At 45.6% G+C, this 70838-nt stretch overlaps 5 protein-coding genes across 6 annotated transcripts; 3 read left to right on the top strand and 2 right to left on the bottom strand.

Annotated features, from left to right (window-relative positions):
* Positions 1–12231: 12231 nt before the first annotated feature.
* LOC147972210 (uncharacterized) lies at positions 12232–24993 on the top strand. The gene is made up of 5 exons (XM_087521363.1): positions 12232–12298; positions 20703–20821; positions 23464–24291; positions 24366–24518; positions 24601–24993. The coding sequence occupies exons 1-5, from the start codon at positions 12238–12240 to the stop codon at positions 24991–24993; spliced, it is 1554 nt and encodes a 517-aa protein (XP_087377489.1). The 5' UTR covers positions 12232–12237.
* LOC147972211 (uncharacterized) lies at positions 15453–16555 on the top strand. Its single transcript, XM_087521362.1, has 2 exons — positions 15453–16097; positions 16190–16555. The coding sequence occupies exons 1-2, from the start codon at positions 15453–15455 to the stop codon at positions 16553–16555; spliced, it is 1011 nt and encodes a 336-aa protein (XP_087377488.1).
* A 10697-nt stretch (positions 24994–35690) lies between the features above and the next one.
* LOC125510063 (RNA polymerase II transcriptional coactivator KIWI) lies at positions 35691–38196 on the top strand. Of its 2 annotated transcripts, XM_048675153.2 has the most exons (4): positions 35691–35895; positions 35998–36103; positions 37162–37184; positions 37660–38196. In XM_048675153.2, the coding sequence occupies exons 1-4, from the start codon at positions 35773–35775 to the stop codon at positions 37717–37719; spliced, it is 312 nt and encodes a 103-aa protein (XP_048531110.2). In that variant the 5' UTR covers positions 35691–35772; the 3' UTR covers positions 37720–38196. The 2 variants fall into 2 exon arrangements, with proteins under 2 accessions (XP_048531110.2, XP_048531109.2); XM_048675152.2 differs by lacking the exon at positions 37162–37184.
* A 2896-nt stretch (positions 38197–41092) lies between these two features.
* Positions 41093–43815, bottom strand: LOC125510062 (pentatricopeptide repeat-containing protein At1g05750, chloroplastic). The gene is made up of 2 exons (XM_048675151.2): positions 42394–43815; positions 41093–41516 (listed from the first exon to the last, which is right to left on the bottom strand). Exon 1 carries the CDS (start codon positions 43778–43780, stop codon positions 42446–42448), a length of 1335 nt encoding a protein of 444 aa, XP_048531108.1. The 5' UTR covers positions 43781–43815; the 3' UTR covers positions 41093–41516; positions 42394–42445.
* Positions 43816–44786: 971 nt separating this feature from the next.
* Positions 44787–48555, bottom strand: LOC125510061 (Ypt/Rab-GAP domain of gyp1p superfamily protein). The gene is made up of 11 exons (XM_048675150.2): positions 48196–48555; positions 47948–48108; positions 47512–47644; positions 47251–47434; positions 46668–46738; positions 46438–46575; positions 46260–46351; positions 45719–45990; positions 45479–45564; positions 45303–45404; positions 44787–45167 (listed from the first exon to the last, which is right to left on the bottom strand). The coding sequence occupies exons 2-11, from the start codon at positions 48028–48030 to the stop codon at positions 45006–45008; spliced, it is 1323 nt and encodes a 440-aa protein (XP_048531107.1). The 5' UTR covers positions 48031–48108; positions 48196–48555; the 3' UTR covers positions 44787–45005.
* Positions 48556–70838: the final 22283 nt, after the last annotated feature.

Below are 70838 nucleotides of genomic sequence, written 5' to 3'. Positions count from 1 at the left end.
TGACACTTACCAAAGATTGATCCCAAGCAGAACTACAACATGTTCATGGATTACCTGCAGGCCTGCATTCTAACCGACAACATTGGGCAACCTCGACATCACCAGCGACTACACAGAGGCCACGAAGAAGTTTGGATACGAGATTGATGATGTAGCTGGACGGGTTAGCAAGCTTTGTTGTAAGTGATTCATACACTTGGGACTAACACTATTTAATTGATGCTTTGTTTGATTGTGAAATTGTCTAATTGAAGTACTAAGTTTTGTTTCGATTTTGTAGAAGCGGTTTACAAATTTGGTTGGGTGGCTTAGATTTTTTATCCACTATTTAACTAAACAAAAAAAATCTTACAACGTGCATGATGCGAGAGAACCACTATAGTATTAGATCTGAAGCCATAAATTTATCTTGATTAATATTGTAACCCTGTTGAAAGTATCTTTTGCGTGTCTCAGAACTCAGCGAATTAGTATGAATATTTCTAGAAACAATTTTATAACTAAATACACAGGTTGGTTGCAGATTATTGGTAAAGAAGAACTTGAAATCAGTTGTTTACTATATCACTGTGAGCAGATCATTAGGGTCTACAAGTTTGGACTTGCATACATTGTCCTTTATCTAGAAAATTCATAATAACTATGATGTTTAACACTTTTGAGAGCTTTAGCCTATGGGAGATTGTCAGCCATGACAATCTTAAAATCTTTTTTATCTAGAAAATCCATAATAACTATGATGTTTAACACTTTTGAGAGCTTTAGCCTGTGGGAGATGGTCAGACATGGCAATCTTACAATCTTTTTTATCTAGAAAATCCATAATAACTATGATGTTTAACACTTTTGAGAACTTTAGCCCGTGGCAGATTGTCAGCCAAGACAATGTATACCCAATCAAAAAATGCAGCCACGTGGAGAGTTCTCCAGATGGTATGTAGGTCTACTATAGACAAAATATTGATTAATAGCTTCTGACACAGTTTTTAGTGATTTGTAATACCCTCAAAAATTCAAATATACAAGTGTTACTCGGCAAAACTAATTATGTTGTGTAGATATTACTGTAATAGAGATCCATTTCTATACTTCACTAATATGCATGGTTGAGTAGTAGTACTTGTGATACGTGATGTGTAAAGTGAAACATGGTTGACATGGCTTTGCGACGGCACTGGCAGAGAAGACGTCAAGGGCGGTAGAGGACATGTTTTAGAAGATGTTGAGGGCGGGGGTGGAGGAAATAGCCAAATGGGGTTCCTCGGTGCCAGCGAGAAGTAGGCCGATGGGTTCCGTTGTAGCAATGAGATGTTGTGTGATTCATGCATTCATTTGATCCCTCCTTATTCCACTTGAATCAGATATATAAACCTCAGGTTTTTCTTCTTCAGTAGAACATGACCCAGGGCATAATTTCATGCTTCGAGTTTGGCTTATTTAATTTAGTATGATGCAATATTTGCTGCTAATAATTATGGTAGTTTAGATTTTAAAATGCAATATTATATACCATGTGTATGGATGGAACAAAATATAAACTCATGTACTCTGGTTGTATGTGGTTTCTGTATTTTTTCTGATATGGCCTTGAGGTGCAGGAAGTCTGAGAAGAGGCAGTCGGTCAAGTTCTTGCTGGAGAGGGAGGTGGATGCGTACCTTGCGGAGTTCTTGCATAGGTATATGGTGAACAAGGAAAAGATAGAGTTGTTGCTGTGAGAGAAGACTTGTAGGTATTTTAGCACAGAACTGTATGTGTTTTTGAAGGATATAGTGTCCAACAGTGTAAGAGCATCTTTTACTGACAGGAATTTCTTAGAGATTTGGAGTTTGTGTATATAGTCCATTACTTCGAAATAACTTTCCTTAAGATTGTAGGATTCAGAACTACAGATTTTGTTTCTATGATCTACTTAGCATGCAATTCTGAACAAAACTTAAATTGGGACACACCTCACAAAAAGGCAACTCATCCCATCATCAGTAGTGAAAGGCTCAATGACAACTACCAGAGTCATATAGAAGGTAAGTCATCTCCCAAGCATTGATTTTATTTGGAATTGTGCAGGTTCAGATCTATATAAGTCAAAACTTAGTTATGTCTATAGAAAGGGTAATCTTCAAAGATGGTATATTTTGTGGTATTTTCGAGGAGGAGCTCAAGGGCTTCACCGAACTCCGGCAGGGGTGTCAAGGCTGCCAATGACCTCCACATAGCTATGATATTGCTTAAACCGATTGTAACAACTAGATTCTCGTCAATATCTATGTTAATTTGTAGAAAGGGTCAGGTTTGGGAAATCCATGAACGGGCTGCTACTAAATTAGTGGGCCTTTGGACAATACCTGGAGTATTGCATTAATTTGATGTTGTCATGACCTTATTTATGATCACTTATGTACAAGTTTGGAGTGTTCATAGGAATGAGATTTGAGCGTAGTCCTTTATTTACACTTTTAGCTAGATTTCTGACGAGTGGTTATATGATTGGCCATGGTAGCTCATATGTCAATTAATCAGGAGAGTGAACAATACAATAATGCAAATCTGCCTCCCCTTCTCTGTTTTGAGTCATTGTTAATCATACCAACAGCCATACCCGAGGTGGTCAATGTGGTCTTGTCAATGGCATATAGGGACGATATAACCCTCCCTTTCACTCGGCAAAACTAATTATGGTGTGTGCATAGTACTGTAATAGTGATCCCTTCCTATACTTCACTCATATGCATGGCTGAGTAATAGTACTTGTGATACGTGAGGCGTGAAGTGAAACATGGTTGACATGGCTTTGCGATGGTGCTGGCGGAGAATACGTCAAGGGCGGCAAAGGACATGTTATACAAGATGTTGAGGCCTGGGGCGGAGGAAATAGCCAAATGGGATTCCTCGACGCTAGTGAGGAGGCTGATGGGTTCCCTTGTAGAAATGAGATATTACGTGATTCATTCATTCATTTGTTCCCTCCTTATTTCACTTGAATCAGATCTATAAACCTCGGGGTTATTTTTCTTCAATAGAACATGACCCACGACATAATTTCATGCTCTGAGTTTGGCTTATTTAAATTAGTATGATGCAATATTTGCTGCTCATAATGATACAAATTGAGATTTTTAAATGCAACATTATATACCATGTATATGGATGGAACAAAATATAAACTCAAATTGAATGTCAAGCATTAATTTGTAGTGCTATATGATGCAGGTTTGCTATATGTGTAGAATATGATTTTCTCCTTAGAGAATCTCCTAGATGGAGTTGTCTTGCTGATATACTTGTGAAAGTTGGCATGATCTTACCATGAATCAACTCACAATGTTATCATTCACTTAACTAGCCTTTTCATAAAAAAACAGTTGGCTAAAAGCCTACTGGGCAAATATTTACAAGGACTACATGTGTGCAATTTACATGGGGCTATGTAATGTTAGAGATCCAGATGGTTGAAGTTGTGTGCAATGGTCATTGAAATGGTTACCATGCTAAGAGCAAACCCTATTGTTAAACAATATCATGTTATTCATTATTGTTGAACTTAAATTATTACATTCAATGTGATTGCGTAATACTTGATTGTTGTGTTTCTAATTAAAGCACATTCTGTGACTATATTCCAGTAGGGTGTTGTTAGATCAAGCTACTGCAGTTGCACCCGAGATGAGAAGATGGTAAATGAAAGATGTTGATTATAAATACTTTACTATTTACATATTGTTCATGAAAACATCAAGTAATTATAAGTATTATTTGCGATCGCCAGCGATCATATTGGATACCGGATGACTGTTTTCCTGGCCTTCAAAGAAGAAATATCCTAGAAGTTGAGCCCAGCCGGAGGGGCCTCGATACTTTTGAGCCAAGAAAAGTAGATGAGGTCTGTCCAAAATGTTGTGAGCTATGAATAATAGATGCGGAAGGGCTCAAATATTTTGTGTTTCCATGGTTCCTAAATGGTATGGTTCTAAGTCCCTCATTTTGTATGTAATAGTTTTCTAGGCAATTGCATAATGCAATCAAGTTTCTGGTTGTAGTAGTACATTGGAGCATTTGTTTGAAGGGTTCATCCTCCATGTGTTGTCTTTAATTAATGGATAGTAACAATGGACCAGATTCCTGAGACAGTCGATCTTAAGCAGAAAAGGCATTCAAGTGCTATCAGCGCTTATGTAACACTTACTTTATTTTTTGCATCAGATCTGATAAGTCTTTCTATGTAAACATAGTCAAATTACATTTTCTTATTGTAAGGATTTTTTTAAAAAATTGTCTATTACTAGCTATCTTTTATATAGCTGTAAAATTTGACATGCATTATGTTAACATATGGAACCAGTAAAAAGTTAAAAATAGCCACAACCAATATTTTTTTAATGCCCGTAGCAACGCACGGGCAGTCTACTAGTCTTCTTTAGGTACGAGTTTGTACCTAATCACGTAATTCCTAGCCTGTTTGGCTATATCATTGTCATGATGATTTTAACTGTGCTACCTGGTCCTTATTCTCGGAGCACCACTTTCGACGATGAGCTAAGCTTACGTCGATTTTCCTCGTCATATCATTTCGCCTTGAACAACAAGCTTGATTTCGAGTTTGTGTCGTACTCGTGGTTCCAATAATTTTTTGCTTCATCATTCCGTTGACTTGATGTCATCGCTGAGGTTACATCTTCTTGAAACCTCTCAACAACTGTGTTGTGATCATCATCAACATTCTGAGGTCTTCCAAGATACCGATCAAATTCATGGTGAGAAATACCATCCTTGCCCCTTGATGATTTATGTTATCATCGACAGCATCCTTGTCTTCCCTCAACACAAATGTGTTCATGTTTTGGATTGAATCTTGAGTCCCTTGCTATCCAGCATATGTTCTTCTTTACCTTGGAGTATTACCATCTTTTATGTCAAGAATGTTGTGGGAATTGCTCCACCTCTTAAGAATTCTTGGTATGGTGATACTTCTCACCATCACCATTCTTTCTTGTGTTGTTTCTAACCGGGATACCAACAGGTGAACGGTGTTGTTTGGATTCTGCCCTTCTATCAACCCTATTGCTTTGGAGTTAATGGTCAACATTACATCCTTAGGCCAATGATTATCGAATCACCATTCTAACATTGATCGTACTACCTAAGCCCATATTTTGGGTGCACCTTTCAGCCAATGTTTAATTGTGTATGTTTTTCCTCTAACATACATCATTATATCATTTGATCCGACAAATGTTATCCCCTTGTTCACATAAGTGTGGAAATCCATCTTTTGAAAATCTCAATGAATTGTCGCTGAGTCAATCAGCCACCTCCTCACCTCTCCTTCATTTAATGATGAACTCTTGTTTTGGAACTCGCTTCCGTAGTTCAATTCCCGAGAATCTTACAATGTCATCTTGACAATTTGTGTTGCACCTTTTTCTTCTTAGGCATCCTGATTCTGAGGTATCCTGACCCCAACCAAATCTGAAACTCGGTCAGATATGATGGTTGGGATATTTTCCAAGAGTCATAATATTGGTCCTTATATGACCCGGTAAGGTGATGTCATGCCTAGCACACCTGGCGGAGGACCTGTTGTTATAGTTTCCTTTTTAGCAAGTTTAGCCATTCTTCCATGAGGAAATTGTAAGACTTATTCTATAAGTTGTTCCTGACGGATCCTTGTGAATCCAAAGTCTGATCTTTACCCAATGACAATGTCAATGCTATCTCGAAGCATGTCTGTGGTACTCCGGTTTTCAATAAGAACATTTGAAGCACAATGCTAAATTTTCTTTATCAAATTATCCAAACATCGTTGTATGGGTAATGTCATGAAATTTATCTCCCCTTTCCTAAAGGGTTTTCTACTTTCTATCATGTCAGGGATATCATGCTCTGCTTGTCCTTGGGAAGGATATACCCCCTGAATTATGTGTTTAAACACATTTTTCCTTTCCATTGTTCTGTTTAATCTGATGATCGCATTTTCCTTTCCATTGTTTTTTTAACCTTTCTTATGATCTATATGATCTAAGCAGTAACATTCTTCTACTTATATAAACACCTTGGTGTACAACCGTGTCAGTAAGACCCTGTTACTACCGTTGATAACATTTCGGTAACCACCGATGGACGAGAACTTTGCCTATTGGTCTGCCTCGTTTAACAAGCAGGAAAATGGTTCTCTTCGTCCCTCACCCTTGGTACCAACGATGCTGCCAACATAACTGACCGGTTATTCTCTGGCATACCTTTCTATCATGACCGTGCACGATGTCACCACTTTTCTACTTTTAACACACATGGTGGGCCCATAACCCACAGGTCCATAGGATTGAAACCTGACTCTCCTGTACACCCCATGTTTCCAAGGTTGTTCCTCGCGCGTGGCCTCGTATGTAATTCACGAGCCACCATTCGAGAGATCAACAATTCTGGTATCAAACACAATACTTATTCCCGTTGCTTTGAACCCCTTCCACGCCCTATAACAGGCATCGAACGATTGCCTGCCCGCTCGAAACTTCTCATGGTACTTTCTTACTTTGCTCTCGGTATTTTCTTAAGTTTCAGTTCAAGAGTTACTTTCTGCCACCGTCCTTGATGTCATCGACCAGATAGTCGACCTTGCAGAGGTCTGTTCTCCCGGAATGCCACCCTTTATTCTTTTGTAAGTATGATGGAGTTTCCGAAGAAAGGATGTTGACTTCATCATGATGACCTAAAGCAGAGAAATGAAGACATCAACGTATTGGACCGGCTTCTTCGAGAAGAGCAAGCCAGAATGAGAAGACCCGCTAGATTCGTTACCAAACATTTTCCCTTTCACTACCTCTTAAATCTCGGGACGAGATTTCTTGTAGTGGAGGAGAATTGTGACACCCGGATCGTTAAGCTATAGTAACCCTCTACTAATGATGCCACGTCACCACGATTAATGTGATTAATCTCACGTTAGTTCAAAACCGATCCAAATTTCAAATTTAAAATAAAGTCAAACAATAAAGTTTTCAAACATTAAAGCTAAAATGTTCTATATGTGCTAAATAATTCATAAGTAAATACGGTGAAGAAACCACTTTGTTATAAAATGCTTAAATGCTTTAAAATAAATAAAACAGCGGCAAAACAATTATTAAAAGCCTTTTATAATTTATAAAATGTTAAACTACTTTTTGTTGGGTAACCAAATTGTAGCGGGAGTATTATATTTAGTAACGCTAACTTAAAGACTATTTTTATAGTTTATAAAACTAAACATAAAAGGAACTAAAAATAAAACAGAAATAGAAAAAACAGAAACAACCATCCCCCTAGTGGACCTTGGCCCAGTTGGCCACAGCCGACCAGGATGACCCACTCCCCACACCCCCTGACCTATAACCCCAATCCCCCAACCGAACCCTAGAACCAACCCACTCCCCCACGATCTCCACCCTCTCCCTCCAGCGTCGTCACAGGAGAGAGCGCTCGACCCCCGATCCACTTCCCACCCCTATGACCCCCTCTCTCTCCCGCATGACCCCCTGCCCTGCTCGATCTGGATGCCCGCCCGCGCCCAGGGCGCCCGTCCTCGTCGTCGTCGCTGCCTCACCTTGCCCCGACAACCGCCCGCGCGCCACCTCGTCCCCTTCGACTGGGGCTCGGCCTCGACGCCGCCGCCGCAAGGGGCCACCTCGCCGAACCTTCCCCGCCGGACTGCCTCCCCACCTCCGACGTGTCGTCCCCGTCCTCCTCCTCGACCCCCACTACCCCGTGCCCTGCAAACCCCGCTGTGAGACCCCCCCCCTCCTTCTCCTCCCCGTCCACCCGCAGCGAACGCCCACCCCGCACACACGCCCGCACGGCCCCGCCTCCCACACCGACGCTCGCCGCGGCCCCGTGTATGCTCTCGCTCCGGCTCTTCCCGCTGTCGCAGTCCGCCGCGGCCTCATCACCCCTCACCGCCCGCTACTCCGCTCGCCGTCAACTTCGTCGTGGTCGTGCCCGACCCCCGCCCACCCTGCATCTATCGCGCCCATGGTCGCGCGCTGCGCGCGAACGCGCTCGCCCGCGTGCCCCACTACTGCCCGCCTCGCCCAGCCTCGTACCAGCACACGCCCGCACGGGGATGGGCTCGCAGCCGCCCACTGTTGTCGTTGCCGCCCGCCGCAACTGTCGCCCGTGGCCACTCCGGCCATTGCCCTCTCCGGCGCCGCCTCCCCTGCGCCCGTGGCCCTCCGCCTTGCCTCGCTCCCGCGCTCGCTAGCGCGCACCACCGCCTACTGCCATGGCTGCTGCTCGCTGCCGCTGATCCGCACCGCCGCTGCTGGCCTCGCCTCCGGCCGCTGCCCGCCGGCCATCGCAAACCCCCCTGCCCGTCGCCCTGCGGCGCCCTATCGGGCGCCCGCTGCGCCCGCGCCCGTAACCCCACGCGACGGCTAAGGCCCAGGCCCAATGACGGTCGGGGCCCAACCCCCAGAACGGTTATATAAAAAAATTAAAATTTAATATAATAAAAATAAAATAAAATTAATTAATTAAATTAATTAAGTTAATTAATCATAATTAAAATAATCTAATCACTAATTAACCTAAGTAATTGTTAGTTAATTAATTAGTCAATGACAGGCAGGACCCTCATGTCAGTTTGACCAGTCAACACCTCTGTTGACTGCTGACGTCATGATGACGTGAGCAAACACTATTCTGGATAATGTTGAATTAAAATAATTAAATAAATGCTCAAAATTATTTAAATCCTTTAAAATCGATATAAAATAAACCGTAGCTCGGATGGAAAAACTTTGTACATGAAAGTTGCTTAGAACAACGAGACGAATCTGGATACACAACATGTTCGTCCGCCACACATCCCTAGCATAGCAAACACACAACTTTCCCCCTCCGATTCATCTGTCCGAAAACGCAAAACACCGGCGATACTTTCCCGGATGTTTTCCCCCTTCGCGGGTATCATCTCATACTGCGTTAGGGCACACCTAGCACTGTTACTTGTCATGTCATGCATCGATATGCATCGGTTTACATTCTATTCATTGTTTCTTCCCCCTCTTCTCTCCGGTAGACTACGAGACTGACGCCGCTGCTGGTGCCCCGATCGACTACGTTGTTGACAACCCCTCCTTGCCAGAGCAACCAGGCAAGCCCCCCCCCCTTGATCACAAGATATCACCTATTATTCTCTCTACTGCTTGCATTAGAGTAGTGTAGCATGTTACTGCTTTCCGTTAATCCTATCCTAATACATAGCCTGTCATTGTTGCTACAGTTATTGATACCTTACCTGCAATCCTAATTGCTTAGTATATGATGCTAGTTTATCATCAGTGGCCCTACATTCTTGTCTGTCTGCCATGCTAGACTATCGGGCCGTGATCACTCGGGAGGTGATCACGGGTATATACTTATACATACTATATGATACTTGTGGTGACTAAAGATGGGTCGGCTCGAAGAGTACCCACGAGTGATTCACGGATTGGGTCCGAAAGGATGTTTGTCCCGATGGCCCTCTGAGTGGATCTTTGTGGCGGAGCGACAGGGTAGGTTGAGACCACCTAGGAGAGAGTTGGGCCTGGCTGTGGTCGCCGTCCGCGGTTATTTCAAAATAACATGCTTAACGAGATCTTGGTATTTGATGTGAGTCTGGCCACTGGCCTATAAGCACTAACCAACTACGCGGGAACAGTTATGGGCACTCGACGTCATGGTATCAGCGGAAGCCTTCGTGACGTCAGCGACTGAGTAGCGTGCGTCGAATTGGACCGTAAGCCTGCTCTTGTATTAAGGGGGCTAGGTCTGCTTCCGGCCGCCCTCGCAACGTGCAGGTGTGCAATGGGCGATGGGCCCAGACCCCTGCGCCACAGGATTTAGACCGGCGTGCTGACCTCTCTGTTGTGCCTAGGTGGGGCTGCGACGTGTTGATCTTCCGAGGCCGGGCATGACCCGGGAAAGTGTCTCCGGCCTAAGGGGATCGAGCGTGTTGGGAAATGTGGTGCACCCTTGCAGGGAAGTTTATCTATTCGAATAGCCGTGTCCCTCGGTAAAAGGACGACCCGAAGTTGTACCTTGACCTTATGGCAACTAGAACCGGATACTTAATAAAATACACCCTTCCAAGTGCCAGATACAACCCGGTGAGCGCTCTCTAACAGGGCGACGAGGATAGGATCGCCGGGTAGGATTATGTTATGCGATGATACTTGGTGAACTTACCATCTACTCTCTTCTACATGCTACAAGATGGAGGCTGCCAGAAGTGTAGTCTTCGACAGGACTAACTATCCCCCTCTTATTCTGGTATTCTGTAGTTCAGTCCACAGATACTACCCATTTCATTGATACCAATGCATATGTAGTCTAGATCCTTGCTTGCGAGTACTTCGATGAGTACTCACGGTTGCTTTGCTATTTCTTTTCCCCCTTTTCCATTTTTCTCGGATGTTGCAACCAGATGATGGAGTCCAGGAGCCAGAGGATCCCAATGTTGTTTCTACGTGGAGTTCGGCTTCGAGGAGTAGATAGGAGGTCCCAGGCAGGAGACCTTGTCTTTTTGATCGTTGCTACTTTTGTGCTAGCCTTCTTAAGGCAGATTTGTTTAACTTATGTCTGTACTAAGATATTTTTGCTTCCGCTGACTCTTGTGTTTTCGAGCTTATGTATTCGAGCCCTCAAGGCCCCTGGCTTGTAATATAAAGCTTGTATTATTTTAATTTGTGTCTAGAGTTGTGTTGTGATATCTTCTCGTGATTCCCGAATCTTGGTCGTACACATTTGCGTGTATGATTAGTGTACGGTCAAATCGGGGGCGTCACAGTTGTCCTTGTCCCGCTCCTCCTCTCGCTCCTCTTCCCACTCCTCTGGCTCTCCGGTGGTGTTCAGCGTCAAGGCCGAGCCCGCAGCGGAGACCCCGCTCGGTCGGCATCGTCATCAACGAAGGCGGCGGGCGTGCCTTCTCCTTGGCTCCTCCCCGCTTCGTCAAGCCGAAGAGGGAGCCGGGTCTCACCGCCGTGAAGAAGGAGCCTGGGCTCGCTCATGAAGACGAAGCACGGGATCGCTGGTGGTGAGAAGGAGGCGCTCGTCGACGCGGCGGCCTTGAAGTGGGCGCGCGACGGCTGGACGCGGACGGAGATGGAGCGCCAGCGCCGTGCCTATGAAGAGCTCGCCGCACGGCATCGGCGAGGCCGCGACGAGGAAGGCGTCATCGTCCTCGACGATGACAGCGACGACGGCGCACCACCGGCACCGGTCCGTCAGGGCGGCGCCGGCAAGGCGGCCAGCAGGGGCGGCGTCCGCGTCAAGGAGGACAAGGTCAGCGACGACGACGGCGACTTCGCCAAGCTCACCGCGTTCTTCGCGCCATAGAATAACATTAAATTTGTTTATGTAATAAAAACTATGCTATAAAATGTAATTTCCGCCGAACTTTAGCCAAATTCCTATTTTGTGTAAAAAAATGTTATCTTCTGGGGACGACTCTGGGGCCAGCGGCTGGGGATCCGAAAGCCCCACGCCGATTTTTAGCGCCTCCTGGGGGGCCAACGGCTAGAGATGCTATTATATACAATCCCCCTAATCTATCTCCACCGAGAACATCCTCCACCTCGCCCATTGTGGAGTTGAAATTTTTTGTCCAAAATTGGAACAAATCTGGATTTTGAAATGTCATTTTTTCTTTGGTACTTGTGCATAATTGTCTAAAACTCAAGAGTGACTTACTATGTTTTCTATTTTTTCTGTAATTTTTCACATTTTTCTGGACAGTTTAATTTTTTAATCAAAATTTAAAAAATCTGGACAGAAATTTGAAATATGTTTCTCTTTGCCCCTTTTCTAGAATCAGATGAAATTCGAATAGTACACTACTATGATTATTCTTTATTTCTGTAAAAAAATCAGAATTTTTTGTGCAGCTTGTTTTTGGACAAGATTTTAATTATTTTTGGGCATTCTAGATTGCATGGGGTACTATCATTTTGTTTTTTGTTCAGTTTTTTTTATCTTATTCACCCTCTGATTTCTGTCATCTGGAAAGATAGGTGTTTATTTTTAATGTTTGGCATTTCGTCTGGAGACACAGCGTAACGGTGGGGCATACGATCAATTGCAATAAAAAACAGTTAATGCATTTCTCCTCCCTTTGTGTCTCCTCCAAGCCCCGCGGTCGTGTTCGATCCAAACCGAGCCGTACTCGCGAGAGCGAGATCCAAATAGAGATTTCTTAACCCTAGGTCTCGTCCCTAGGTCAGCTGATGCTCAATCGGGTGATGTCGATGCAGCGGGAAAGTCATCACCTGCAAATACAACCCCATAGTAAGTTACCTCTTACTATAGGTCCGGGCGGCGGTGCTGGAGATCCACCGGAGTTCTGCGGGAGCTCCAATCCGTCGAGCGCGCTGCCTCTTTCCCAACCGCCGTCGCCGCCGAAGTCGTTGGAATACGCGGCGGCTACTGCGTTCGCCCAGGCGGTGAAGGCCAATCCGACGGGCAGCCACCATTTTGCCTCCTCCTTCGGCGGTGTGGAGTAAGTCATCATCCTCCTCCTTTGTCATTTCCCTGATTGGTATTCTAGGGTTAGGGTTGTAGTGTTAGGGTTCTATGGTTGGTGTTCTTGGGTAGTTGTAGTACGGCTAAGGTTGTAGTGTTAGGGTTCTAGCATTAGGGTTAGTGTTAGTTGTTAACTGAATTTTCAGTAAACTGTTAACTGTGTACTGAAATTATTGAACACTGTATATTGTTAACTGAATTTTATGAAGACTGTTAAGTGGATTTTAACACTGTTAACTGAATTTCTGTTGCCAACAATTTTAACTCTGTTAACTGAATATTGTGAACACTGTTAACTGTTAACTGAATTTATTGATAATTGTATGTTGTTAACTGAATTTTGTTTACACTGTTAACTGGATTTTAATACTCTAAACTGAATTTCTGTTGCCACCAATGAGACCTCTTAAAAATAATTGTGAACACTGTTAAATGCATTTTATCTGAATTTGTAGCTTGGATGATGAAGAATGGGAAGTGAGCTTCCATTTCCTAGACAGAGATAACTTGGAAAGAACAATCGGTTTATCAGACATAACCTTCTGGAATCTCATTGCCCTAATAGAGGTAGAAGGCTATAGTTCAAGGGATTTTATGTATTATGTTAGAGATCCAGGAGCTGGGGTGTCAGGAATGGAAGAATTAACTGATGATGACAAGGTGGAAGAAATGTTGGATCACATAGCTAGTAAAGGAAAGAATGTTGTTAACATTACAGTTATGAGAAGTGATGCACCTAGACCAGTTGATTTGAACATTGGTCATGCTTATGAAGAGCAGGTTCCTTTGTCAGAAATAGGTGTACCAGTTGTCTATGAGGTAGACAATTCAGGAGTTCTTTTCCCCAGTCCAGTGAAACCCCAACCACAGCCAGTCCAAGTAATGAACACACAGGAGAGCTCTTGTTTGTTGAAGCAAAAGGGCCCAAGTGAACCTGAGTTTGCTTTGGACAATGGTAATGAGAGGCATGAGTATTTCATGGAGACAGACCAAGAGCAAGAGCACATTGAGCAGATGATGGAGCAAAAAAGAAATGAAGAAATTCAGAGGTACAGGAGTAATATGATACAAAGAGAGAAGTACAAGGCAGCAAAAAGAAAACTCCCATAGCTGCTTACTGAGGAGTTCACTGATAGTGAAAGTGAGGATGAAGATCTTGAAGATGAGGACATATTGGCTAGGTTGGAGGCAATGAAGAGGCATAGGGATGATCCACTACATCACTTTGAAGGAGACACTGATGTAGAAGAGCTATATGGGCCAGATGAGGAGGAGGGGAATGAAGGAAGAGATGAAGAGGGAGGACAAGTGGAGCCACTAGATGAGGGCTTGAGAGGAGGAAGCAGTGTAGGAGGAAGCAGCAGCACAGGAGGAAGTAAGAGGAGGGGGAAGGGGCCAACAACAAGATCCCATGCAAGTTTGGATCAAATCATAGAGCAAGACTGGGCATCTTCATCTGATGAGGAGAGCAACCCAGGTGACTTAAGTCAGGAAGAGAATGATTGTGCTCAGCTTCGACCATTTAAGCTACCAAATGGTAGGAAGAGCAGGGCCAAAAAGAATAAAGTTAGGGTTTGGTATGATGAGGAGAGGGAAAACCCACAAGAACAATTTATCAAGCAACTTTGTTTCCTAGATGTCCAGCAGTTCAGGAGGGCACTCCTTACATTTCACATCTCACAAAACAGGAACTACTCATTTCATAGGAATTGCTCAGATAGAGTTATTGTAGTTTGCAGTACAGATGACTGTCCTTTTTTCATTGCTGCTTCCAAAATTGCACATGAGAAGACATTTTGCATGAAGAAAATGAACTTGTACCACAACTGTCCTGCTGTTGGAGAGAGCACCAAAGTCACTGCAAGATGGTTGGCACATGAGTGTGAGCAACAGTTAAGGTCTGACATAAACACACCAGTCCAGGCAATAATTGACAATTTGAAGAAAAAACATGGAATTGAAGTGTTCATTCACATGGCCTACAGGGCAAGGAAAGCAGCTAAGGAAGTTGTCCAAGGAGATCAGAGGGCACAATACACTAGGATAAGGGATTACCTCCAAGCTGTGCTGGATACCAATCTTGGAAGTAGATGCATTGTGACAACAAAGCATTTAAAGCTTCATCCTAGCAAAAACCCTAGATTTCATGGCTTGTTCATGTGCCTCAATGCTTGTAAAGAGGGCTTCCTAAATGGTTGTAGACCATTCATAGGTACTTGCATAATTATTTTCCCAACATATTTGCCATTGCTTTTGTTTATGTTTGGTGCTAATGTGTTATGTTTGGTTGTAGGTGTTGATGGTTGCTTTGTTAAGTTGACAACAGGGCAACAAATATTGGCTGCAACTGGAAGAGATGGTAATAACAACATCTTTCCCATTGCATTTTCTATTGTTGACAAGGAGGACATTGCCAGCTGGTCCTGGTTTCTAACCCAGCTCAAGTATGCTCTTGGTGATGAGTCAGGAAAGTATGGCAAGTACACTATCATATCTGATAGACAAAAGGTACCTCATACATCATAATTCTTATTTTTACTGAAGTTTTACCATGCTTAGTACTGTCAAATAGTGTGTTGTTATACTATATTTTGAACACTAGTTATTTAAACAGGGCCTTCTTAAAGCCATAAACAATGTCTTCCCAAATTGCCCTCAAAGATACTGCCTTAGACATATTTATCAGAACTTTCAAACAGTTGGCTTTAGAGGTGAAGAGTTAAAGAAGTATATGGATCAGGCTAGTTATTCATATACTGAGCATGGTTTTTAACAAGCAATGGAAGGCATGAAAAGAGAGTGTGAGGCAGCTTGGAAATGGCTTAGAAAGATACCCAAGCATACATGGGCTAGACATGCCATGGACAAGAATTATAAAACTGATTTGGTTGTTAACAATATTAGTGAAGTGTTCAAAAAAATGATACTTGATGTGAGAGGGAAACCAATTAAAACCATCGTTGATGGCATCAGAACAAAATTGCTAGTTAAGTTCAATGCCAATAGGACCAAGACTGAGACAGCCAAGTGGCGGATATGCCCAACATATGCTGAGAAGTTAGAAGAAGCAAAACACCATGCTAGATATTGTCAGTCAATCAAAGCAGGACCTGATCTATACCAGGTTAGCAGTGGAGAAAGCACATATGCAGTAAATCTGCAAGTGCACACATGTGGGTGTAGCAAATGGGACATGACTGGTGTTCCTTGCAAGCATGGTGTTTCTGCAATTAACAAGGCAAAACTTCATCCAGAAGATTTTGTTAGTGATTTCTTCAAGAAACCAATGTACCAAGCAGCCTACAATCCAATTGTGTATCCTGTGCCTGGGCCTGATCTATGGCCAAATACTGGGACCCCTGACATAGAGCCACCAGTTTTCAGAGACAATCCAGGAAAGAAGCAGACTAAGAGGAGAAAGAATCAGTTTGAGAAGCCAGCTCCCAAAGATACTTCAAGGATGGCAACAATAACCTACAGCAATTGCAACTTGACAGGGCATAGGTACACTAGCTGCCACAAAAATCTGAAGCCAGCCCTAGCAATGAGAAAGAACCAACACCAGGTTAAATCTTGTTTATATATGTTGTCACTGCAGGTTAAATCTTGTGTATATTTAATACTATGTTCTAATCTGTCTATATGTTGTCACTGCAGGAAAACAAGAGAGTTGATGCACCTAGGGCAGCTCCATCTGCTCCACTAGCAGCAAGGGCAAGAGCTCCTGCTGCAACCAGTGCAACACCAAGGACAGCTCCACCAGCAGCAAGGGCAAGAGCTCCAGCTGCAGCTAGGACTGCAACTAGGGCTGTACCTAGGGCGGCTCCTTCTGCTCCTGCTCCAACAAGGCCAAGTTCATCTTCTGCTGCTGCTGATAGGCCTAGTTCATCTTCTGCTACTGCTACTAGGTCAAGTGCAAAGAAAATATTCATACCACCAAGACTGTCAGGTACTGGAAGAGTGAGAAAGCCATCATACAAGATGTCTGAATGGTTCAATTGTTCTCAAGGCAGCAAGAAGTGATGTAATGTTGAAACATGTTTAATTCAGCCTTTTTTGGCTAGTTTGTGATGAAGAATATTAAGAATTTCATGTTGAAACCAGTTAGTTCAAGTACAAGTGGTGGACTATGTAATGTACCTAATGGTTGTGATGCACTATGATACTCTGGTTATGATGATGAACTTATTAGTTATGATGTTTTGCAAGAAGTTTTCATTATGTTGTTGTGATGATGAGCATAGTTTCATTGTTGATATGATGATGATCTTAGTTTTCATGCTGTTGATATGATGTGTTATGATGTGTTGCAAGAAGTTGGGTGCCTCGGCGTTGGCGTCGACAAAACCCAAAATGTCTCCACTTGGGCATTTAGGGTGCCTCGGCGTCGACAAAACCCAAAATGTCTCCACTTGGGCATTTAGGGTGCCTCGGCATCGACAAAACCCAAAATGTCTCCACTTGGGCATTTAGGGTGCCTCGGCATCGACAAAATCCAAAATGTCTCCACTTGGGCATGTAGGGTGCCTCGGAGTCGAAAAAACCCTAAGAAGTTACTGACATATTAATTTTTTAAATCCAAAAAAATTGCACAAAAATAAAAACCCTAAGAAGTTACTGACATATTAATTTTGTAAATCCAAAAAAAATTGCACAAAAATAGTTTGGCCTGGGGATCGAACCCAGGACCAGTGGGTAGTAACCAGGGGTTCAATACCAATAGGATAGTGCTAGTGATGTTGTTTTAGTAGCATCCGCAATTTTACTTATGTTTAGTTAGGCACGCACTGTGTTGAGAGTGCGTTGAGGCTGCCAGCGTGGTGAACGTCCGTTTAGTATAACTAGTCGTTTCGGTTTCTGCCTTTACTACGTGTCCACCTACCGCTCTCTTCGATCACTCGCCCACTCGCCGCCCGCACCGCCCACTCCTATTCCCCCTCTCTCCCGTCGAAACCACCGCCGACAGCCACCCCCACCGCCGTCGCCATGGACTGGCAGCTGGCCATCGAAGAGCTCGCCGGCAACAACCACGAGCTGCGCGCGCAGTACAGGGAGATCGTGCGCTGGTTCCCCAGTCTGGCGATGCTGAGGAACCATGCTCGCGGCCTGGTGAAGGTGATGACACCTGCCGAGAGGCGGCGTGCATTCCTTGCCGGCCGCACCGTCCCGCCGGCGACCATTCTCCTGTGGGCGATGCGCGAGGTGCAGCGCTCCCCCGACCCCAGGCAGCGCGCTCGTTGGTGGATGTACCGCTCATCCACCACGCCGCCGACCGCCGCGGATGACATCACCGACGCTGTCCTCGCTCTCCCAGCACCCATCAACAACGCCTACTGGGAGAGGCGCAATCCATGGGTGCTCGGGCCATACGACGACTCCGACGCCGAGTCCGAGTCCTCTGACGACTATGACTCTGACGAATCTGACGGCTACTCCTCTGACGACGAGGTGGACGAGGTCGTCGTACTCTCCTCCGACTCCTCCGACGACGAGCCTGATGTGCAGCTCCTGGCGCCCGTCCTCCACGCCGTCGAGGGGCAGAAGAATAGCCCAATTGATGTGGATAAGCTGCCGGAGGTCGCCGACAACCCAGAGCTCGTCGTCGTGAAGCAAGAAGAGGAGGGCGGCAGTGAAGATGTGGTGGAGCCAGCGCCGGCCAAGAAGAAGAGGGCAGCGGTGAACAACAATGACGTGCGGCGCTCCCTATGCCTGAAGATGCTGAAGAAGGAGGAGTGACATGCTGTCTTCAGTTTCGTCAGAAGAAGAAAAAGTTCAGTTTCGTCAGTATGTTAGTTTGCCAGTTCTATCTATGTCAGTTGTATCTATGCAGCTACTATCTATGTTAGTATGCCACTATCTATGTAAGACTATCTATGCAGCTACCATCTATGTTAGTATGCCACTATCTATGTCAGACTATCTATGCAGCTATTATCTATGTTAGTATGCCACTATCTATGTCAGACTATCTATGCACTATGAACTTGCTATCTATGTTCACTATTTACTTGCTATAATCCAAGCTGTTAATTCATCACAAACTGAACTTAATAAAAGCTGATAATTCATCACAAACATAGTACTCTCACAAACAACATACAATCCAAGGTTCATTGCTACAGACATAATAGAGTTCACCACAATAAAGCTTAACACATTACAAGCTTTCCTCCATAGCTACTACAAAAGACATCATTGACACACATGGTCAGACAGCAACACAAATTAGTCCTCATCACAAATAGCCTTAATCTGGTGAAGCTTCCTCTTGTTGCTATCACCTGCTGTCTTGAGCTCAACAATGCAGGAAGCAAGAGTACTCTTCTCCATGGTCAACTTCTCCTTCACTTTCATCAGCTCAGCAATGCAACAATCCAGCTTATCCTTCTCTTTCTTCAGGTCATCCTTCTCTTTCTTCAGGTCAGCATAGAAAATCTCCAAAGTCCTCTTATCAGAGCTCAACTTTTCCTTCTCCTTAAGATGGTTGAACTTGAAATTCCTAATGACAGTGACTTGAGCTACATGAATTTTCTTTAACTGGTCAACAACAGCCTTTAATTTTTTTATCTCAGCATCCTTTGTCATGCTGCTTTCCACACTAACTGAAATGTTGTCAGCACCCTTCTTCTGGTTTACCTCAGGCTGGCTATCCTTATAATCCAAGAGGTTGTTCATATCTTCAATAAGCTTCTCATATGTCTCCTACAACTCTTTTTCCTGCTATGTGAGATTGTGTACAGTGCTTGAATGCTCCAGGCATGCCATCCTGTTTTCATGCTGGCTATGCTCATACATAAGCCAGAGCTTATGAATAGCATTCTGCAGATGCTCTGGCCAATGCTCATCTACCCACTGCACTAATCCACAATTTGCAACACCCTACAATAGAAAAAATCAGTTCAAAATTACAGACATTACTTACAGATTCAGTTAAATAGCTGATTCTGTTAATGTACCAGAATCACATTCATTTAATGACGAATAATTATGAAAACTACAACTAAGAACACTACCTATGAATCCTAGAACTAAATTCAGTAACTATAAACCCTGGAACATGAGCAGTGACTATGAACCCTAGAACATGAACAGTAACTATGAACCCTAGAACAGGAACAGTTACTACAAACCCTAGAACAAGAATTGGAATGCTGCAAACACAACTTAAAACTTACTTCAGTGGCACAAGCAATGAACCTCCTACCAGTGCTTATCCCCTCAAATGCAACATACTTCCTCCCTGGATTCCCATGCTCACAAATCACATTCAAGTCATCAGCAAGACCCTCGAACGACGGCTCATCAATTGTAGCTGGGATCTGAGAAATCCAACAAAACCGTGTTCAAATCGAGCAAATGTTCAACCCTACAAACCCTAGAACAGAAATGAGGAATAGAATGTTCTGACCTTGACAGGGGAGTCGTCAGAGGAGATGTACTGTGCGGCGGAGCCGTCAGTGCTCTCACTGTCGGTCCAGGACACCATGGCGGACGGCGGACGGCGGTGACCGGAAAGGAGAGGAGCAAATGGGAGGGGAGCGAGCGAGTGTGGGAGCAGAGAGAGCGAGCGTGAGAGCAGAGAAATCGAGCGAGATGTGGTCGGGCGCGGGTGGTCTGTCTCTGGCGACCCGACCGCGTTTGTCTTAAGCAAACGGCGCCGTCAGCGCGTCCGTTACGCCATGTCACGCATATTGGGCCCCACATGTCGGAAACGCCCTCAACCGAGCCAAATGACATGTTCAGTGCAATCTGCAAAACTGTTACTGAATCCGCGGTGGCTTTTGCAAATGATTAGCGACCACATTGTTTTCTGCAAGTTAAGCCCCAAATGTGGTGGTTTTTTGCAATTCACTCTCCTTGGCAACACAACATAGGGGAGCCCAAGTTGACTGTCTATGCACCCTGTCGATTATGCGTTCCCCTGTCTTGTTTTATTTGTTTGAGCACCGCGGAGATACTTGGGTGGTATTGCAATGTTTTGTACCAATTTATATGGTCATTCAAAAGCCTTTTTCATTAGTTGAAATTTGGGTGTCTAGCTCGAAAAGCATTATTTCTGTTGACTAAAGTTGGGCAAGAAAAACGATTTCTGTTTCAGCATGTGCATATGCATGCTTCACTTTTTTTTCCTTGTAACTTTCCACCTGCAATCATGTATTATGTATTGCAGATGGACCAGCTGATTCAAAGGTTGACAGAAAGGACTCAACCTGCAAACAAGATCATAGTTCCCAAGGTGGTGAAACACAATACCCTGGGCCACATCTTCCAGAGGTACGCCATGAAACGATGATGATGGGCTATGAATGCTCTAACTATACTAATTGGTTGAACTGTGCTTGGTAAATATTTAAGTATGAGCATATCTTTTAGTGCTGCAACCTGCCACAATCCTACTGCATTAGTAGCTTTGTTTTTTCTTAAACTGCCTGCAGGAAAATGTCTGTCATGACTCATGAGTGTTAGATCCCCTCTTGTCTTCGTAAGGAGGGGTAGATTTCATAGAGTTACTTCTCTTAGCAGTGGCTTGTGTTTTTCTTGGTGTGGTTTTATGGTCTGAAATCTGGATTCAGTGTCCTGCTATTTATGCATACTGGTACTCTAAATACTCCTATATGCGGTGTTGAGGGTTGATCGCCCGCTGCGAGGCCTGACGCCAATCCCCTTCGCCTCCTTGTTCAACCTCCATATTTTGGAGGCCCTTCGCCCCCTTGCCGCCTTGGTCGGGTGTCCTCAGCAAACAAGTTGAGAGTGGCTCTGCTCGTGTTGGTAAGGTGTCTTTTGTTGGTGATAACGTAGTCATCGTCTCCTCATACACTGGCTGCAGCTCCAAGACTCGATTGTGTTTCTTTTGTTTGATCCAAGTCCTGTGTGCAAAAGTGAAGGACTAAGTTTTATTTTTTTAGGGTCCTCCTATGGGTTGTGATGTAACAAAGTTTGACATGTTATACCAGCTTCGGGGTCCTTCGACCGTAAACTTTGTTTAGAAAATAAATTAAAAATAGCCAAACTTACTGTTAGCTTCTTCCATGCCTAGCACATGCCATCCTTGGCAGTTAAAACTCAATCTTCATGATAGAACTTCCATATGTGTATCTACAGAGGCCCTGTCCTTTCCTTGATACATTATTTAATTCAGACAAATAACCATTTTGGTGCCCATGCTCGCTACAGTATATATATCCGAGTGTCTATATCTACTACTAATTTGACTTATGATGTTATTTTTATACAACTCCCTTCCATTATAAAAGACCAATATTTTGACTGCACTATTTTCCTAGTCCAATTGACATTGGGCTCTTTAACCAGTAAATAATGATATAAGCTCAGTTGCTCATTCTTGTAGTGAAATGATATTTGTTTTATAGAGGAAACTTCTTCTGCGGTGGCATAGTTATCTCTATCCTTCTTTGTTTTGCACTTCTATATACCCAGTTAACATGGTCACACCAAAATTATGAGCGAGTTTAGGACCATGTGAGTTACACGTCTTCATACTAGTAGAACTGAAAAGTGGTCAATTTGGACGGAATATCTTTGGATATGTCGCTATTGTTGCTAGTGCTAGGCTGCTAAGGCTACTACACTGCAACATTTTATCCTGGTGTTAGTGGCTGGTGCTCGGCATAAGTAATGATTTAATTTGCTATCATTACGAAGTTAGGCTGTGTGACTGTGTCTATGAAGTTAGTGTCTGGTGCTCTCTGTGACTGTGTCTATGAACTCGCCTCGCCATTCGTCATGAACGTGAGTATATGTGAGTTCGATGGAATACAATGGTTTCACTCATGGTAACTAGATGATACTAAGACTATTCTTTTAGAACCACTAATAAGACATTTAGGAAAGTAACCGCCCTTTACTCAGAAGTCAGCACAATTGCACGGTGTGCCTATGTATAGCATTGCAATCATGTGCAAGCACTTGGGCTGAAATGTTACTCGACATGGTTTTCTTTATTTATTTTGTCCATTTGAAATAATTATACCTGACCATGTTCAGCTTTTCTCAAATTCTTGTGCATGCAGGATATCTGGTGTCAGTGGCGAGCCAGCGAATTGCCAAAGCCCGGGCATCTCGTAAGCTAAAATTTACTTTGGTCTATCAAACACGATAAGTATCATATATTTGAATAAATGTCATGTGCAATATATGCACTGATGTTTTATAGATCAAAGAAGTAAATAAAAACTTGAATACAATACCAAATCAAATAACTCACCTAGTTGCCACTTGCCTTTAGCCCTAATTGTTGGCGCTCTGCTACTGGATTTCTCTTGGTCATACCCTTCAACGGGTTGAGCGCTCGCTGCCGGCCTGCCGCTGCTCATGTGGTTAGTGTCGACGCTGACGACCCAACGTCCGATCGAGCCAGAGTTGAATTCTCACTGGTGGTACAGGAGGATTCGCCGCTGTGGCGCCCGCGCTTGTGCTTCCAATCTTGACCGTCGCCCGCCGGAGTCATAGCCGAGGCCTGGCCGCGTGTTATCTCTGATCTCTTTTGCAATCTCGCCGGCCGATGTTAATCTGGCTGCCGGGTTCCGTCAGGCGACGGTCTGCATCGCGCCCTCGCCGCGTCGGAGGCGCAGCCGCGCAGCAGATGGTAAGGTCGCGACTCCGATCTCGCGTTCCTGCGCACGAAAACGAACAGGCATCGATCGATTCTGCTTCAGTCCATTCATGGATCGATCAAGCAAACAAGGCCTACTGGTTGTTGTGGTCCATGTGATTGCTTAGCCAAACTGCAGAAAAACGCTCAGACTGGCCCAGTTAGAGAAGTTTACGTACTTTCCATCGTATTTTCTTGTTTTTGAGCATTTTTGACGCATACGATGCCTAGGAAGGTTCGCTATAGTTTAAAAAATTGACGGGGTGGAGCCCGGGCACGTGCCCCAGGGTGCCCGTACGGTAAATTCGCCCCTGTCGACTGGTGTCATATATATTCCCTACTGCCAATGCGAGATGCTGCTCGAGCTGCTTGTGTGTCAAATGCATTTCAACGTTTCTGGAGATGCCATCCAAACCTTGCTTTCAGTATGAAAGCATTGGGCATGGATAAAAGATCATGTGGAGAGGATGAAATAGCGAGAAATTTCACCAGCAAAGTCGACCACATTTTAAAAAACCGCTTATGCATGGCCATAAAGACACTCGAGATTGTTTTCCGTTATTACAATGACCAGGTCTGTAACCTTGATAGCTGGCTTCAGACTGTTGTTACACCGGGGATTGAAGAACTCACTATTCAGCTATCTAGAAAGTCAGGAAGATATTACAACTTTCCGTGGTCAGTTTTAGCTAATGAGAGTGGAAGCTCGATTCGGTATATAAATCTTTCTTGTTGTGCTTTCTCTTCCACTGCTGGGTTGTGCTTGAAAAGCTTGTCAAGACTTGAGTTGTGTGATGTTGACATCACGGGGGACCAATTGGGGTCTCTTCTTCACAATTCGTTTGCTTTGCAACGGGTGCGACTCAGACTTTGCAATAATATAAGTTGCTTGAAGATACCATTTCATTTGCGACAACTTGGATGTCTTGAAGTGTTTGACTGCAGCTTGCAGCTTATAGAGATAGAAGCTCAAAACATTTCTAATTTTCAGTTTAGGGGTCACACCCAAGTACAGCTACCACTTGGAGTGGCATTGCAATTGAAGAAGCTTGTCATGTCATTTCCCGGTGCTGTCAGCTATGTTTGTCCTGATTTTCCGTCTAGCTTGCAATATGTTGAAGCTCTTACCATATGTTCATCTCATGAGGTATACACTAAATCTTTAGGAATCTTTATCTGTTGATATACATAGTATGATTGATCTGAGATATCTTTGTCCAGATGATTGATACACCAGTGCTACCTAGCAAGTTCTTCCATCTTAAGTACTTGAGTGTTGATCTTAGTGCAGTGGCATTTTCCCCAACCTACGACTATTGTTCTCTGATATCCTTTTCTGATGCTTCTCCTTCCTTGGAGACCCTTGTCGTGAACGTAAGTCCATTGCCCATCCTGCAAGATTATTTAGTTTTAATGATGGAACTATTAATCCAACTATCTGGCCTGTCATCTTTAGGTGTTGCAGGTAAAAATGTTGCATGAATCAATCGTGGGAGATAATACATCACATTTGAGGGAGATGCCAGGACACCGCCATGATGGCCTTAAGACAGTGAAGATCATTGGTTTCTCCTCTGCGAAGAGCTTAGTTGAGCTGACATGCCATATCATTGAGAATACGACGTCACTTGAGTGCCTTACATTGGACACCACACGAGGACATCCTTGGGATAGCTGTTCATCCAACTATACTGGAAAGTGCTTGCTGTTGCACGGGGATTTTATGGTGGAAGCTCGTAAAGGCCTCTTGGCTATAAGGACATATGTTGAGCCAAAAGTTCCCTCTGGAGTCAAGCTAAATGTTGTGGAGCCTTGCCGCAGATGCCATAGCCTTGAACCGGTGTCATGATCTCGAACTTCATCTGCAAGTTAAATTATAATAATGTTGAGGAACCTTGCTGCTGCTGCTCCCCGGGTTATATACCCTAAACCCAATGTTTAACATGTAACTAGTAGTAGGCTCGTGTGTTGCCACGTACCCTTTATGATACTCTCTCTGTTCTAACAATATATATGGTGAGTATGGAATTTTTTTTTCTTCAAAAAGTCGAAAATCGTAAAATTTGGTAAGTTTATCAGCATTAGTGATACCGAATAGATAAAATATGGAAACATTGCTGATATAGGTTTCATATCTAATGATATTTATTTTGTACTTACAAATGTACATCTTTTTCTATAAACTTGGGGAAACATTAAGAAGCTTTACTTCTTAAAGATAAACATATACGTACTGTATTTTTGAACGGAGAGATTATAATATAAGCTTCTTACAGGTGATTAAGAAGTTGAAATACAAGGTTAGGATCATTGGTATTCGCTGTGATTTGGCCGCTGTTGTGAGGCTGCAAAATCAGTGCAAAGCTTGATATATACCAAATAAAAGGGTGCTGTGTCCTTTTTATTTGAGCTGCGGCGTCACGTTCTTTACTGTGTAAATAAGTTATGGTGACCGGTGTGGCGGTTGGCCTCATGATCTGCCGGTCTTTGAGCATCTACAGCCGGATCTAGCTAATCCGTCCTCCTAAGTGTTCGTGAATAATGATCGGTCATCCTTTATATCCGGATCTAGCTAATCCGTCCTCCGAAGCGTTCGTGAATAATGATCGGTCATCCTTTAAATGTCTGCTTTCACAAGCGGGTACTCTCCCAAACCCTCAAATCCATACAATCACATGCAATGTAAACTTAACTCTTCGTAATACATCTCAATCCCCCCCCCCCACAACGTTCGGTTATTCTATCATGCATGCCATCAGACTATTAAAAATTGGCATACTCTACTACATCATACATGTCATCGGACTATCAAATATTGACATGTTCTACATACTAAAACTATGGGGAAAGTTCATCCACGGCTGCCCTTGTCGTCTTTGTCGTGGAAGTAGCGGTCAAAGACGCAAAATGGATCGAGCCGGATCTGCTCACTGCCCGAGTTGTCTTACTCGTCACTGCCTTCCTCCTTCTATTAGGGGGGGGGGGGGGGGGGGGGGGAGGGTCCGGCCATGGCACGGACCGCCCGGTTTTGCTCCCGGGCGAGGGTGTGTGTTGTCCTCCTTTGCTGCTTCTCGAGGACGTGGTCACTGAGGGCTTCCTCGGCCAAGGCGGCATGCGACTTTGCCTCCGCCACCTCAGCCTCGAGGGCTGCTGCAGCTTCCGCGCCCTATGCCTCGCGCGCGGGCACGCCGCGCGTCCGCAACTAACAACCCATGGTGCATGGCAACATTGGTCTAAACCCAAGTCGAACAGAGAATGGACTCGCGGGTGCTTAATGCATCCTATGTTTGAGCCCGCGAAATCCTCGAACGGTTTCATTGCCTGAGATGTTGATCTTTATGACATGTTCATGTTGTCGACTAGTTATTGAGAAGGGCAAGAATTTCGTGGCTCGCGAAGTAGGATCAGGTCTAGTGTTTTCCCCGTAAGGGCGTTTTTCACATTTTCTCTTCCATCGTGCCGGTCGGCTTCGTGTTTTGTGACTGCTAGCTTTTGGCTTCTCCCACCTGAGGTACTTAACTTGGGTGACCCCAGAAGTAGCAATCACAGAGATGCTCATGTTACACGCTTAGCCGAATATGCGGAAACGCAAGGCAATCCACCTTAGCAAAAAGTCACAAGTAAAAATGGGTGCATATTATGGCTAAGACGAACTTTGGAAGGGCAGGCGCAAGCCAAACAGGCGGCGTGGGACAAGCAATTTCGGGTGCTTTGATAGACCCGGGAGGTTCTTGCCGAGGTGATGTGACAGCCCCTAGTTATATTTACTAGATAGGGGGCGCGCGTTGCCCGCCGAACGGCGGGCCAACAAATAGGACATTGAGATGTTCATGGAGATGATCTTAGCATCTTGTAAACATATATCATAACTATCACCGTTTAGGGGATAAAAAAGTTATGGATATAACATGCATTTAGTTGTTCTCTCTGACATGCATAGGGAGGATGGCATGGTCACAAGATATACATGGGGCAACAATAAGACTTGTGGAGGAACAAAAGCGTAGGGTCCTAAATCCAAGAAATTTCAATGTAGAGCAGTAAGGCGAAGTGCTTCCTCCATTTGGTTGCAACGACAGTGGTAAGATAGAAAACCAATTTAGATCTATAATTTGTTTATGAATGGTAGCATGTGAAATTGGATAGGACACTTGATCAACCAAATTAAGTTTACCTGCTACGCCGTGCATGTCATTTTATTTTCTGTTCCCTCTTCTCTGTTTCTTTAGAGGCTAAAAATGAGGTTCCCATCTTCTCTGTTTCTTTAGAGGCCAAAAAATGAAAGTAAGAGCACATGTTCTCTTTGTATGTGGTCACAGAGAGGGGGGGGGGGGGGGGGTGTTCGGCTAGGTGGCGCAGCATTGCCACACGCAGGCAACCAGTTGTGAACAACCATTTTAAATGGTGATAGCTATAGTATATGCAGAAGTGATCTTAGCACAAGGCGGTAAATACAAAGATACAAAGATACTACATACATCACATGAAAATTATAGAGAACAACGTGTTTACATAATCCCTTTGCAGCCCACATAGTTGGTGTGAAATACAGACTTCCAGGTGAGAAGATTCTATATGCATGCATAAAGTCCTTTGTGTTTAGTATGGCTACATGATGCATAATAAAGAGAATCCAGCTGAAGGCGGACATGATTTGCCAATAATGAATGAATAGACATATAACAAACAGGTACAGAAATCCAAGTGTGCAATGCTGCAAAAGAATGGACAAACTTCTCTTGGGAAGCAAGAATTCGAATCACATACTTTTACGTTTAGTGGTACAAAAAACTAAGTATTGCAAGTAACTAAACCCAAGATGGGCAAAGATGTAGAAGAAGTATTGCAAGTAACTAAACCCAAGATGGGCAAAGATGTAGAAGAGGTGATGGTTCCGATCAGTTAGTAGATTCACGACCATAGAAAGCCATCTCCAAGAAATTCTGCAGCAATTAACAACGGACATACTTCATCTAACAAATAAAATGAATTTGTAATGTAGAAGCACTGATAAAGAAACAAGACAAAACTTCTGGCTGCCAATTATCTGATCGAAACATAGTAACACAAAAAATTAAATTTAAATAACCTAAACTAATTCAACTATCTGATCATAACATATATTGCACTGAACTAAAGATATTACTGTAACTGCATATTTCACGAAACCTAAAGAGCATAACATATATTGCAGTAAACCAATGACATCAATAGAACCAAAATCTACCGAATGCTATAAACAACACAAAAAGTATTGAAAAGGAGTTCATATGTACATGTAAGCGTTATGGAAAAACAACATAGCTCTCCAGGTAAGATCTATTTTAGTGCTTTTATTTCTATTCTAGTTATAACAAATAGCAGGACAATTATGTTATAAATCATTTCATTGGTGTGAGGTGTAATCTCAAAGGTCTTCACATAATGGTTCTTGGAAGGGGATAACAAAGATTTACTTATTCACAAATATAATTTCGTAGGTAAAAGGTAGCAAATCAAGCAAATAATACAATAACTCTTTACCTTGCATACTCAAATACCTCAACAGAACCTGAAGCACTTGCATATTTCATGAAACCTAAAGAGCATAGAAGATTATGAAATTGCTTGTATAAGTTGAGCAAAAAAGGGGAAGAGTAATACCTATTTGATCTCGCGAAGTGAAAATGGTAGCATATGCTCCCTTTGTTCCTAAATATAACTCTTTTTAGAGATTTCAATATGGACTGCATACGGCGCAAAATGAGTGAGTCTACACTCTAAAATAATGTTGAGGTCGCTGCCTCCATCCATCCCAGGGGGCGGACTGGGCGGCCCGGTACCACCCCATGAAAGCCTACGACTGGCCTCCGTAGACCGGACAGTGAGATCTTCATCTTCTCTAGGGTGTTGGTAAAGATAATGTTGAGGCCGCTGCCTCCATCCATCAAGACGCGTGAGAGGAGGCAGCCCACCACGATTGGATCTAACACCTAGGTGTGCTTGCCGGGGTGTATGACGTCTTCGGGGTGATCCCCGACGTCGGAGGTCACCGTTTCCTGGGACCACACAAGCCGTTTGCTGGTTGCGTTTTCTACGTCGCGCGAGTTTGTGGTTTCAGCATGTATCCGCCATCATGAATATCATGTTCACGGAGGCCTTGCGAGCGGGCTTGCGGCTTCGAGGAGCATGTACGATGTGTCTCCGCATGAGGTGACCAAGGCCATCGTAGATCCCCAGAGCCTGCCCTTGCTCATCGTACACGTGATCGACGAGGTACGAGGGCGAGATGTCGAGGAATTCTCCTGACCCATCAGCGACCATGTAACGCCCCGAGACCGTTGTGCCAGGTGTCCTCCAGTTATTCGCTGTTGTTGCCTTGTCATTGCTTGCGTGTCATGCTTTGCATATCATGTCATCATATGCATTTCATTTGCATACATGTTCGTCTCATGCATCCGAGCATTTTTCCCGTTGTCCGTTTTGCAATCCGGCGTTCCGTTCTCCTCCGGTGGTCATTTCTACCTTCTTCTCGTGTGTGGGGATTAAACATTTCCGGATTGGACTGAGACTTGCCAAGCGGCCTTGGTTTACTACTGGTAGACCGCCTGTCAAGTTTTGTACCATTTGGACTTCGTTTGATGCTCCAATGGTTAACCGAGGGACCGAGAAGGCCTCGTGTGTGTTGCAGCCCAACACCCTTCCATTTTGGCCCAAAACCCACCTTAACCCTCTCCATCATCTCGGTCGTTCGATCACGATTGTGTGGCCGAAAACCGCACCTCATTTGGACTCTCCTAACTCCCTCTACCTATAAATATGTGGCTTCCCCCGAATTTTTCGGATCTTTCCCTACCCTAACCCTAGTCTCCGTCCTCCTCCAGCCGCCGGACATGTCCCACCGGGCCGGACATGTCCGCCCGCCGCCGCGCGTCCAACCGCCGCTCGCCATGTGTCCTCCCGCCGCCCGGCACCGCGCCGGCCCGCCCGGCCCGCAGCAGGCCCCCGCGGCCCAGCCACCGCGCGCCGCCGCCCGCGTTCTCCTCCTCGTCGCGCCGCCCTTTGCCGCACTTGCGCCGGCCGCCGCGCCTCCTCCCGTCGGCGACTTCGCCGATCCGAGCCGCCGTGTTTGCCTCCTGCCGGCGAGCCACCGCCGCGCCTCACCTCGCCGGTGCATCGCCGCGCTGCCGCCCGACGTCGCCGGCCCCGCCGCCCCCTGCCTACTCCGGCGAGCTCCCATGACGCCGGCCACCGCGCTCCTCTTCTCCGGCGAGGATCTCCGACGAGCCTCGGTTCGCGCGCCGCCCCGATCCGGATCTGAGAGGTTGACTTTTTCTCCTCGAGATTTCACTAGCTCCCCGAAATTCCTAGATTCATATGGCCATGTTCATCGCATCATAACTTTGCATCCGTAACTTCGATTTGAGCATATAGCATATCAAAATGTTCGTCTCAGAGAGTACATCACTTCATCTCATTGCATCATTTTCATTTAAGATCATCTAGATGCCCGAAATGCTGTTGGAAGAGTGCTATTTGAGTTAATTGTCAGATCTGCTGCACCAAATAGCTATTTGTCATTTTTGCCATGATTATTGTGTGCATGATATGCCCTGATGCTCTACATGTGTTTTGTTATATGCCATGCCATCTTTACAGTGCTGCTATCCATGTATTTTTGTGATGTGTGTGGTGACTAGCACAAGCTTGCAAAGTGGTGCATTCGTTAATGCTGATTTCAGGGACTTAGCATTTCCACTAAGTCCTTGATCTGTTTATCTCATTATGCCATATGTTCATGTTGTTTCCTAGTGATCCGTGCCTCTTTTGAGGATGATCAGTAAGGATGTTTTGGTAATCTTGTAGTGCTCTACCCATCCATGCCTTTGTTTGCAATTATGGAGCACCCTAGCTTGAGTCTATCGAGCTCTACTTTTGTCATTTCATGAATCTGGGCAGATTGTCTACTTGTTAGCAATTTTGCCGAGGATGTTGTAGTTGTTCCGTGCATGCTACGTTGTTGTTCTTGCCATGTCTAGCTTGTATAATGTGTATTCTTGTTGGGTGTATGCTTAGATTGTCATGTCTTGCTCTGTAGTGAGTGCATCGAGCTCGTATACATGCCTACTTGATATCTGATTTGCATGCTCCAGTTTTTCACTAAGTCTGTGATCTGTTTATGTTTTTGCCATGTTCACATGCTTGTAAATGTATTTTCTGATCCCTTTTGGCTCAAGGTCACTAAGGGACTTTTGTTAAGCTCTTTGAGTAGCTCCATGCCATGCTTTACTTTGCCATGTTCAGGTCCTGTAGAATATAGTTTTCATACTCCAAAGAGTGCTATCTGATCTGAAATTTCAGGCTTGTGTTAATTTCACTAAGTCTGAATTTGTTTACCAATTGCTCTTTTGCCATGCTTGTTTGAACCTGTTAATAGATGAATTGGCCGTAGCTCAGTGCTAGTCTTTTGTTAAGCATCTTGTATGGATCCCTGCCATGTATTTTGTTGCCATGTTTGGGTGCTGTAGTATATTTAACTTGTTGCATTTGATGGCTACTTGCTGTATATCGCAGACCGGTGCCATATTTGAATTGCTTGCCATTTCCAAACCGTAACTCCGATTCCGGTGATCTTTATATCGTTTTCAAGCGATTTCATCTCACCTTTCCAGTGGCACACTTGGATTTCCAAGTTGAGGCCAGGTTCAATCATTCCTTGTCAAATCATGCATATGCATCGCATACCGCATCCCGCATATCATACCATGTTCACGTGTTGGTTGTTTACTATGTTGTGTGCTTCTTTCTGGTGTTTGCTTCTTCGGGTTGGTTCCGGTAACGTCGCATTTGTGAGGACCCGTTCGTCTACGTCCGTTTGTCTTCTTCATGGACTCGTTCTTCTTCCTTGCGGGATTTCAGGCAAGATGACCATACCCTCGAAATCACTTCTATCTTTGCTTGCTAGATGCTCGCTCTTTTGCTATGCCTATGCTGCGATACCTACCACTTGCTTATCATGCCTCCCATATTGTTGAACCAAACCTCTAACCCACCTTGTCCTAGCAAACCGTTGTTTGGCTATGTTACCGCTTTGTTCAGCCCCTCTTATAGCATTGGCAATTGCAGGTGAAGATTGAAGTTTGTTCCTTGTTGGAACATGGAGATGTTGTTCCTTGTTGGAACATGTTTACTTGTTGGGATATCACATTATATCTTATTTAATTAATGCATCTATATACTTGGTAAAGGGTGGAAGGCTCGGCCTTATGCCTAGTGTTTTGTTCCACTCTTGCCGCCCTAGTTTCCGTCATATCGGTGTTATGTTCCCGGATTTTGCGTTCCTTACGCGGTTGGGTTATAATGGGAACCCCTTGACAGTTCGCTTTGAATAAAACTCCTCCAGCAAGGCCCAACATTGGTTTTACCATTCGCCACCTAGCCTCTTTTTCCCTTGGGTTAGGCCAGCCCAAGGGTCATCTTTATTTTAACCCCCCCCCCGGGCCAGTGCTTGTCTAAGTGTTGGTCCGAAATGGGCAGCCTGCGGGGCCACCTCGGGGAAACTTGAGGGCTGGTTTTACTCGTAGCTTGACTTATCCGGTGTTGCCCTGAGAACGAGATATGTGCAGCTCCCATCAGGATGTCGGCGCATCGGGCGGCTTTGCTGGACTTGTTTTACCATTGTCGAGGATGTCTTGTAGAACCGGGATACCGAGTCTGGTCGGAATGTCTCGGGAGGAGGTCTATTCCTTCGTTGACCGTGAGAGCTTGTCATGGGCTAAGTTGGGACTCCCCTGCAGGGATTTGAACTTTCGAAAGCCGTGCCCGCGGTTATGGGCAGATGGGAATTTGTTAATGTCCGGTTGTAGAAAACCTGAACTTGACCTTAATTAAAATGCATCAACCGTGTGTGTAACCGTGATGATCTCTTTCCGGCGGAGTCCGGGAAGTGAACACAGTGTTGGAGTTATGCTTGGCGTAGGTTGTTTTAGGATCACTTCTTGATCATACTTTCTCGACCGTGCTTTGCCTTCTCTTCTCGCTCTCATTTGCGTATGTTAGCCACCATATATGCTAGTCGCTTGCTGCAGCTCCACCTCATACCTTTACCTTACCCATAAGCTTAAATAGTCTTGATCACGAGGGTGTGAGATTGCTAAGTCCCCGTGACTCACAGATACTTCCAAAACCAGCTTGCAGGTGCCGATGAGTCCGTGAAGATGACGCAACCCAGCTCAGGAGGAGCTCGATGAAGATCTTGTCCTTTGTTTTGTTTCGTTCTAGTTGATCAGTAGTGGAGCCCAGTTGGGGTCGATCGGGGACCTTGTCGCATTTGGGGTTCTTCTTTTATTTTGGTTCCATAGTCGAATCTTGATTGTATTTGGATGTTGTAATGCTTTATTCATGTATTTGTGTGAAGTGGCGATTGTAAGCCAACTATGTATCTTTTTCCCTTATGTATTACATGGGTTGGTTGCGAAGATTACCTCACTTGCGACATTGCTTTCAATGCGGTTATGCCTCTAACTCGTGCTTCGACACGTGGGAGATATAGCCGCATCGAGGGCATTACAGACCAGCTCAAAAGGGCCAAACGTGAGGCATTGGCATGGCGGGAGCTTGCCGAACTTTTCTGATTCTCCGCACCGGGTTAGGTCTCCAACCAATGTCGCATGTGCCTGGCGCGCCAATTGACGAAGCGAATTACGATCAGATCCCTCAGTAGGGTTCACAACGAGATCGAAAGTACCAGAACAAAGTCTACACACACAATTTACCCAGGTTCATGCCTCCAAAGAGTAATACCCCAGATCCTGCTTCTTCTTGTTATTCATGGTGAGGGGATACCTCATGTAGAGGATTACAATGGTGTACGAGATTGCTACCGAGAGTTTTAGATCCGAGATTGGATGATCAATGAGGCCCTAGACCTCCCTTTTGTATAGACAGGAGAGGTCTATAGGGTTTACAGGGGTAGGTGAGATCGGTTGCGCCGCCGCCCTCCTAACTTGAAGAGCACGTTGATTGCCTTCCCCCGTAGGGCTTTCATCTGCCCTTGGGCTTAGTGGGCCCTGCATAGGCCAGGCTCCATCATGTTCGTTACCCTTGGTACAGGACCCCGTTATTAACCAATTCCAGTTGTTGTGTCAACTGTACATCTGATTAGGGAGGCTTGAGTTAGAAGACACTTAGTCTTCACCTTATTCCTAGGTGGCTAGGGTTCTTGCCTCCCATTGGCGGCACCGCCGATCTACCATGTCTCCTGTGGCTTTACGACCATGGGTGTGAGGTGGACCCTGGTCCTTACCGGTGGGAGGGCTCCGTTTTTAGGTGCTTCTTCAAGTTTTGTTAGGGTTTGTGGCTTGCTCAGGAAGATGAGACGAAAACGACTTCTTGAAGATGGAATAATGTTCTCTCTGCCTTGCCCCTTCCCGGTGGCGCGTCTAGCATCGTCGGAGGGCATGTGGAGGTGTGTCTCCGGCGGATCTCGCGGGATTCGATCGGTGGATGTCTTTGGTGGATCTGCTCGGATCCGATCTTTCTACGCCCTTGTTCATGTGTTTTCAAGATGGATCCTTCTGATCTAAACTTCTCTTCGTCGGCGGCGCTTGTTGTTCTAGTGCGTTGGTCTTATTGGGCTTTAGCATGAGGACTTCCTGACTATCTACTACAACAAATTGTGCGCGGCTCCGACAAGAGAGGGACGCTGATGTCGGCGCGCCTTCTTCTCGCTTCAATGCTTGTAGCCGTGGCTAGGTGGTCTACGAATCTGGTATAATTTTTTTTATTTCTTGTGTTCGCTGTACTACCATGATTGGAGATGAATACATCGAAAGTTTCCCGAAAATAATTTTTTGCAATATAAGATGGGCATTTTGGCCTAGAGAGAGTAAAGGTGGGGTAAACGGTAAATTGACCCTAGTCACAGTGGTCTCTACAATTCAGATCGGGTCAACCCGCCGTTGTTTTTTTAGAAGAAGTCGTTCTTTGTTTTTTTAGGGGTATAACTAAGCTTTATTGATTATAGTCGACACGAAGTGGTATACAAAAAGGATCATGGGGATGGATGAACCAAATATGTCGCCCCTGATGATGAGTGTTTAAAAACTTAGCTAACCTATCTGCATCAGTGTTTGATGCCTGACCTTTAAAAATAAACTTACAATTAATTAAACCAGCTCACCGCTTAATCTCAGTAATGGTACAACTATAAGTGCTACTATTCCCTCTTTCAATGTTGTTCACCACCTGCTTAGAATCGGAGGCAATTATAACATTTTGAATCATCAAGTCTTCTGCGAGAGCCAAATCTTCTCTGCATGCCAACGCCTCGAGTGTGACTACATCGATGATTCCCCGGACAACCAGAGAAGAGCTGCCCAAATATCATCATCTCGGCACACTGCACATGCCGCTCCTCTCAATTTAGACTTTGCCACGATATCGACACGTTCTTTGTTTTTTGTTTTTTTTTACTTTGTTTGTTGGAAAAAGAAAGAACATAATGGGCCACATTCGAACCTGATGGGCCGCCAGCCCAGGCGAGCGGTAGCAATCGAATGCTCCCGAACGGTTTTCCAACTCGGCCGGGGAGTCGGGCTGAGCAATTGAGGATTTGAGGAAGCCAGACTTGGCGGAGAGATCCAGGGAGATGGGGCTCAAGGGGAACAAGCGCTTCGGCGGCGGCGGCGGCGGCCAGCCGCCGGCCAAGCGCCAGGCGGCCGGGAAGGACGGCCCCGCCGAGGAAACCGACGACGGCATCGTCGTCGCGCAGGTGTTGTTTCCGTACTCCCGACCAACCTACCGCTCGCTCTCAAAAGGCAGATCCCTAAAACCCTAGACCCGTGGATTTATTTTTTTTCATTCTTCCCTTCAGATATCGAAGAACAAGAGGGTGGCTGTGAGGAGCTGGAACGGCAAGGTGATGGTCGACATGCGCGAGTTCTACGAAAAGGACGGCAAGAGCCTCCCGACCCGCAAAGGTATCCTGGCATTTCTTTCTTGTTCCGTAGTACAGTACGCATGTTCGAGTTCGAAACCTGAATGTTTGCCTGTGCACTTGCGTATTGTATTATTACCCTGCTGTAATCCATGTGGATCTGAAATATGTTATTATCTGAATGTCAGCACATTGCATTTCTTTTGCCTACGTGGAAGGTGGGCATATGTTAAATCTTGGGGACACCTGATGCATCTAGTGGTCAACTACATACATGTGGCCCGTAATTGCTTTTTGTATTGTCCGTGCTTGGTAATGGCACTCTGTTAAGTGTAAAGCACTCTATTAAGTGAATGCTTTATGAATGAGCCAGGAGGAAGTGCAATAACAAATTCTTCCCTTTAGCAATTAGTTTGGTTACACCAATGAAGGGTCTTCAGCCTTGATATGACTTCCCCACCCACTAACATTATAATGGATGGATGTCCATATCTTGAAACAGGCATACAAAAATGAGCATCCTTGTGTTTAGCACACTATGTTGTAAGCTCAAGCAGGTGATGAACATGACATTCTGCAAAATACTTATTGTAGCTGTAGGTAGAGACTACCCCCATTTAATCCGCGTCTTACATCTTGACGTTAATCCTTGACTACCTTTTGTCTATGCACTTCTTGGATCAGTTGAAAATGCAATATTTGGTCAAATGATGAAGCAGGGGTTCATACTTCTGATCACAGATATTTCATTACCCTAGTTGATAGATATAAATGAGTTAAGTTCTTAGATTTTGTGAGAGTATAATAAACGTCTGAATGTGTACCTATGCAACTGACTTCATTTTTAAACCCAGAATACCGTTCTATGTTCTACTCATTCAGTATCATTGAATACCAGTTGCCAGAAATGATTATCTTAAGTGTGGGTGCATTCTATTGGAATCTGGACGTACACATGCTGGCATTTTTTTTTTTGCTTATTTCCCTCAAGCTCAAGTACTATCTGTAATGTTTTCAGTTTAAAAGAATGTACTATCTGTTATAATTGTTCAAGATGATGCTATAGCTTTTCGGCTTATTATTTCATTTTCCTTTTTTCAGGTATATCGCTTTCAATGGATCAGGTAAGATGCATTTCAAGATCTATTTGTATCCTATACGCATAAAGCAAATCTGTTACCCTGAGAAGATAGATCATGATCTGTCTGAAATGTGAATGATACATTAGAATATCTAGTAGGCGGCGTGAAAATTTCTTGGCAAGCTTTGACATCCTTTTTTTTAGCATGAAGACACGTCAGAGGATACTCCTACCTTAAAGCCGAATAATTTTAGTTTCAGTGCCCATCTCTCATGCTGTCTGTTACAGGAACATGATCACAAGTACCTTAATATGTTAAATTTGTGTGCACGTAACGTCAAGTTCGGGCCTATTGCCACATACGTACATGCCATGATTGTCTTTGTTGGCTGTGATCGACTTGCTGTATAGGTGGTACTCTGGTAGCAACCAACTATTGTGTGATCTTTTACTTGGGTTTGCAGCAACAAACCATCACTTCCTTCCTATAACAGCTCACTAGTTTTTTACATGTGCAGTGGAAGATACTGAGGGACAACATCGAAGCTATAGACGAGGCCATCAAGGAGAACACTTGATCGGAAAAGCGGCTAAGGAGATATTGCTGGGCAAAGTTTCGCTCATTTGCTGCTTAAGTATGCTGGTAGTCTAGTGCTGTTTTTAGTCACACCTTACCTGGAATGTTGCACTTATGGTGGACTGTAACTATTGTTGTCGTGAAGGTGACCTAATGCTAATGGTAGAATGGTTTTAGGGGATACACCCGGACACTGACCGGGTGCGTCGGTGGACGTTTGAGGGGTCAGATTTGTGCATCGTGGTTGTAGATGTAGTAGGGTATCATTCCGTTAGCCCCTACCTGGTAGGAATCGGGTCCAAATCCCAGTTGAATCTTATGGTTTCGCCCTGGCTGGGGTTTGATCCTGGTCCACCTTGTGCATCGGTTAAACCCGGTCAGGATATATCCCTGGCATAACCCATTCCAAATCCCTGTGTTCCACTGTGTTAAAATCATCTTGTCATGCTATCAACATGTGTATTAGTTCCCCTTTTCCTTTTCTTGTACTGTTTCGTGGGGTTGGAGAAGATAATTTTACCCTGGTGGAACTTTGATGTGGATGGAGAATTATTAATCATAAGTAGGCGAAAGGTGGGCACATGATCTTCTGTTAGGTCAGACAGCATGTGTATTAGTACGGTTAGGACATGAAATACCCGTTGAGACATGCAGTAACAAGCCTATTGAATAAAGGGAGCCCACCTCTAAGGGCATCCCTTTACATAAGGGACAAAGCAGTGATTTAGCTGAACACTTAGGTGAGACCACAGAACCAAGTGCCAAGCAATGGTTATTTGCTATGATCGAAACACGGAAACACTATCACATGCTGCCTTCGTTTGGATGGTGGTCACTCTTTGGACGTTGTGGTGGGCGAGAAGAAAGGCAATTCATGAACAGATTTTCCAAAGCCCATCAGCTACTCACCAATTCATTGCACGTTTCATGGCTGATCTGGAACTTTTGCCAAAGAAGATTGTCCAGCAGCGACGTACACCAGCGAACGTACCCACAAAACCTAAGGCGCCTCCCTAGAGTTTCTCCAAGATCCATGTGGACGCTAGGATATTGAGAAATCATGTCCGGGGAGCGGTGGCGGCTGTATGTCGCGACGAGGACAGCAACTTCATTGAAAGCTCGGCCTTGGTTATTGCAGGAATAGTGGATGTCGTGACACTCGAGGCCATAGCGTGTCGGGAATGTTTAGTACTCGCCGATGACTTGCTTCTGAACAACTTCATCACCACCTCTAACTCAAAGCAAGTGGTCAATGACATTGCAAGCATGCCCGGGAGGGTATGGAGCGATTATCTCGGAGATTAACCGAAGAGCTACATCTTTTAATTGTATTTTCTCTTTTGAAGGTAGAGCATCTAACATGGATGCGGATAGATTAGCCAAGTTTACACATTCTCTTGGTCAGGGCGAAATGTCTGGACCAAAATCCAGCCGAGAGAGGGGACAAAGGGGGCAACCCCATGATACGATTTGTATTCCACACCATGCGGATTTTGAGCAATAAAAGCTTGGTTTAGCTCCTAAAAAACAGGGACAGAGCAGTAAAAGACATACAACTCTTAACCTTATCTAGTCCAGTCTCTTGCGAATCACCATTCTGTTATCTTACTACTGTTAGCCCAAAGCCTACCTCTTTCTCCTCTTTTTCCCTCATTTCTCTTCTCGTTCAATCAATCCAAATCAGAAGTGAAAGTTTGAGAAGGCGGTTAATTCCTTGTGGTTGGACAGTGATAAGTGCACTAGATGTGTGCTTCGAGTGAAGGGGAAGCTACCGTGAAACCTAGAGCAGAGGTTCTAACAATGATCGGTATCTTTCATCCATCCGGAGTTGCCACAATCATTGGTATCTTTCATCCATCCGGAGTTGCCACAATCATTGGTATCTTTCATCCATCCGGAGTTGCCACTCTCATAATTAGGAAGTGGTAATGTGGATCAGCACCATGCAGACATGCCTTTGAGAAAGGAAAAGAAAAGGGGCAACAAAGACAGTCATAAAAGGTACCACGTCACTCCATAGAGGAAACCAAGAAAAATATAACCTTAGCACATAAGCATAGTGGAAAAGCTAACCTAGAAAAAGCTACGATAAGCATTTCCTAGATCTTGAGGTAAGCTTAGGAATGAATCCTGAAAGCAAACAGGAGGAATGCAGGAAGCAACTCACACCATTTAGCCATATTATGGAAGCCATTTCGCACATTAACCATTCTGCCCTCCTTGGATGGGAAACCTTAGAGGAAGGCCAAGCGAGAAATAAACAATTCGAGAAAGACAATAATGTAGGAATTACAATGATCTCAAAATCAAATTTGTGCTAGTGGTTCGAATCCACAACAGAACAATGAATGAATGGCGGGCGGATTGGGTCGAGCAAACAGTTCGATAAGAGAAGAACAACCTATGGCTTAGAAACGATGAGCATTCATATGAAATCCATGGGTTGATTCTTAAGATGATCCGCTCCCGAGACATACTATTTGAACAAAAAATTGCTTTCCCAACTGGAGCAGGAACCTTTCTACTAAATAGGAGGGATATGGAAGAAGAGATAAATGACAACTATCTCCAGAGAATTGAAAAGAGGTGTGCGAACTATGTTATTGAATCGGCCATGAAAACCTAAAATGAAGTAGTTTTTTTAAGATAAGCATGTATTGGAGGCTTATTTCCCAATAAGTCAATAGCTATCCTTCGCTATTGGGGGCTAGGTCACTCTATGAGATAAGTTTCATGTATGCTTTGAAGCAGTTAACTCCCTTTTAGGAGTGATCATTTTTTTTAGACCATGACCGGTCTAGAATCTCTCTCATTGAGCATCTCTTTTGCGCCCGCTTTCTTCTTGATTTATTGCAGCAGCTAGAAAACTTTTTTCCAAATTCGATTATAGTTGATGATGTTTCAAGAAATTCCATCCATTTCATCGCCAAGAATAAATACCAGTCCTGTAAATCTCTATGACAATCTCTGATTTAGTTTAGTTGATCTTTTTCTATTATGAAAAGCAAGAAAACACCTATTTCTTACTTCCTTCCCTAAAAAAAACTATTCCTTACTTCCCCTACCGGCCCTACCTACATCACCTGAACAGTGTAATAGACAAGAACACAGTCACTGAAGACTTCTTGCCGTGGATGAAGACGCTCTGTTCCACATTAGCGGATGGTGCGAGACTGGGCTGCATGTTGGTTCAGAGTTCAGCTTGACAGTTTCATACGGAGTACATCCTTGGCCCAGTAGAGTACATACATGTTCATGGAAAGTAAAAGCAGATAGAAATTAAGGCGCTGCCATCAAGCAAGTTAATTTATACTGTCAGCTGTCACAAACTCGACCAGGAACATGCCTCCTAACTTGTGAGCAATATGAAGAAATCGAGAGCCAATGCCATATCTATTCATTATCACAGCAAGATATACAAATCGGAGCAGATGTTAATAATACAGCACTCCAAACAAACATAAAATTCCCTCAAGATCCCTCCCTGAAGGGAATGTGTGAGTCTAGAGTACAACGTAATCTGGACTGCTCCCAGGCATGATCAACAGCCGCATAGTCCTCCTAGCTGGCGAGATAGCCAAGCGAGCTCTTGAACATCGCATGCCACATGTATGCCCTGGAGAGGACCGTCTCGGAGCTCGTGGCGCGTGCCCAGTTCCTGGTCGGGAGGTGCTGGAGGAACATGACCATCTCTTGAAAATCAGCTTCTGTAGCTTCTCTGACAAGCATTATTGAGGTGCATATGCCACTCTCTTCTCCAGGCAAGAATAAGTTGCACCTGAACAGCGCCAGCAGTCACTGCAGGTGGTAACCGGAGCAGAAAAATAAACGTTAACAGGTGCAGAAAAGACGTGATGGGGTTCCCATGAGGCCATGACTAGCTTGTGTTCTTTCCACAGGAGGACATGAAGCTGCCATAGATAGCCTCACAAGTGACAGAGAAGGTACTATTGTCGACATCAAGGCAGATCCTTCCGTCCGGTGAAGAGTGTACATTTGGCTTCAAAATTTGTCCACAAAAGAGTGTATTTCTATCTTTCCAATGCACTTTAAAGTAGAAAAAATACTTCTCTCTCATCACACGGTAATCAAGACCAATAACAATCTACACATGGTCTTCTTAATTTCTACATGCACTTAGCTCATTGGGGGTTGGGTAATTAAAGAGGAGAGAGATGGTGGCTTGCAACTCCGGCTATGTCTTTTAAGCATAGCCAGTCCCAAGCCCGGGTAAAGGAGGAGGGTTGTGATAGGCTTGGCGAGCCAACGTAAAAACTAGCCAATCCCATGGGTATGAAACCCATTTGAGCGAGAGTAGTACTAGGATGGGTGACCTACTGGGAAGTCCTCGTGAAAAGGTTTCATATATAAGGGTTGTGATAGGCTTGGCGAGCCAACGTAAAAACTAGCCAGTCCTTTGGGTATGAAACTCATTTGGGCGAGAGTAGTACTAGGATGGGTGACCTCCTGGGAAGTCCTCGTGAAAGGGTTTCATATCTAGCCTACCCCAACTTGTTTGGGACAAAAGGCTTAGAAGAAGAAGAAGAAGAGAGACGGTGGCTTGCATCTTTCCAATGCATTTTTTACTTCACTCCATAATTTGTCCTAAAATCTCTAGATGTACACTCTTCACCGGACAGATGGAGTACACCAGTACGAGACATTAGTATCTTACCAAGAGTGCATAGATCTGGCTTGTCCGGGGTGTAACTCATGGAGCAACCATTTCACTCCATGAAGCTGAAACCCAGCTCTTTCTTCGCTCCCTTGTCCACCATCATCTGCCGAATGGCTCTTGCATCTTCCCATCGACCATTGACTGCATACAAGTTGAAGAGAACAGCATAACGACCACCATGTTGTGGCTCTAGCTCAATGAGCCGCTTCCCAACCCGTTCGCCGACAGTAATATCATTATGCATCCGGCATGACGACATCAGCGCACCCCATTGCGACGCATGTGGCTCCATTGGCATATCCAACAAGACAGCCTCAGCCTCCTCAACGCGTCCTGCACGCCCAAGGAGATCAGCTAGGCACCCATAGTGCTCTCTCTGTGGCTCGATCCCGTGCTGCCGCATCGACTGGAAAATTTTCCTCCCTTCGTCCAGACGACCTGTGTGGGTGCACGCGCACAAAGCGGCAACAAAGGTTGACTGATTTGGCACAAAACCTTTTTCGTGCATCCTTTGGAACAATTCAAGAGCACGCTTGCCATGGCCATTCATCGCAAGCCCCCCGATCATCGAATTCCACAGCACGACGTCACGGCAGCGAACAGAGTCAAAAGCACGCCACGCCTCCTCCATGCACCCGCACTTGCAGTACATGTCCACCAGGGCGGTCTCGGCCATGACATTCCTCTGCGTCCCTGCAAACCCCTCTGTTTGCATATACCGATGGACCCACCGACCCCTCTCGACGGCACCAAGATGAGCGCATGCCTTGAGCACGCTCACCAGCACCACCACATCCGGCTTGAAACCCTCCCCCATCATCCGATCAAACACCCGCAGCGCCTCGTCAAACTCCGCTGCACGCACAAGCACGTCGACCATGGCGCTCCAGGACACCAGGTTCCGCCCGGGCATTCTGCCGAACACCTCCCGCGCCGCTGCCAGGTCGCCGCTCTTGCCGTAGCCGGACACCATGGTGTTCCAGGAGGCGGCGTCCAGAGCGGCGCCCGAGTCGTCGAACACCCTGCGCGCGTGGGGCAGGAGGCCGAGGGCGCAGTAGAGCTTGAGGAGGGAGTTGGTGACGACGGGGTGCGCGAGCGCGCCGCACTTGAGCGCGTGCGCGTGGGCGACGGGCGCGGCCAGGCGGGTGCAACCGCCGGAGGCGGACGAGGCGAGGGCGGCGAGGAGGAGGGAGAAGGTGTAGGGGGTGGGCGGCGTGGCGGCGCGGATGCGGGAATAGAGGGCGAGCGAGGCGGCCGCGGGGGCGCCGCGGCGCGCGAGCTCGGCGTGGAGCGGGCAGCCGTGGGAGGGCGCTGCGGAGAAGAAGGCGACGGCAGCGAGTCTGCGGAGGCGGCGGGGCGCGGCAGCGAGCGGCCACCACGCCATTTGGTCTGGGGGCGTCACTGAGGTCACAACATGGTGGCCCCATGCATGAGGTGGTGGGCTAGGGTTCGAGGGTTCGAAATTTCAATGAAAGTTTCGAAATTTTCGGTGGTTAACAGAAATTCAAAATATTTGTAATCCCAAAACTTCGAGACAGATTCAAGCATATTTAAATTTAATCAAAATCATTAAAAGTAAATGAATTTTGATACATCAAAATCTGAAATAATTTCCGAAAGTTTGCATACTTCTATGAGGTCTGGAAATTTTCTCTGTTTTTGAAATTTAAAAACTTGATTTGTACTACCTATTAAGTTCCTGTTTGATTCATAAGTCCTAGGACTTTTTTTAGTCCCAACTTATAAGTCCCAAGTCCCTAAAAAATCCCTACCCGTTTGGTTCCTGGGACTTATAAGTCTCTATAAGACTATATTAAGTCCCTTCTTGAGAGTCTTATTTCATAAATCCCAAATGGCCACTTTAAGTCCCTATAAGTTTCTCTTGTTTGGTTTAGATGGGACTTATAGGGACTTATTTAAGTCCCTAGACCAATAAGTCCCTGGAAACAAACACCCTCTAAATCCGGTGTCTGATTCCTGCGACCCCTTTCACAGTTGCACCAAAACATCGAATTGGTTGGCTTGCTCAACCTCTTGAACCGGGACAAAACTTTTTGCAGATTTGGTGTGTGTGCGTGTGTGTTTTGTAGAATCCCAACTATTTCTTCTCATCAACAAATATCAGCGAAATGCACGCGACTAATGACATCTCGAGTGCTCGAGTCCAGCAAAGGGATTATAATGGCGGCCAAACACTGTCATCGAAATCTTGATATCTTTGTTGCGGATGGACATTCTGTAATGTCTATAACACATTGCGCACGGTGTGACACTAGGCCTGCGTTTGCATGTTCAGACAAAGTAACAGTTTCAGAAAGTTTGGGCTATGAACTCTAAATAACTCAAACAAAATGCCAAAATGGCCATCAGATTTGAAAAGAATACGGTAATTGCATCAAAAACCAATGAGATATATTCATTATCATCGAGACGGTAGTTTCACAGCGAGATATACTAATCGGAGCAGATATTCATAATACAGCACCCAAAATAAACATGAAACTCCCCCATTGTTCCTCCGGGAAGGGTATATGTGAGTCTACATTACAACGGAAGCTGGACTGCTCCGCCGCCTGCTCCCAGGCATGATCAACAGCCGCTTAGTCCTCCTAGTTGGCAAGATGGCTGGGCGAGCTCTTGAACATGGTGTGCCACATGTACGCCCTGGAGAGGACCATCTCGAGCTCGTGGTGCGCCCAGTTCCTGGTCGGGAGGTGCTGGAGGAACATGACCATCTCCTGGAAATCCAGCTTCTGCAGCTTCTCCGACCACTGGGGAAGAAAGAGACAAAGGGAACATCACTCTGAATCCAAATCTTTAGTGGAAATCCGTAAGCTGGATTGCACACAATGAAAACAGGGTACATACTAGACAATCAGTACAGGGCAAGGAGTACTTTCACTTACTGTTAACAAAAAGCTAGCTGATATGTACACGAGAAAATCTGGTAGATAATCTCCTTCAGCAAGATACGTATCCCACAAGCGTGTCACGAGATGAAATGGAACCTGCAGCAGTATGAGGTATTAAGGGACATCAATGTAAACATCACATGGAAGCAACGCCCCTTGACTAGACTAACCTCACGTATCAGAAGACAATTGAACCAACGGAAGGCAAACTGAAGGAACTCCAACCCTTGTTCCTCTATGTGCTTCGATAAAGGTTCTGTATACATGGAAGATGTCACAGGACAATGTCAGTATTTTGAGTATCAGCCAAACTGATATCTATTACCAGGAGATCCATTGTCAAACTACCTTCTATACTTAATTGTTATAATAGGAAGGGAAGTCATATATGTCAATCGATAGAACATTACCATCTATTCGGTGAACCAACTCTTTCAACCTGAATACAAGGCGTTGTATTCCAGGTTGTGCAAAGGTGTAATGGTCCTGCATGCCATCCAGAAACTTCGAGAGACACCAATAGCAGTCTGCTTCTATATTAGAAACGTCCTGCAAAGAAAGGTTCTCCATGGACCAAGTGTCCATATTGCCTTCTAAGTGCTCTGATAAGAACACAATCAAGAATGGTGTAACAAGGTCGTTTATTCCTTGGACGTAGCCACTTGCAGGGTGCCTGATGGCCCTGAAAATGAGACATTGTTGTGTTAGGAAATAGTGGAGAAAAGCAAAGAAGAATCATTATTCTGGCAGCATCAGAGGTCAAGTTTCATGAAAAACTCCACCCATCTGATCATTTTCCACCAGAATTCATCAAGCAGTGCAATGCCTAACTATGAGGTAAAAAAAGGCTAGTGCTTTTAGCAGAACCAATCAGAATGCATGTTCAAAAATATATATATAGGACAGTTTTATTGAAGAATCAAGATGAATCAGACAAGTGCAGTGCCTCACCAGGTATATAAAATGCGCTCCAAGGATTTCTGAATCTGAGGATCCTGGAAAAATGTAACATCCGGGACAGTTCTTGGGCAATCAACAGCAATCTACAAGACAGTGTGTGAGTAAAGATTGATGTATTCTATGAAAAATGGGCAGACCTGGTGATGCGAATTCAGGCCTGAAATGTTACCTGGCGAAGCATTGTAATCTCTTCATCAGAGCGTTCAGTATCCGGAATATCATAGTATTGAGAAACACACTCAACATACTCAAGTCTTTTCCTCGTTAAAACACCTTCTCTTCTATCCGCATTGGGTGGTGCATATCCCTGTAGCCAACTGTTATTAAATTCAATACTGAAACACCACACTAGAAAGAGGTCACATTATCTCACAATAAACATGTTATATGTCTACTCACCAAAAGAAGCCTCCATATGTTAGGTCGCATATAAGGTGGCACGCCACTCCAAGATAATTCACGCAATTTATCTACATAATCAAGTAGAACAGTGAGTGACAACTGAATTCTGTGGACAAGCTATGAAAATTAAACAGAAAAACAATATTGTATAAGTACACAACTACCGTAAAATCCAATCAGAATTAAACCTGAAACTAGAAAAATATGGTGCCCATTAACCAGTAAAGAATTAATAAACTAATTTATAATGCCACAAGTTCAGTAAATATAAAATTCAGATTTACTACCGTCTCAGTAATTCAGTATTACAAACAATTTTGCATGGTTAAAACTTTAAAACTGAGAAAATCACCTAAAGTGAGAAAAAATATCTGTCAGTGGAAACAACTCACCATATTTAGATTGTCACTCTGGTAAAATTTGCATTTTTTTTCATTTGGGTTGCAATCAAAATGACCAAATAGAAGCTACATATAAATAATAAATTTCCAAACCAGCAAATAAATTCAATGTTGATTTCAAAATTCAAATTCTGCACTTAACAACTCTTGAATCAATCCTATATAGAAATTGTGCATACCTAATATAACAGCTGGCCTAGAGAGTTCATTTGTGAATTTGGTAATCCTTGCGGAATCTGTTGCTCTAGCCCCGGAAACTAAACCCTGGGCATCTGGTAATGAATTGACGCTACTTGTCGATGGTGAAATTGGTTTCTTAGAACTGATGTTGTCAGTCGTATTTCCAGATGCTTGCCCTTCTACCTGAACAAGTAGAATATCACCAATTACAATCTGGACTATCATATGTCACAAAGCAATGCCGAGAAATGACACATTACCTCCTGTGAGCCTTCATTTTGTTCATATTCATAGCGATCATTCTCAGAGCGTGGGGAGTATTCAGGAGGTGAAATTGGCTCGGATCTTCGGGTTAGCATAACCTTCCCAGGAAAGCTTCGTCCTTTGAGCATTCTGACAAAGAATTGGGTAAAAATAGCAACAAGCTCTTGCTATAAGGTTACAAGCAGACAGACTTTGCAATACTAGCAGACAGTAAGTGGTATATCTAATTATGATCATGGAGTAAAATTTAGACAGGAACACTATGTAAGTGGACAGAAGCCGTCGATGTTTAAACTAAAAATGTACTCCAAAAGGCTGAAATACTGATGTATTCCTATTTCATATATCAAACTCTATATTCCTAACTGTTAAATCATGATACTCCTTCTTTGTGAGGGGTGTACTATTGACTGCACTCATTCAGGGACTGACCCTTGCACGTTGCGGAGTGTCTGGTTGAAGCGCCATTCCGAGTTGTTGGGGCTTCCTCCGCCGCCGCCACCGCCGCTACTCATTGCCGGGAGTGGCGGTGGAGAGCAACCGATCAGGGGTTGCTCTTCGCCGGATCTTGTTGCCTAGCCCCCGATTCGGCCCTGCATGCACTCGCTGCTCATTCCCCGAAGTATCCACATCTATATGCGCCGGAGCAACCACGTGCCAAGCAGCTTAGGGCCACGTACCTCGAAGCGCAACCAGTGGCGATCGCCGCGTGCCCGCTGCGGCAGCGCGGCAGGAAGTCCGGGCAGCAGGTCGCCGGCGCGGTCCAGCGCTCGCGGGCGCGAGCCCCAAGAACCGTGCGACGGAGCTTCGGGGCCGCGGATCGGCCGGCCACTCCAACCCAACCCTACCCGCAATGCGGATCGCCGAAATCAGTGAGCAGCACCGGGCGGGGAGACGGGTAGAGGAGGTCCCGCGGATAGCGCGGCGGCAGCGCGGGGAAGCGGCCGGGGAGGAGGCGGCGCAGTATAAGTTTTTTTTTTCTTGGACGGGAATGGGGATCTGAGGAACGAGGTGGGAGTGGGGATCGCTGGGCGAGGAGACGAGAGGTGGGAGACGACAACGGGTGAGGTGGCACGCCCGCGCCAACGGCCGGATGGATGACACCTGGCCTAATGGACGGGTGAGATTCTCCTGTGGTGCTGTGTCACTGTAGCGTATCGGAGGTCTCGGTAACAAAGGGATTTTTGTGGGGAAAAAGACATACAGTATTGTTTCTTAAAAATTGGAACCAAGTCATCCAAAAATATTGAACACATTGTTTCTTAAAATTCTGAGGCAACATGGTCATCCACGCATATGTACATGAAACATCAATGATTAAATCGTCATAGGCGTCTGGCTAATCCCGCGAAGTCTTTCACTAAGGAAAGAAATTCTTTTTAAAGAAGACAAACAAGACGTCAAATATGATACTTCCTCCGATTCATGTTTGCTGTTTTATTACAACTTTAAAATATATGATTCCTGATAGGTTATGGTACCTTAACCAAATAGCCAACGGTTCTTACATTATGGTTTTACTTAACTTCGGATGTGTGATTGCCAAATAGGGAATGAAAACGTAGACTAGTTATATGATGAGTTGCATGGATAAGAAAAAATAGGTAGTAGGTGGAGCATGCAACTGAAAAGTAGGGGAAATGATTTTATGAGGTGACATGTGTGATGGGATGGCATGTGTGTATGTTGGGAGAAATAAAAGTAGTGTGGATAAACTATTTAGGTATAAATACACGATGCGTTGCTGCGAAAATTTATAACGAAGAAATTGTAAAAAAAAACATATGAGAATAATACGATGCCACAGTTTCACCATATAAACATTAATAAACCTAAAGATAAATAGAAGATGGATGCGTGTTATATTCCTTTTTGACATCCAGGCACAATTATTTGTTGTTGAAAAAATTAAAAATATTAAATATTAATATGTGAAAGACATGCATATGCTTAATGATGTGAGTGACGTGTATGCAGGGCAGAGCTACATGGGGACAAACCTAGGTTGTGGCCCGCCCAACCCACCAGAAAACACTACCCAAAAGGCCTACCAAGCTAGCATAGCCAATTTTATTTTATTTTGCTCTCCTTCGGCCTAGACTGCCCAAATTTGTGACAATAGCTCTGACTCTGCTTGTATGTGCATTTAAGTGGGGTCGTTTACTTAGATATATAGAGTAGGATATAATATGGTTGATGGCCAAATTATGTAACCGAGACAAGCAACAAGAAACGTGACGAAAAATATTGATCGTCATTGGTTGCACTGTTGACAAAGTTTGATAGTGTTGTATCTTCTATTATATTTTGGGAATGGTGTAATGTTTGACATTTGTAAGATGTTGCTGTGAACTACAGAACTGTTGAGTGAAACTAAATTGTTTTCAAGTAACATGTACTCATAAGCGAATACGCGTCTAGTCATGCCGCATTTATTTTGAGGTCCACTTTATTATTACTTTAGGTGATTATATTGTTAGTGTTTGTTGAACGTTATGCAATGTTTTCTTTAACTTATGTGGGCTTTTAGATGTACTGAGCTTCGAGTTTTCCTTCATGATGGTGGCATCCTGCTAAAATCTAAGAATATTCTTGAATTTCAAGGCAAGATGGGAAACCATACAAATAAACCAAGTGTTGGCTCACACACCTATACATAGTGACCATCGCCAGCATTGGCCAAAAAAGAGGCAACCCAACCCACCCGACAGACTAATCCGACAAAAAGGACTCACACTCAAGATGAAAAGAACCAACACCATTCGAACCGATGATAACACATAAGACCGCCCAAACACACACTAGAACATCAGAGCCCCACAATCTTCACTTACACATCCCTAGTGCCACAATGAATGCAACAACCAAAGCAACATCAAGTAAAAGACAGAAGGATGAAATTAAGTCATCGAACGGAGCCGAGGAAGACTAGCGTGCACCCAACAGTCAAATGGACCCCTTCCCTTAGCAAGTTGAATGAAGGAGGGTGACACAGAGCAGAGGACAACCACCAGCGCAACGAATCCTTCCCCTCACAAATCAACCGGCACCCCCTCTCGGTCACACCCACAGCGCCACCAAAAATCAAGAGAGAAATCAATGTATCCTCGTTCGCCCATGCATCGATCACAGTACGAAGCCCCCTACCCCCTCAACGGTACACACCACACAAGCATGGACTAATGCCCTAGAAAAACAAAGGTCATCTGATAACTGCATCCTATGTGGTACGCTAGCCTCGATGCACAAGAGGGTTCCCTCTGTAGGAAGCTTAATAGTTGTAAATACGAGTTCACCTTAGAGGGTATTCTATCCTTTTTTTAAAAGATGGAAAATGGGTCGCATAAAGTCAAAGAAGGAGCGTGTGTCTGTCCTGGACTTTGTGCGGTCAGCGTACAAGCTACTAGTTGAGAATGTGTTGGATGATAAAGCTATAACCAGCTGCTCCGTTGCTGCCCGGGGCAGGGTTTGGAAAGCATTGTGGAAACTCAAATGTTTTGTCGAAAGTCAACATTTTTTTGTTGGCGGGTACTGAAGAACATGCTTCCTTGTTTTGAACCCACGCGTTGTCATATTGCAAAAAACTCAAAGTGCACACTCTACGGATACACAAATGAAAGTCTTTATCATGCGATGATCACTTTGTGGCCATACAAAACAGTTCGAGGAGGCGCTTCTGCAGCAAAGTGGCATGAAGCTCCCACGGCCGCATCATGCGATGGGGGTTGGGGATGTTCTTGCCTTGGACCTAGTCAAGAAAGAAGATGTTGGGGTGTTTGTTACCATGATGTGATGCATTGGTTAACCAAGAACAAGTTCACTCGTGGGGAAGAAGGCTTCCAGCCGATGCGATCTATTGCACTGGTTGATGAGATCATGGCGACCCTTGATCTCCCTCCGTGTCAGAACGATCCAGGAGGGAGTCGCCAACACCACTGCTGGCCACCTCTACTAGAAGGTTGGGTTACAGTCAATGTTGACGGTGCCCTTGACATCCGGAACCAAGTGTTTGGCTCAGGCCATGTCATTAGGGACCACCTTTGTACCTTTATTGATGCATGTATGAGTCAACATAAGGACATCAGTGATTCGTTTATTAGTGAGCTCTTTGCTTGCCGGGATGGTATTGATGCAGTTATCAGAATGGGAGATCAACAAGCCATCATGTACATAGATGATAACCCACAAGTATAGGGGATCGCAACAGTTTTCGAGGGTAGAGTATTCAACCCAAATTTATTGATTCGACACAAGGGGAGCCAAAGAATATTCTCAAGTATTAACAGTTGAGTTGTCAATTCAACCGCACCTGAAAGACTTAATATATGCAGCAAAGTATTTAGTAGCAAAGTAATATGGAAGTAACGGTAACGGTGGCAAAAGTAACAGTATTGGTTTTGTAGTGATTGTGACAGTGGCAACGGAAAAGTAACTAAGCAAAGATCAATATGTGAAAAGCTCATAGGCAATGGATCAGTGATGGATAATTATGTCGGATGCGATTCCTCATGCAACAGTTATAACATAGGGTGACATAGAACTAGCTCCAGTTCATCAATGTAATGTAGGCATGTATTCCGAATATAGTCATACGTGCTTATGGAAAAGAACTTGCATGGCATCTTTTGTCCTACCCTCCCGTGGCAGCGGGGTCCTATTGGAAACTAAGGGATATTAAGGCCTCCTTTTAATAGAGCACCGGACCAAAGCATTAACACTTAGTGAATACATGAACTCCTCAAACTACGGTCATCACCGGGAGTGGTCCCGATTATTGTCACTTCGGGGTTATAACACATAGTAGGTGACTATTGACTTGCAAAATAGGATCAAGAACTCACATATATTCATAAAAACATAATAGGTTCAGATCTGAAATCATGGCACTCAGGCCCTAGTGACAAGCATTAAGCAAAGCAAAGTCATAGCAACATCAATCTCAGAACATAATGGATACTAGGGATCAAACCCTAACAAAACTAACTCGATTACATGATAAATCTCATACAACCCATCACCATCCAGCAAGCCTACGATGGAATTACTCACGCATGGTGGTGAGCATCATGAAATTGGTGATGGAGGAAGGTTGATGATGATGATGGCGATGGATTCCCCTCTCCGGAGCCCCGAACGGACTCTAGATCAGCCCTCTCGAGAGAGATTATGGCTTGGTGGCGGCTCCGTATCGTAAAACGCGATTGAGGGAGTCCTGGACTAAGGGGTCCTCGGGTGTCCGGCCTGTTATCCATGGGCCGGACTGATGGGCTGTGAAGACATGAAGGCCGAAGACTGTATCCGTGTCCGGATTGGACTCTCCTTGGCGTGGAAGGCAAGCTTGGCAACCGACTATGAAGATTCCTTCTTATGTAAGCGACTCTATGTAAACCCTAGATCCCCTCGGTGTCTATATAAACCGGAGGGGTTAGTCCGGAAAGGATGGATTCATTACCATAGTCATATAGGCTAGGCTTCTAGGGTTTAGCCATCACGATCTCGCGGTAGATCAACTCTTGTAACACTCATATTCATCAATATCAATCAAGCAGGACGTAGGGTATTACCTTCATAGAGAGGGCCCGAACCTGGGTAAACATCGTGTCCCTTGTCTCCTGTTACCATCGATCCTAGACGCACAGTTCGGGACCCCCTACCCGAGATCCGCCGGTTTGACACCGACATTGGTGCTTTCATTGAGAGTTCCACTATGCCATCGACGAAGGGTTCGATGGCCCCTTCAATCGTCTATAGCGACGTTGTCCAAGGAGAAACCTTCCTCCCCAGACAGATTTTTGTGTTTGGCGGCTTCGTACTGCGGGCCAACTCGGTTGGCCATCTGGAGCAGATCGATAGCTACGCCCTTGGCCACCAGGTCAGATTTGGAAGCTTGAACTATGTTGCGGATATCCGTGGAGACTTGATCTTCAATGGATTTCAGACCGCAGCGATCGCTCCCCCTCGCCCCGATGAACATGACTTAAATCTGTCATCGGATCACATCCAGGAGATGGTCCCTATCGCTGCAACGGCCTTAGAACCGGAGCAGATCATGTCATACGAGGCCACAGAGTCCGCGGCGTTGGAGCCACACACGGACTCGGCACCCCGCAATATTCTCGTCAATGGAACTCCGAATTCGTCTCCGGCTATAAGTCCCGGACCGGGTACGCCTGCGGACACCGAGCTGGATCGGTTATCGATTTTCGAATTTAGCGCCACAGACATCTTCCAGCACTCACCTTTGGGTGATGTGCTAAACTCTTTAAAGAACTTTTCCTTGGAAAAGGACTCACAGACGAACTATGTTCGGTTCGAACTAGAGGCTGACAATGGAGAATTTTGCTTCCCACCCGCCACCCACTTCATAGCCACTGTCGAGGACTTAAGTAACATGCCTGCTTCTGGCTCCGAAGACATTGACGGTATAGACGACGATGCCGATAAGGGGCAAGGCCAAGACCCGCCAGTCATCAGGCATGGGACGGCCACCCCTTCACATGACGTGTACATGATCGATACACTTAAAAAGTCTCACGGCAAGGACAAGGGAGATCCAGTTAAAACTCCTGAGACACAGCCTAAGCTCCGGTGCCCCAAGTCATGTCGCAGCAACATAGGCACTGGAGAAAATAGCACTTCGGACGGTGCCGAAAGCAATGAAGACACTGTGGGAACAATATCCGAGCAGGAAGAACAGGAAAATGGGCAAGCCAGCTGAAAGGATCGATATGGTTGACTAGAGGGGGGGTGAATAGGCAACTAACAATTTTTAGCTTTTCTTTAACAATTCAAACTTTGCATCAAAGTAGGTTGTCTAGATATGCAACTAGGTGAGCAACCTATATGATGCAACGAGGATAGGTACACAAGCAAGCAAGAGATATGAAACAAGTAAGCTTGCTCAAATAAAGGCACGAGATAACCAAGAGTGGAGACGGTGGAGACGAGGATGTGTTGCCGAAGTTCCTTCCCTTTGAGAGGAAGTATGTCTCCGTTGGAGCGGTGTGGAGGCACAATGCTCCCCAAGAAGCCACTAGGGCCACTGTATTCTCCTCACGCCCTCACACAATGCGAGATGCCGTGATTCCACTATTGGTGCCCTTGAAGGTGGTGACCGAACCTTTACAAACAAGGTTGGGGCTCTCTCCACAACTTAATTGGAGGCTCCCAACAAAAACCACGAAGCTTCACCACAATGGAATATGGCTCCGAGGTGACCTCAACCATCTAGGGTGCTCAAACACCCAAGAGTAACAAAATCCACACAAGAAAGTATGGGGGAAGCAAATATCCTTTGGTGGAAGTGTAGATCTAGGTCTCCTCCTTCAATCCCTAGCAAATCAACAAGTTTGAGTGGCTAGAGAGAGAGATCGGGCAAGAGAGCTTGAAGGGCATTAATGGTGGAGTGAGAGAGGTCAAAGGTAGGAGTGGTAGGTGGGAGAATCCCCCTTAAATAGTCACCCCACATTTCCAACCGTTACTGCGTTTTCTTGCACTGCAGCGGTACAACCGGTCCTCGTCCCGGTACAACCGGGACTCACGGTGTAACTGCAGAACCCTACCAAGCGGTACAACCGGACAGGCGGGCGGTAGTACTGGCTAAGAAAAATAACCGGACTAACCGCCTGGCTACCGCACAACCGCCGCATCAAAACAGGAGCTTGACCGGTACTTGGGCGGTGCCTAGCCGGAACAACCGCATGGCCTTGAGCTCTTGGGCGGCTAAGTACTGAGCGGAAGAACCGCTCGGACCACCGGTGGTACCGGTCATCGTGGAACAACCGGACCAACCGGGCCACTACCGCCCAAGAACCGCATCAAACCAGAAGCGAGAGCGGTACTTGAGCGGTGCATGGACGGAACCACCGCCCTAGCTGTTGCAGAGCATGGTGGCGGTACCACCGCCCGGAGGCAGCGGTACAACCGCTCGAGCAAAGCTGGTGAGCGACAAGACCCAGCGGTACAACCGCTCCAGAGAGCGGTACAACCGCTGGGCAGACATAGTGAGCAGAAAAGAGGGGAAGAGGCAAGGAAAACTCTCTCTCCCACACACACCCGAGGAAGGCAAAGAGAGGGTGAGAAAAGTGTACGTGAACTGATTCCCCCAGAGCTTCCTAATGAGGATTCCCTCTTGATAGTACGGGTACTCTACGACCAAAGAAAATAAAAGCGTAGAGGACACGTCTTCGATCTTTTCCTTCGAGAGGCAATAGCAATCCGATGTAAGCCTAAGCATCGAGAACCTGAAACATATAGCACACGATTAGACCACAAAGGGTTGTCATCATCATCCAAAACATAAAGTAGGGAAATGCCCTTTCAATCTTCCCCTTTTTGGTGGATGATGACAACAACACGATTTGCAAGAGATAAGTCATTGAAATCTAGACGGAAATCCCCCTGAATGTGTGCCCCAACAAGTACTAGCTGATAGAAAGCATGGGCACACTTTCAGGACTAGACTCCCCCTAGATTTTATAGACTCATCACTCTGAGCTCAAAAGGATAGACAATATAATACTTAGAGGCAATAATAATGATAATGACCTACGAACGGAAAGGTAAACGGAGTAACAAGTCTCACACACAGCACGGAACGAAACAGGTCCACAACCAAACACAAAACACGAGAACAAGAGAAAAACCCAAGCAAATCCCCGAGACCTATAGACCCTCTCCCCCTTTGGCATCAAGACACCAAAAAGGAAAAGAGCGAAGCTAGCGACCCAAAGCTCGGGCGTCCTCCTCTGACTCCTCGGTTGCATCTGGATCTTCATCATCAGAGTCGTCATCGTCGTCGTGATCAGATTCTTCCATGGCATTGTCAGCTGCTGCAAACGAGGATGATGGCTGGGGAGGGGCTTCATCATCAGTCCAGGTGCTATGGGTAGAGATCCAACGCTCCTCTGGGGTGATGCTCTTCTCAGAGCCACTCTGAACCTGCATGTTGAGGTGCTTCATCATTGCAATTTGGCGACACCGTGCAAGCTTCTCATTGACATGTGCCTCATACATCTTCTTCTGGATGTCAGCCTGGAGACAAAAGGTCTTCTTCACCTTGGCAGTAAGTTTGGCCACCCAAGAAGGTTGGGCCCCTGGCTCCAGCTCAAAGTCCTCATCGTTAGAAGTAGCATAGACATCCTCAGGAGCATGTTCAGGGAAGCGAGGCTCGGCATGCTTCTTCTTCTTAAGGAGCTTGACCTCATGAACAGTGAGGTTGTCTGGAGAAGTGAGGAGCTCTCCAGGACGACGAACAGCCCACACAGAGTTCAGAAAGCACATGACAAACGGAGCGTAGATTGGGACTTTATGGTAGATGACCATGTTGTACATCTCATGCCACAGCCAATTTGACACATCAAACGTTGCCCCTGTCCCCACCATGGTCTTCATAGCAACCATCAAATCAACCAGATAGCCATGAATCTCATCTTGAGTGCCCACCTTGGGCAAGAGCACATTGCGGAACACTCGGTGCATGATGTCATAGACCTTCTCCAAATCCTTGGATTCTCCAATAATTCCACGGCCCCAAATGTACAGAGGGGCAAGCTTCTCCTTAGGCATGGACTCAGGAAAATCATGAGGGCGAATGCCACCCCTTCCTTCCAGACCGGTATCCTCGTACCCAATAGCATTGCAGAAAGCCCTCCAGGGAACGTGAAACAATTCATCGCGACACATGAAGGTGAGAGTGCGCGCATCATCTTCCCCAAAATGAACCGTGGCATAGAACTGATGGATAAGTTGAACATCAAAGTCACAGTTGACTGACATGATCTTGACAAGATCAAACTCCTCGCAGAGAGCTAGCGCCTCACCAAAATACTCCATGTTGTTTCTCCAATGATCAAAATCAATTGTCCACTGCTTGGCATATCTATTCTTGTTGTGCTCAAAGAGTTCATGAACAATCCGCACTTGCATCTCATTCCAGAACTGAACAGTGGTCCAACGGGGAGCAATGGGAACCTCATACGGATTCTTTGAGCGGAAGGCTTCCCAATCCTTGGCTTTCCAACGATGTAACGGCATAACCACACGTTGCTTAGCAGCTGCAGACTTTTCACGGCGAGTGGGCTTGGTGGGAATCACAACTTCTTCTTCATCATCAGACACAACCGGGCGCAAGGTCCTTCGTGCCCTCTTCTTGGTCTTGCGAGGAGCAGAGCGAGAACTAGAGCCACCTGAACACACACACACACGAAAAGAACACACAAAAACCCAACAAGGATGAGAGGATTGCACCCACTAGCAGAACAGGAACAAGTTGCAACAACAGAGAAGATAGAACAGTGCTTAGTGGTTGATATACTCCGGTTGTACCGGATCTTCCGCCGGTAGTACCGCTCCAGCGGTTGTACCGCCCGTAGGGGCGGTAGAACCGCTGACAATGGCACTACCAGGGAAGATAGATCTAACCGAGGCATACGAATCACACAAGTAATGTTCCGAATTCTAAGTGCTGCAAACAAGACAGGAGGCTAACAAAGAACTCTTCTAAGCCATAGATCGAACACTAAACGCAGAAAGATAAGTAAATCCCTAGACAAGGAAGAACCCTAAAAAAGTCTAGAGGCAAAGAACACGAGGCATTACCACCATCCATGGGAAGAGATCGGGAGGCCTCCACGGAGAGAATCCACGGAGAGCCAAGGATCCGAAGCGTGAGACGCACTCCGGGGCAGGGGCAGAGATGGCCGGCGGCTAGGGCAAAAAGAAGAGGAACGAGGACGAAGGGAAAAAGACAACCCTTCAGCCCCGTCGAGTATAAATAGGCCCGTACACACGCCCCGGTAGAACCGCTTAGGGGAGCGGTTGTACCGCTCGTCTGGTACAGACCGGTGGATGGAGGCGGTACTTCCGGTGCCCGGGAGGCAGCGGTAGTACCGCATCAACCGGTAGTACCGGACGTGGGTTACCATGGGTTTGTGCGGTGGAACCGCCCAAGCACCAAACGGAGACCCTTGGGACGGCACAACCCGGTACCAGCGGTAGAACCGCTCGTGGTACCGGTTGTACCGCCCGACCACCTAAGCCCAAGCCAAGATCAAATGGGTGCAATCCGAAGGGAGGAAGAAGGGGCACAAAACAGGAGAGAAACAACACCCTAGGAGAACCTAACACAAAGAGCAAAGAAAGAAAGAGAGAAAACAACACGAGAACAACAAGGCTAACTCCAACCTCCCGAAGAGAGGACGGTGGCCGAGGCCACCTATGTTTGAGTCAATTGGTATGGCACCGCAAAGAATTATCCTTGGGTCCATGACCAAAGCTCGTCTTTGAAGCACAAGTACCATCAAATATGGCTAATGTGAAAGACACAATCAATTTATGCATAATGGGGGAGGGAGAGTTCATTGAGATAACAACACTCCCCCTATGTCCATGCCTACACCTAAACTAGACAACAAATTGAGCGTGGTAGGGTGTGCAAGGGTTCAAGCCACATTGCTCGAATCAATGATATTTAGCTCATGCCTTAACTCGCGAAATCTTGATTCATCCAAGGGCTTCGTGAAAATATCTGCAAGGTTGTCATGAGTGTTGACATAGTTGAGCTCGATCTCTCCTCGTCTAATGTGATCCCGGATGAAGTGATACTGGATCTCAATATGCTTCGTCTTGAAATGTTGCACCGGATTGAGAGAGATCTTGATGGCACTTTCATTGTCACACCAAAGAGGCACTTTGTCACAAGTGACACCGTAATCCTTTAAAGTTTGCCTCATCCATAGGAGTTGAGCACAACAACTACCGGCGGCAACATACTCCGCCTCAGTGGACGAGAGAGACACACAACTTTGCTTTTTGGAAGACCAACTTACCAAAGAGCAACCAAGGAATTGGCACCCTCCGGAAGTGGACTTCCTATCCACTTTGTCTCCCGCCCAATCGGAATCCGAGTACCCTACAAGCTTGAAGTTTGATCCTCTAGGGTACCATAGGCCAAAGTTTGGGGTATGAGCCAAATATCGAAAGATTCGTTTGACCGCCACATAGTGACTTTCCTTAGGTGCGGCTTGAAACCGTGCACAAATTCCCACACTCAACATGATGTCCGGTCTAGATGCACAAAGGTAAAGCAAGGATCCAATCATGGAACGATATACCTTTTGATCCACCACTTTACCATTGGGATCTAAGTCAAGTTGGCACTTGGTGGGCATTGGAGTGGAAGCCGGCTTGACGTCACTTAGCTTGAATCTCTTGAGAATGTCTTGAGTGTATTTGGATTGATTAATGAAGGTTCCTTCTCTTCTTTGCTTCACTTCGAACCCTAGAAAGAACTTCAACTCTCCCATGGAGGACATCTCGAACTTTGAGGTCATGAGAGCGGCAAATTCCTCGTTGAAAGCTTTGTTAGGAGAACCAAAGATAATATCATCAACATATAATTGGCACACAAACAACTCCCCTTTGACCTTCTTAGTAAAAAGAGTGGGGTCGATTAGCCCAACTTCAAAACCACGGTCTTGTAACAACTCGGTAAGGTGGTCATACCACGCACGTGGGGCTTGTTTAAGGCCATAGAGCGCCTTATCGAGTTGATACACATGATCGGGAAAGTAGGGATCCTCGAACCCGGGGGGTTGCTTGACGTAAACCAATTCATTAATGGGACCATTAAGAAAAGCACTCTTCACATCCATTTGTTGTAACTTAAAATTATGATGAGAAGCATATGCAATCAACATGTGAATGGATTCAAGACGAGCAACGGGAGCAAAGGTTTCACCGTAGTCGATACCCTCGACTTGGGAGTAGCCTTGTGCTACCAAACGAGCCTTGTTGCGAATGATAATCCCATGGGCATCTTGCTTGTTCTTGAATATTCACTTGGTTCCAATGACATTGTGGTTCCCCGTTGGCCTTGGCACCAATCTCCACACTTTGTTGCGCTCGAAGTTGTTGAGTTCTTCGTGCATGGCATTGAGCCAATCCAGATCTTCTAGCGCCTCATAGACCTTGTGGGGTTCCACACAAGAGACAAACGCGTGATGCTCACAATAATTTGCTAATTGTCTACGAGTGCTTACCCCCTTTCTTAAGCTTCCAAGCACATTCGTCATGAGATGATCCTTGGTGGAGAGCTTGGATGCAATCTTGGCAGCACGACGCTCTAATTCCTCCTCGGTGGTGAGTTGAGGAGCGGTTACTTGATCATCTTGAGCGCCGTCATGAACTTGTTCTTGATCTTGAACTTTCTCGGGGGAGAGAACTTGACCTTGGGCATCACTTGGTGTGTCAACACCGTCTTGAGTATGATCTTGCCCTTGGTCTTGTTCATGAGGTTGAGGGCCTTCACTTTGTTCTTTGGAAGCGTGTGGGCCTTGGGTTGGTGATGGCTCCACTTGAGTGGAGCATTGTCCTTCTCCTTCGGCCACAAGGGGTTCCTCAATGGGTAGGATAAAACCAACACCCATTCTTCTTATGGCTTGAGGAGGAATTTCATCACCTACATCACAAGTGCCACTTTGCTCCACTTGGGAGCCGTTATTCTCATCAAACTCCACGTTACACGTCTCCTCAATAAGTCCCGTGGATTTATTGAGGACACGGTAAGCATGAGAGTTTGTAGCATAACCAACAAATATTCCCTCATGAGCTCTAGCCTCAAATTTAGACAACCGAACACCTTTCTTGAGAATGAAACACTTACACCCGAATACCCGGAAGTACTTGAGGTTGGGCTTGTTACCTGTGAGTATCTCATATGGAGTCTTGTTCAAGCCCTTGCGGAGGTAGAGCCGATTGGATGCATGACACGCGGTGTTGATGGCTTCGGCCCAAAAGTTGTACGGAGACTTGAACTCCGCCATCATGGTCCTTGCCGCATCCATCAACGTCCGGTTCTTCCTTTCCGCAACACCGTTTTGTTGAGGAGTGTATGGTGCGGAATATTGATGCTTGATTCCCTCATCACTAAGAAATCCATCCAAGGTGTAGTTCTTGAACTCGGTACCGTTGTCACTTCTTATTGTCAAGATCTTTGCATTGTGTTGACGTTGTGCTTCATTTGCAAAGTCAATGACGGTTTGTTGGGTCTCGCTCTTCCTCTTGAAGAAATACACCCACGTGTACCTTGAGTAGTCATCCACAATCACCAAGAAATACTTCCTACCTCCAAGACTATCGAAGGATGGAGGCCCAAAGAGATCCATGTGAAGGAGCTCCAAAGGCCTCTTTGAATAAATGATAGTCGTGGGAGGGTGAGCCTTCTCATGTAGCTTTCCTTCGATACAGGCACTGCAAGCACGATCTTTAGCAAAACTAACATTCGTTAGTCCACGGACATGGTCCCCCTTGAGGAGACTTTGCAAAGATCTCATATTGACATGGGCTAAACGGCGATGCCAAAGCCATCCCACATCAACTTTAGCCATTAGGCATGTCGCGGTCTTAGTGGGTCGCTCCGAAAAGTTAATCACATATAGACCGTTCTCGACATGCCCAACAAAGGCTACCTTAAGAGTCTTGCTCCACAAGAGGGCCACGGTATCGATATCAAAGAAAGTGGCAAAGCCCATGATTGCAAGTTGACGAACGGAAAGTAAATTGTATGCAAGGGACTCAACAAGCATGACCTTCTCGATCGTGAGATTATGAGAGATGACCACCTTGCCAAGTCCCAATACCTTAGAAGATGAGGCGTCACCCCACTCGACATTGGTGGGCATAGATGGAACCTTGTGCATGTCCACCACCAAGTCCTTGCTTCCGGTCATATGATTTGTAGCTCCGCTATCGAGCAACCATGATCCACCACCGGAAGCAAACACCTACAAGAGATCAATGCTTGGTTTTAGGTACCCATTTTTTAATGGGTCCTTTGATGTTAGTAACAAGGGTCTTAGGAACCCAAATAGACCATTCAATGTATTCATGAAGAGAACCAACAAATTTGGCATAAACATGCCCATCACTAGCACGGCATAACACATAAGAAGGATTAAAATCGCCGGCTTTGTTGGGAGGGGTGACATTGCCCTTCTTGACATTGTTCTTCTTCTTCTCCTCGGGGGCACTCTCTCCCTCCCTCATAAAGGTTTGCATGAGAGGAGGAGGTCATTTGGTCTTGTCATTCTTCTTCTTGTTCTTGGAGTCGGGCACGTACCCAACCCCTTCCTTGGCCACAACTCCCTTTTGGTTGATCAAGAGATCGTTGAGGTTCTTCTTGCCTTGTATGCAAGTCGCAAGACCTCTCTCAAGTTGCCCCTTCAACTTAGCATTTTCCTCAACAAGATGCATATGCTCACAACATGGGTTAGTAGCATTTGCATTATCAATTAAAACCATATGAGGAAAAGTTGCTTTCTCCTTAGTTAGCTTCACTTGGAGTTGATCATGAGACTCCTTGAGACTAGCATGAATACCCTTCAAGGCCTTGTGGGCCTTGTCAAGTATATCAAACTCCTCTTTGAGTCTAGCAAGATCAACCCCGAGTTTGGCCTTCTCGGAATTTAGCACACGAGAAACAATGAGGTCATGATCATAATCTTTCTTTAACTTAGCATGATCAACGTTGTGTGACTCCTCAAGAGACAAACGAAGACCACGCTCTTCCTCAAGAGCATTGGAAAGATCTGAGATCTCATCGGCATAGTCACGACTATGCCCTTCCATCTTAGAGATGGTGTCCTCGTGAGCCTCGATCATGTCATTGGCTTCACCAAGTTGTTCCAAGAGAGCAACAAAGTGCTTCTTGGATTTTCCCTTGAGTTTGCCCATAAAGGCCTCAAACTCGTTAGCCTCCACATTAGCTCCCTCAAGTTCATTAATGCAATCTGTCGGGGAAGGATGGTTAATGATGGTAGTTTTGATGTTGGAGGTTACCTTGTTGGTGGCTTTAGCCATGAGGCACTTGGCGGTGATGCTCTTGTTGGGTGAGTCGAAGAGAGACACCCGTGACGTTGTTGCAATGGCAACGGAGGCCATGGCAACCGACTCATCATCTTCATCATCGTCATCATCCTCATTGTACTCTTCTTGCACAACCAAAGCCTTGTGAGGAGTCTTCTTGGAGAAGTTGTTCTTGTTGGGGAACGACTTGGCCTTGTCCTTTCGGATGAGCTTGCCACCATTGTCTTCCCTCTTCTCATACGGGCATTCCGCAACGAAATGACTCATGTTGCCGCAATTGTAGCAAGTCCTTACACATTGCTTGCCCCTTGTACCACTCGAGTTGTTTTTGCTAAAGTTTGGCCTCGAGTTTTTCTTGCTCCAAAATTGCCTTGAAGCAAGTGCCATGTGTTCATGATATGCATACTTCATATCTTCGGGGTTGCTCTCCTCTTCTTCCTCTTCTTCGTCTTCCACGATGAGCTTGGCCTTCAATGCAAGGTTAGGCTTCTTTGCCCGTTGAGAACGGAGCACCGCATTGTCGGCGGTCTTGTCCAAAATGTTCATGGCCACAAACTCATCCAACACTTCGCTTGAGGTCAAAGTATGGAAGTCCGGTCTTTGACGAATGACGGAGGACATGGCCTTGTGATAGGGCATCATTGCCTTGAGGAATTTGCGCTTGATCCAATTGTCATCCGTGTCCTTGCTCCCGTGATCTCGTAGTGAGACCGCGAGTTTGGTTACTCTCCGTTAGACCTCACGAGGTTCTTCATCTTCCTTCATTGCAAACTCATCGGCCTCATCTTGTACCACTTCATAGTTGGAGTGTTGAATGCTTGCGCTTCCCCGGTAGAGAGACACGACACAATGCCATGCATCTTTGGCCAAGGCGAAAGGACGAAGATGAGGTAGGTCTTCGGGTGGAATTGCATCTTGAATGATGAAGAGAGCATTCTCATTGAATTGATTGTCCGCGGCTTCTCGAGGAGTGAAGTTGCTTGGATCATCTGGATAGAAACCTTCTTCAATGATTCTCCAAAGGTTAGTGTTCACATGATTTAAATGACGTTTAAAGCGGTAAACCCAAGAATCAAAATCCTCATTTTTCACAATCTTAGGGGGAGGACCGGCATGTTTCAAATGAGTGGAAGGAACCGGTCCACCATAAACAAGTGGTGGTTCCACATGGGCAAAGATGCCGGTGCCATTCTTGCCACTAGAAGAAGCAGCCTTTTCACTACTAGCTTCCCCCTTGTCAGGGATAGCATCCGTCACCTTGTTGGCGGGATAACCCACTTTCAACGGTGCGGTGTATAGTTTAAGCCCCTCAAGAAATTTAGTAAACATGCTTTCGACTTCGGTCGTCATGGAGGTTTTCAATGTCTCCAAGGCCACATTGAACTCCTCACGAGAGACCGAAGTTCCCCCATCTCCCATAGACGAGATCGGATTCACACCGGAGTGTTCCTCCACACCGTCTACGGTATCAACCATACTCTTTGGACGGTAAAGTCCTTAATAAAGAAACCCGGCTTTGATACCAATTGAAAGGATCGATATGGTTGACTAGAGGGGGGGTGAATAGGCAACTAACAATTTTTAGCTTTTCTTTAACAATTTAAACTTTGCATCAAAGTAGGTTGTCTAGATATGCAACTAGGTGAGCAACCTATATGATGCAACAAGGATAGGTACACAAGCAAGCAAGAGATATGAAACAAGTAAGCTTGCTCAAATAAAGGCACGAGATAACCAAGAGTGGAGACGGTGGAGACGAGGATGTGTTGCCGAAGTTCCTTCCCTTTGAGAGGAAGTACGTCTCCGTTCGAGCAGTGTGGAGGCACAATGCTCCCCAAGAAGCCACTAGGGCCACCGTATTCTCCTCACGCCCTCACACAATGCGAGATGCCGTGATTCCACTATTGGTGCCCTTGAAGGCGGCGACCGAACCTTTACAAACAAGGTTGGGGCTCTCTCCACAACTTAATTGGAGGCTCCCAACAAAAACCACGAAGCTTCACCACAATGGAATATGGCTCCGAGGTGACCTCAACCGTCTAGGGTGCTCAAACACCCAAGAGTAACAAAATCCACACAAGAAAGTATGGGGGAAGCAAATATCCTTTGGTGGAAGTGTAGATCTAGGTCTCCTCCTTCAATCCCTAGCAAATCAACAAGTTTGAGTGGCTAGAGAGAGAGATCGGGCAAGAGAGCTTGAAGGGCATTAATGGTGGAGTGAGAGAGGTCAAAGGTAGGAGTGGTAGGTGGGAGAAGCCCCCTTAAATAGTCACCCCACATTTCCAACCGTTACTGCGTTTTTTTTGCACTGCAGTGGTACAACCGGTCCTCGTCCGATACAACCGGGACTCACGGTGTAACTGCAGAACCCTACCAAGCGGTACAACCGGACAGGCGGGCGGTAGTACCGGCTAAGAAAAATAACCGGACTAACCGCCTGGCTACCGCACAACCACCGCATCAAAACAGGAGCTTGACTGGTACTTGGGCGGTGCCTGGCCGGAACAACCGCATGGCCTTGAGCTCTTGGGCGGCTAAGTACTGAGCGGAAGAACTGCTCGGACCACCGGTGGTACCGGTCATCGTGGAATGACCGGACCAACCGGGCCACTACGCCCAAGAACCGCATCAAACCAGAAGCGAGAGCGGTACTTGAGCGGTGCATGGACGGAACCACCGCCCCAGCTGTTGCAGAGCATGGTGGCGGTACCACCGCCCGGAGGCAGCGGTACAACCGCTCGAGCAAAGCTGGTGAGCGACAAGACCCAGCGGTACAACCGCTCCAGAGAGCGGTACAACCGCTGGGCAGACATAGTGAGCAGAAAAGAGGGGAAGAGGCAAGGAAAACTCTCTCTCCCACACACACCCGAGGAAGGCAAAGAGAGGGTGAGAAAAGTGTACGTGAACTGATTCCCCCAGAGCTTCCTAATGAGGATTCCCTCTTGATAGTACGGGTACTCTACGACCAAAGAAAATAAAAGCGTAGAGGACACGTCTTCGATCTTTTCCTTCGAGAGGCAATAGCAATCCGATGTAAGCCTAAGCATCGAGAACCTGAAACATATAGCACATATTAGACCACAAAGGGTTGTCATCATCATCCAAAACATAAAGTAGGGAAATGCCCTTTCACCAGCCCCGTTGAATAGGGCCCGCCCAGCGACGGTTCGGAGGACGACAACTACCTTCCGCTCTCCGAAGATGAGGTAAGCCTCGGTGACGAAGACTTCATCGTACCCGAAGAGCCCCTCGAGCAGGAGCGCTTCGAGCGCAGGCTGATAGCTACGGCAAGGAGCCTGAAAAAGAAGCAGCAACAACTTCAAGCTGACCAAGACCTACTCAATGACAGATGGACCGAAGTCCTGGTCGCCGAAGAATACGGACTTAGTGGCCTAGCCAAAAGCTACCCAAAGTACAGACCACTATACCAGTCCGATGACGAGGCGTTGGAGCCCATACCATCGCCACACAATGCGGCAGGTCGCCGGCAACTCTGTCCGGATAAAGAGGCAACTCAAGCCGAACACCAGACCGCCCCACCTCGCCGTAAAGGCAAGAACAACGCAGGTCACGATTACCCAGACAACCTGCAGAGGGACTGATAACCCACAAGTATAGGGGATCAATTGTAGCCTCTTTCGATAAGTAAGAGTGTCGAACCCAACGAGGAGCTAAAGGTAGAACAAATATTCCCTCAAGTTCTATCGACCACCGATACAACTCTACGCATGCTTGACATTCTCTTTACCTAGAACAAGTATGAAACTAGAAGTACTTTGTAGGTGTTTTTGGGTAAGCTTGCAAGAAAGTAAAGAACACGAAAATAAAAGCTAGGGGCTGTTTAGATAAAGACACAACTAAATTAGTTTTAGTAGAGAGCTTTTGTCAACAAGAAAGTTATTTGTCCCTAGGCAATCGATAACTAGACCGGTAATCATTATTGCAATTTTATTTGAGGGAGAGGCATAAGCTAACATACTTTCTCTACTTGGATCATATGCACTTATGATTGGAACTCTAGCAAGCATCCGCAACTACTAAAGATTCATTAAGGTAAAACCCAACCATAGCATTAAAGTATCAAGTCCCCTTTATCCCATACGCAAACAACCTACTTACTCAGGTCTCTGCTTCTGTCACTCACGCCACCCACCATAAGCAAATCATGAAGATATTACAGACCCTACAGCGGGAATCTCTCACGCTTGCGCGACACGGAGAGCACCATAGGACAACACCAATAATAAAACATACAACTCAAACCAATCTTGATCATCAAATAGCCATTAGGACAAAACAGATCTACTCAAACATCATAGGATAGCCATACATCATTGGAAAATAATATATAGCGTTGAGCACCATGTTTAAATAGAGATTACAGCGGGTAAGAGAGAGGTTACACCGCTGCATAGAGGGGGGAAGAGTTGGTGATGATGGCGGTGAAGTTGTTGGTGAAGATGGCGGTGATGATGATGGCCCCGGCAGCGCTCCGGCGCCACTGGAAGCAAGGGGGAGAGGGGCCTCCCTTCTTCTTCTTCTTCCTTGACCTCCTCCCTAGATGGGAGAAGGGTTTCCCCTCTGGTCCTTGGCTCCCATGTCTCGCCCCTCCGAGATTGGATCTATCTCTTTGTTTCTCTCTGGTTCTGCGTGCTCTCCTGCTCTGTTTCACCGTTTTGTATATATATGGAGATCCGTAACTTCGATTGTCCTGAAACCTTTGCCGTGATTTTTTTCCGAATATTAGCTTTATTGCGGCAAAAGAAGAGCATCAACCGCCTTACGGTGGGCTCACGAGGGTAGGGGCGCGCCCTAGGGGGGCGCGCCCCCCTGCCTCGTGACCACCTCGGGCACTGGCTCGCGTTGATTTTCCTTCCGAATTTTCCATATTTTCCAAAAATAAGCTCGGTCCGTTTTTATCCCGTTTGGACTCCGTTTGATATGGATATTCTGCGAAACCAAAAACATGCAACAGACAGGAACTGGCACTGGGCACTGGATCAATATGTTAGTCCCAAAAATAATATAAAAAGTTGCCAAAAAGTATATGAAAGTTGAATAATATTGGCATGGAACAATCAAAAGTTATAGATAGGACGGAGACGTATCAGCATCCCCAAGCTTAATTCCTGCTCGTCCTCGAGTAGGTAAATGATAAAAAAGATATTTTTTGATGTGGAATGCTACCTAGCATAATCTTGATCATATGTCTAATCATGGCATGAATATTAAGACACGAGTGATTCAAAGCAATAATCTATCCTTTGACATAAAAACAATAATACTTCAAGCATACCAACCAAGCAATTATGTCTTATTGAAATAACATAGCCAAAGAAAGCTCATCCCTACAAAATCATATAGTCTGGCTATGCTCCATCTTCACCACACAAAGCATTCACATCATGCACAACCCCGATGACAAGCCAAGCAATTGTTTCATACTTTTACGTTTCTCAAACCTTTTCAACTTTCACGCAATACATGAGCGTGAGCCATGGACATAGCACTATAGGTGGAATAGATTATGATGGTGGGGGTTATGTGGAGAAGACAAAAAAGGAGAAGATGGTCTCACATCAACTAGGCGTATCAACAGGCTATGGAGATGCCCATCAATAGATATCAATGTGACTGAGTAGGGATTGCCATGCAACGGATGCACTAGAGCTATAAGTGTATGAAAGCTCAAACTAAGCGAGTGTGCATCCAACTTGCTTGCTCATGAAGACCTAGGGCATTTGAGGAAGCCCATCGTTGGAATATACAAGCCAAGTTCTATAATGAAAATTCCCACTAGTATATGAAAGTGATAACTCAAGAGACTCTCTATATGAAGAACATGGTGCTATTTTGAAGCACAAGTGTGGTAAAAGGATAGTAACATTGCACCATTTTCTTTTTTTTCTTTTTTTGCGGGCTTCTTTGGCCCCCCTTTTTTTATTTAGGCTTCTTTGGCCTCTCTTTTTTTGGGCAATGCTCTAATAATGATGATCATCACACTTTTATTTACTTACAACTCAATATTACAACTCGATACTAGAACAAAGATATGACTCTATATGAATGCCTCCGGCGGTGTACCGGGATGTGCAATGATCTAGCGTAGCAATGTCATCAAAAAACGGACAAGCCATGAAAACATCATGCTAGCTATCTTATGATCATGCAAAGCAATATGAGAATGAATGCTCAAGTCATGTATATGATGATGATGGAAGTTGCATGGCAATATATCTCGGAATGGCTATGGAAATGCCATGATAGGTAGATATGGTGGCTGTTTTGAGGAAGGTATATGGTGGGTTTATGGTACCAGCGAAAGTTGCGCGGTACTAGAGAGGCTAGCAATGATGGAAGGGTGAGAGTGCGTATAATCCAGGGACTCAACATTAGTCATAAAGAACTCACATACTTATTGCAAAAATCTATTAGTCATCGAAACAAAGTACTACGCGCATGCTCCTAGGGGGATAGATTGGTAGGAAAAGATCATCGCTCGTCCCCGACCACCACTCATAAGGAAGACAATCAATAAACACCTCATGCTCCGACTTCGTTACATAACGGTTCACCATACGTGCATGCTACGGGACTTGCAAACCTCAACACAAGTATTTCTCAATTTCACAATTACTCGACTAGCATGACTCTAATATCACCATCTTTATATCGCAAAACTATTGCAAGGAATCAAACATATCATATTCGGCGTGTTGGGGATCGTAGCAGAAATTTAAAATTTTCTACGCATCACCAAGATCAATCTATGGAGTAATCTAGCAACGAGGGGAAGGGGAGTGCATCTACATACCCTTGTAGATTGCTAAGCGAAAGAGTTGCAAGAACGCGTATGAAGGAGTCGTACTCGCAGCGATTCAAATCGCGATTGATTCCGATCTAAGTGCCGAACAACGGCGCCTCCGCGTTCAACACACGTACAGCCCGGTGACGTCTCCCACGCCTTGATCCAGCAAGGGGAGAAGGAGAAGTTGGGGAAGACTCCGTCCAGCAGCAGCATGACGGCGTGGTGGTGGTGGAGGAGCGCAGAACTCCAGCAGGGCTTCGCCAAGCACTATGAGAGATGAGGAGGGAGAGAGGTAGGGCTGCGCCAAGAGGGAGATGATCTCGTGTGTCTTGCAGCCCCCAATACCTCAAATATATATAGGGGAAGGGGAGGGGCTGCGCCCCCATCTAGGGTTCCCTCCCTAGGGGTGGTGGCAGCCCAAAACCCATCTAGGGTGGCGGCCAAGGGGGGAGAGAGGGGGCGCACCTAGGGTGGGCCTTAAGGCCCATCTGGACCTAGGGTTTGCCCCCTCCCACTCTCCCTTGTGCCTTGGGCCTTGGTGGGGGGGGCGCACCAGCCCACCTGGGGCTGGTCCCCTCCCACACTTGCCCCACGCAGCCTTATAGGGCTGGTGGCCCCACCTGGTGGACCCCCGGGACCCTCCCGGTGGTC

The sequence above is a fragment of the Triticum urartu genome, chromosome 5A (genome assembly GCF_056163025.1).
Source record: "Triticum urartu cultivar PI428250 chromosome 5A, HENAU_Tu73, whole genome shotgun sequence".
NCBI classification, from domain to species: domain Eukaryota; kingdom Viridiplantae; phylum Streptophyta; class Magnoliopsida; order Poales; family Poaceae; genus Triticum; species Triticum urartu.
The sequence above is the reverse complement of the archived record's forward strand: the minus strand, read 5'-3'. Positions and strand labels throughout refer to the sequence as shown.

What these genes read in the sequence shown, in the direction of transcription:
- LOC147972210 (XM_087521363.1), top strand. Translation starts at nt 12,238, where the DNA reads ATGCTCAATCGGGTGATGTCGATGCAGCGGGAAAGTCATCACCTGCAA. An exon ending in CCTGCAAATACAACCCCATA is followed by an intron (nt 12,299 to 20,702) that starts GTAAGTTACCTC and finishes TATGTATTGCAG; the next exon opens with ATGGACCAGCTGATTCAAAG. An exon ending in CCATATGTTCATCTCATGAG is followed by an intron (nt 24,292 to 24,365) that starts GTATACACTAAA and finishes ATCTTTGTCCAG; the next exon opens with ATGATTGATACACCAGTGCT.
- LOC125510061 (XM_048675150.2), bottom strand. Translation starts at nt 48,030, where the DNA reads ATGAGTAGCGGCGGTGGCGGCGGCGGAGGAAGCCCCAACAACTCGGAA. An exon ending in ACATATGGAGGCTTCTTTTG is followed by an intron (nt 46,576 to 46,667) that starts GTGAGTAGACAT and finishes AGTTGGCTACAG; the next exon opens with GGATATGCACCACCCAATGC. An exon ending in GAGCGCATTTTATATACCTG is followed by an intron (nt 45,991 to 46,259) that starts GTGAGGCACTGC and finishes TCTCATTTTCAG; the next exon opens with GGCCATCAGGCACCCTGCAA.
- LOC147972211 (XM_087521362.1), top strand. Translation starts at nt 15,453, where the DNA reads ATGATACTTGATGTGAGAGGGAAACCAATTAAAACCATCGTTGATGGC. An exon ending in TGAGAAAGAACCAACACCAG is followed by an intron (nt 16,098 to 16,189) that starts GTTAAATCTTGT and finishes TTGTCACTGCAG; the next exon opens with GAAAACAAGAGAGTTGATGC.
- LOC125510062 (XM_048675151.2), bottom strand. Translation starts at nt 43,780, where the DNA reads ATGGCGTGGTGGCCGCTCGCTGCCGCGCCCCGCCGCCTCCGCAGACTC.
- LOC125510063 (XM_048675152.2), top strand. Translation starts at nt 35,773, where the DNA reads ATGGGGCTCAAGGGGAACAAGCGCTTCGGCGGCGGCGGCGGCGGCCAG. An exon ending in ACGGCATCGTCGTCGCGCAG is followed by an intron (nt 35,896 to 35,997) that starts GTGTTGTTTCCG and finishes TCTTCCCTTCAG; the next exon opens with ATATCGAAGAACAAGAGGGT. An exon ending in GAGCCTCCCGACCCGCAAAG is followed by an intron (nt 36,104 to 37,659) that starts GTATCCTGGCAT and finishes TTACATGTGCAG; the next exon opens with TGGAAGATACTGAGGGACAA.